Source organism: Electrona antarctica (genome assembly GCF_951216825.1).
Source record: "Electrona antarctica genome assembly, chromosome: 9".
Taxonomy (NCBI): Eukaryota; Metazoa; Chordata; class Actinopteri; order Myctophiformes; family Myctophidae; genus Electrona; species Electrona antarctica.
The window spans coordinates 26,955,066-27,027,154 of NC_136790.1; the positions used below are offsets into that span (position 1 = coordinate 26,955,066).

Here is a 72,089-nt window from a genome sequence, read left to right on the forward strand (position 1 = left end):
GTGACATCATCGATGGGATGGGGATTTCAAGCCAATAGAAACTACAGGCTTTCTTTTCCTGAAAAGTTGCAATGCAAAAATGGAAGCCATCGTTCTCACGATAATAACAATCTAAATATATTTTAAAACATCTGCCTAACGATGATGTCACTATGGTGGACGGATGTCTGAACTGCCCACAGCCCTCCTATGAGACACAGACCTAGCAGAAAAAAATGGTGGTGTTTTATCATGAACATTAGTGAGGACCTATATGAAGAGATGTTGAAAAGTGGTGAAGTGGTCCTTTAAAGACTGTTCAGTTGCATGCTCTTTCTGTAGATGCATCTCATTCATAATCACAAATAGACTAAATCATTTATATTACTAGACTGAACAGTCAGTCAGAGTCGTAGTGTAGATATATACTGAGAATCTAAGACAAACTGTTTTCTAGCAATCACTAATGCTTGCGATTACTTCCAGACAAGAAAAGAGAAAATAATTAAAATAACCCAATAAGGCAGAGGCGAACAGAAAGGTATTTAGTTGCTGCTTTTCCATGTTTATGTTTGGTTGTATTGACAGAAAGCAAACCTTTCCCAGATGACCTGAGAGGTCTGGATTGTTCATGATAGCTACCAGATCAGAAATGTACATATGTTGGCCCTAAACCATTTTCCATTTACCCTGGAATGCCTTATGAAAAAGGAAAGTGTGGAAATCTGAGATGGGAGATGACCTCAAGAGACGGCTGTTCATGGTAAATGGTGCATTTATATAGCACCTTGCCGCCTTCATCTAAGGTGCTTTACATTGTGCATTACCTTCACCCATTAACACACATTCATACACCGATAGCGGAGGAAACCATGCAAGGCACCAACCTGCTCATCGGGAGGCGTTCAGCGTCTTGCTCAAGGACACCTCGACACTTTTTTGAGGGGCGCTAGCCCCTCCTATATACAGCTTTAATGTTTGTCTTTCAACGATGCTTGTTTAAGAAAACGCCATAGACAATAAAGAGAAATTTAATGTTTGTTTTGAGGACTAAAACAAACATTAGTACCCGTTGCTTAAACAAACATTATGTTGTAATTGATGTTGTAAGATGATAAGAGCGCCCCTCACTTCACTCGCTCTGGATTAAGAGCGTCTGCTAAATGCCTAAATTGTAAATTGTAAATTGTTCACATGGGTGTGATTTTTATTTTTGAGGGGCGCCAGCCCCTCCCATACATCTTTTTGTCCTGAACTCGTGTCACATTTGCCATTGACAATGCAAGGAGAATTTACGTCATATGTGGACGAGCAAATCGGCTTTTCTAAACAGTCCAACTGTTTTAATTCAGCTCGGGGCTTATATAGCCTACACATAAATTCAGTTGTCATCTTATATGATCATGGTGAAAAGATGAGACACATTGTGTAAAGATTTAACAGAGATGAAAGACCTTGCTTAGAAGTTGGCCAAACAATATTTGTGTTAACAATGTCTGTAAGAGAAGAAAAATAAATAAAAATAACAGAGAGAGAGAGAGAGGATAAAAAAGGGAAACAGGGGAGGGGGACCACCTGTGTGTGCATACAGTAGACACCGGTTTACACGACGCACGTACAATGCATAGGTCTACATATGCATTCACCTTTCTCTAATTAAAATATCGCTCAATACTGTCAGGGTTTTACATGGTCCACGAAGTGCTCATTCTATCTCAATGGGATAGTTACAATTCATTCCATATGTTGATCTGACCCCCCATGCCAAAGCGCCAGCGCTCGCCCAGCAGTCTGCCCTCTGCCGTCACCCAGGCGAATGCGTGCACGCGACCTCTCGCCCTCAGGGCGTCTTACTGGTTATTAAAGCTATAGGAGGGGAAGGGGGTGCACCATCTACAGTATGTGGACACACTTTAGCATGACAGCGGAGCCAGCAAAAACATTGCAGGGCTCCGGGCACTGATCTTGGATAAGGAGTGGAGGGCGGAGATCAGGATTCCCGACTCCCGAGTTGGTGTCAGCTATGCTGCAGCCTCACATGCATCACATCACGTTTTATTGTATTACCTGAGCAGTACTCTTGTCTCCACTCTTTCGGTTATTACTCCTTATGACACCTGAATCGCGGGTAAGAAAGTGAAACTATGTTGAAAGTATGAAAGTACAATTATTAAATAATGGAGAAAAATAAATCCCGTGGAGATCTATGTTTTCTCAGACTTATAAAGCCATTATAATGTGGCATTAAATTAATAATCAAATTACCGCCTGTGTTGTACAATTAACTTATCTAATTAATGATAGGCCCATGTTAAATATGATGTCAAATGACATAATTTGGTAGAATATCTCTCTCTAGGTCGTCCTATATAGTGCACTGTATGGCATTGTATTTGATTTCTAATTAGACCTTTATCATGTAAAATAGTGTCTTTAGGATCATCTACTTTATCAACAATCAGAACCATAACATTTTAAATTGGATGTAAAGGAAATAAAGGTCCTGTACCTTTAGTGCAGACTAAAGAAATCATTATCCAGATGGAAGCAGTCAGGTAGAAATGGGAACAAAATGTTACATCACTATCTGACTGAAAACAAGTTGCACGAGTGCAAAACCCAGCAGACCATTGTGTTTACACAAGGGAAACAGAAAGGGACAAAGGGATTCTAATAATATGGGTTGATGATCTGATTATTGCAGAGCTAGTGAGTGAGTGACACAGACGCACTGAGGGAATATAAAGGAGGTGCTCACAGCAAGGTTCAAAATGAAAGATTTGGGAAAGCTGAATTCCTTGGTATTGGACAATCGGGTTAAGATGTCACACCAGATGTATGTGGAAAGGACACTTGAGATGTTTGACATGCAAGATGGTAGACCCAGAGCAACACCCTGTGAACTAAAGTGCAATTACACACAGATGAGGTGCAGAAATGATTGATGATGCCAAAATGGTACAGAGAGGTAGTTTAATTGTAGTAGTATTCAACATGCTATAATAAGAAAAGTCTACCTACTGTAGCATTATTCATATGCGAGGCAGACTACAGTAGTGTATGTGTTACAACCACATTCTATGAGAACCAAGGTGCAAAGGCAGTGGCAGCGATCCCTGTAAGCAGACAGACAAAATGTCAATGTGACAATGCTCTCATGACCATGTATATGTCAGTTGGACAATATGAAGATATGTACTGGCAGATGAATACAGGGAGGACAATGATATTGTGTGGACTGACTCAGCTGAAATGATCCCATGAGGGTGTCACAATAGCCTCTATATACTATATCAAGGCACTGTATATTGTAGTATTAAAACGTGACAATATGTATCGTCGAGACAAAGGACTGTATAGTATTATTTATTTATTTAATACATTTTTATTTGTTTATTCATTCATTCATTTATTTATGTAGCCTATTTATTTGCTGGTAAAAGTTGCAGGAGTGGATATGGCGTGCGGTATGAAATTAAAGCTTGTCATTGGCTGTCTTGCACCCTGTTCAAGCCAAGGGCTTTTGGGGAGAAATGAAACGGACTAGTCACACAGCTGATGCTCATTCTACAAGCCGGAGTCCATGGCCTCACTGTGTGAATGATTATTTCTCCATCAGCTATCTTGTGAACCATGTATATGCATGTTGGACTCACTGTGCAACCAACTGTCAAAATAAAGTTGTATACCCAATCAAATCATTTGGGGTTGTGCAATCAAACTAGTGATTTGGAAAGTGACATTTACCACTCTACAGTTAACCACTTGCATCCCGTTATCCATATTCTGGGAGGAACATATAGCAGATCTGCAAAGTCACAATGCATTGTAACGCATTGTCAGCTTGTAGATCTGCTTTTTGGTGAAGGCATTTGGTGTAAATGGAAAAAAACAGAGAGCTTAAAGGACAACTACATATAATTGGTCCTAAAGTAATGCTCATTATAATATGGCACCATTTTTGTCTACTCTGTCTATGTCTCAGACGCGACAGTTTTCTGCCCCACAAAGGGACGGACTTTCGCCCTATAGTTTTAAAATGTGATGGAGGGGAGCTGTCTCAAGCGAACAATGGCAGACGTCACCGAGCGAGCATAAGTAAGCGAGTTGCCGTGTCGAACATTGCGAAGTTCGCTTGAGCCGACTCAGCCCTGTCCGTGTTGCGAGTGCGACCCGATAGTAAATCCTCGTCCCCCCTATACAATGAACACAGCGGAGCGCTCCCTACCCCACTGATGGCCTGTCTCACCCAATCACAAGCCGCGGCGCGCCTCCTTCCAGCACTTTGTGCATGGGCATTAAACGGGGTTGCGTCTCAGAGGGCTGTGAACAGTTCAGAAACCCGCCTACCAGTGGTATCATCCATGAGGAATCCAATAGAAATGGCAGTCTTTATATTCCTGGAAAGTTAGCATGCTATAATGGATGCAATTGTTCACAGGCCTTCTATGAGACATAGAAGTAGAGTAGAAAAGAATTCAACCATAATGAGCATTAGTGAGGACCTATTAGGCCTATGTTTGTGAAGTCGTCCATTAAGTTTTTAACAATGAATGTAAAACAGAACTGAATGGATATGTTCCTTTTCATTTACAGCAGAAAGACTTTCATTCAGTCATTGTTGTGAACATTTATTATAAACACACAATTTAATCCAAAGGGCATATTTAAAGGGGAAAACCACCCATTTTCAACATTTTACTGTCATTAATATACCTTACAGCTGTGGAAATAATAAAAAAGTCCCCCCATTCTGTGTTTCCCAGAACTGTAATTATGAAAAAAATCATTAACATGGTGAAACACATCTTGATGATGTCATCAAGATGTGTTTCACCATGTTAATGATTTTTTTCAGACCTCCAGTTCTAGGAAACACAGAATGGGGGGCGTTTTTTATTATTTCCACACAACAGCTGTAAGGTATATTAATGACATAGTAAAATGTTGAAAATGGGTGGAATGCCCCTTTAAGTGCATATTAAATGCAATGTGTCTGACACATCTTCTACATGTTCACAAAACACACATGCATACACAATATCTAATTTCAGCACAATTCAGCCGTGTAACTCACCATAGCCATCAGAAGTACGATGATTCAAAATATTTTCACTGAAGTCAAGGTCTACAGTCTACGCTACACTATATAATGTGACATTTTAAGGAAGATATTTTGTTTAAATCAGAACAGTGGACAAATACAAGGTTTACAGGTTATCTGCTCCTCAATGTCAAGGTCTACCCGTTTCATAATACAGTATGCCTCTGAGAAATGCATCACTGATGTTTGAGCTTGTAGACACTACAAATCTCAGGTCAAAGGTTTGCAAATAATAACTAGACCTCAGGCTATCAGAGAATGGACATTTACACAGAAAATACATTTAGATAGAAAGCATTTGTATCGGCATGCAGAAATATCTTTTGCTATGGCAATAAACCCCGGCACTGCTGGCTCAGCAAACATGAGATGATGAAAAGATGGCTGGTGCGCATTTGATTGTGAAATCTCCACTATAAAGACAGGGTAAAGTGATTCTAAATCAACCATAAAATTGCAGATGGTAATCCAGTGTACGCCAGTAAATATGTTAAATGACTATCATCATTACAGCCATTCCCTGCCTGACCCGTAGCATACATCATTACCTTATCAATGAGATGTGGCTCCCAACGTTCTTCGAGGAAAGCATATTATTTGATTCTCACAACAAAGCTGTCCTCTCTAATCCGGTGATATTTCATCTTATTAGTTTTCTTTAACCTCTGAGTATGATAAACACCACCACACACATTTCTCTTTTTGGTATGTTCATGGCCCTCCTTTTTTGCCTATATGCACCACATTTCTTCACCAGGTTTACAAGCTCATAGCGGCACTTACATGAGCTATATAGAATAAACTATAGAGAATCAACTTTCGATTCAGATATGATATTTAGAATGCAAATCACATAAGGTTTCTGTTTTAAGAAACCTCGCTTGAACTGATTTGTATCGGTATACTGTAGGCTACTATACTCTGTGGGCACTAGTCCAGCATACAGTCTCAAAACACAAAAATATACAAAAAGCCACAAATTGATTCTTGGATACAGATCAAGCAAGCGGTACGGAAGTGCTTCGGTGGCAGAACATAGCGGGATGCGAGATATCAAGAATTCATATAATCTGTTCTGAAATCAGATAAACATCATCAGTCAGCAAATTTCATTTCCCCACATGAAAACAAGGTTAGTGTCCCATTTTATTAGCCTGGTAAACCATCCCGGTCGCGTGAATTGGATAATAATGTGAATTCACATGAACAGGATGGTTTACCAGGCTACAATGTTAGTGTATTACTGCAGGGGGTTCTCAACGTTTTTGGCCGGGGACCCCCGGAAATGCTTTGGCAATGTCTCGGGACCCCCGCCCCGCCCCCTCCCGACCCCCAATATAAATTGACTGCTACAATAACCTTAAACCATTTTGGGTGGGAACCCCTTTTGGTGTTTTAAGCATTGTTATAATTTAGCTATTGAAAAATAGCAGATCTACAAGCTCATAGCGCGCCACCGAGTGGCGCGCTACGAGCTTGTAGGTCTGCTATTTTTGAAAAATCGTGAAAATAAAATTTTAAAAAAATAATAATTTGGGGACCCCCTAAAATAATTTGGCGACCCCCCGAGGAGTCGCGACCCACGGGTTGAGAACCCCTGTATTACTGTATGTATATGGAACAAATTGAATTGTCTACCTAGTGCAAAGCAATTTTGTTTCTTAAGCTAATTTCCCATGTTACTGTACATGCACAAGGTATGTCAGTCACATGCCCTTCATGGAGCTCTACATTCTATTCTACTTGTAGCCTACATTTGTTTGGTAATTTATGTTACCAGTAAGACGCCCTGAGGGCGAGAAGCTCGCCCTAAAGGGCGAGGTCACGCTGAAACAACAGAGCTTCTTAATACGGCACAGTTAAGAAGCAGGAGTTAAACAATGAATCTGGTGTACGTGAGGTCAGATGTAGAGCTGCTGGCCGGCTCCATCCATATATGCATATCTAGGTGATGATCCAGTCTTTTCCATGACACGCGCCATATATGCAATTATTATTATAATTTGATTGACCATTTTCTACACTTTATTTTATTGATGAAGGTCAAACCAACAAAGCCAGAATTGCCTTGATTGCAACAAACAGACACTGATCCTCTTCAGTCAAGTGTGGTTGGCATTTTAAAGTGCGGCTGACAGCTTATCCCGGAGCAACTGGTGTGAAAAATAAAATAAGAATAAAATAAATGCGGACAGAATCTGTGTAAGGCTGGTCTGGTCTGTGGGCCCTGCTGTGCAGATGGCTGGCTTTAACAGCACAACACACAGCAGATAACATAACTGCTCACCTGATTGGATCAGAGTGAGAGGGCACTGTAGCAGCTGCGAGCCAGAGGGCAGAACCGCAGTCTAAAGGCTCAGACCACTCAAGCCAGCCAGTTCCGTCTTACCCAAGGCTAAAACCTAGACCCAGGGGTGGCATCCCTCCGTCTATGCAGCGAGAATGTCAGAGAGAAGTTTTGTCTGATTGATTATACCACAAGCGTATACATATACACTCTTTCACTAACAGCAGGACGGGTCCATACATGGACGCTATGGAATAATGTAACTGTAATAATAGTGCTGTAATACTTAAGGTAGGAAAGTGACTATAAGTGGGCCAACTATGGTAAATATGCCACCATCTTCTTTTTAAGCCCAGTTAGGTCTGGTATATGGGAGATTAAAGTAATAACCACATAAGGGTTCAAAAGTAGGAAGAACTTTATTTCTTCTGATATATCATCACTGTGGGGCAGAAACCTTGTATCTCCATATTCGTATTTAAAATTTAAAATTCTTTGAATGCCCGCTAGGTGGTAGCATAAGCACAGCTAAGCCTTGCCACCACTCCCCATTCTAACGACCCGCCGTTTCATTTCCGGGTTATCAGTGAAGTGGGGGGCTTTTGTTATGAGCAGTGATCAGCACCATTAGCACATACCCCTTAGCTCTCGTCAGAAACTGTTACATGTTCGGAGCGATGCGAGACAAAGTCACAAATGATTTACGATCATCGGGATGCGAGACGGCTGACCATGGATAGCGCTCGAAGCTTTAGTGATACAGGGCTTTGAAAATCTTGCTTTTAATGGCTTTGGATGAAGGATGGAGCCTGGATGTAAAAATCCCATAGCTGGTGGGGACGGAGGCGCTTTCATATATGGATTATACGGTGGGGGGTACGAACATGTTCGTAGATGGCTGATGCCGTACCCTAGCCTAGGGGGTACCATTATATTCGTAGATAGCACAGAAATAATTATTGCCCTAATTTGTCATACTACAGTCAAGTGTCATACAAAACCAATGAAGAATATTAACAAGAGCTTGTTATTAAAGGGAAACTTCAGCCTTTTTGCAAAGAATATATGTTAATGACGTTTAGATTTAGAACACTTTCCTGGGGGTCTTTATGTGTGTAATATGTGGTTTTAGATATTTTAGATTTTAGCCGTGAGCCCAGTGTCTCTGATGTCATCGACACTGGGCTCACTTCCTTACTGTACTACAATTCCCAGAATGCTTTGGTGCACTGCTCCTCCTTGTGGATAGGGTGAGGGCTGTCTTACTGAGACAACATGTAGTCCAGGAAGTAAGTCAGCCCAGTGTCGATGACATCAGAGACTCTGGGCTCACTGCTCAAATCTAAAATATCTAAAACCACATATTACACACATAAAGACCCCCAGAAAAGTGTTCTAAATCTTCTAAATGTCATTAACATATATGTTTTTTGCAAAAAGGGTGTAATGTCCCTTTAAGTAACTAGTGACTAACCAAGGCCCCAGTGAGGCTCTCCAACATTGAGGCGCTCGGCCCTAGTGGTAAGAGGAGGGACTGCAGGCGGACCCGTGGATTCATGACAGGGAAACCCTGTGCAGTTGGGCTTTAACATTGAGCGCTCGGTTGCACCTCCGCATTTGACCACCATCAAATGTTCTTCCGGGTGCTTCAAAACGCCACTGAGCAACTTCCACTGACATGAATAGGGGGGGTGGGGGTGGGGGTGGGGGTATTGCGCCGGTTCAGTCTCTATCCTTCTTTATACTCTATGATTGGAACACATGGTTATTTTTTCCATTTCCTGAAAAGTAACACTTTTGGACATACAGTACAAGCTGAAGATAGATATTCTGCCCGACATTGAGAATATTTTAAAATGTGGGAGTGAGAGACAAGTGCTCCAACACAGTAACCAAACATTTCACACTGGATAGTAGAGAGCACACACCACATGCACAAAACACAGCAACACACTTCATAACTGGACCAATACACACTGCAATCTAGAGTTTCACACTCACTCAGGGAATCCACCTAGGTCGTTACCACTAGCCCCCACCAATCGCACCACCCACTGACCCTGCAATCAATCAATTACAATCCTGACATAAAAGATACAATAAATAAACAAAATATGACAAGCAAAGAAACACAAAATGACAAAATATAACTAAGGGCTGAAACGTAACTCCATTAGCCAGTGAGAACCTCCATGGGGCTTAACGCATGGCACCAGCCATCATGTTCATTAAAAGTGGGATAAACCGAGGTCGTGTAGTGCACTAGAGCAGCATGTGGCAGTGAGCCAGATGCTGCACGCAGGCTGGTAAACTGTGAAAAGTGGCAATCTAGAGATGCCTGTCTTCACTTAGGATTTGCAAAGCCTCCCAAATCCCATCTAAAGTAGGAACCTCCACAAAGTGAACATAAACAGGTATCTTCACAGAGCAACTTACACTGGGCTCCATCTTATGCCATGCTTTATTCTCAAGTAATAAACATTTTCCGTGAATTACGCATTTAGGAGCTTCCACTAAACGTTATCTTGCGGCCACACAACCCACTATTCATTTTGCCGACTCCTATATTTGCGGGTGGAGGCATGTGTCTGTAGGCGTGTTGATGCGCTTTCCCTATATTTGCTATCTTATGCACACAGGTTTAGGACAATGGAAAGTGCCTCTTCAAACCACCCCTAATGCGAATACTGTTTGATAAAAGAATGCGCTCCTGATTCTGAGACGGTGAGACCTGAGTTGGAGCTGCCTCGGCTCGGCTTGAGTCATGTTGCACAACATTCACAGCTCAGAGGTCTCGTTCTGTTCTGAATTTTACTATAATCAGCAGTGTCAATTCCTTGTGCTTATTGTGTTTAATTGTCTAGTCAAAGAAGTTATTAGATTTGCACGAGTGAGGCTGTGTTGGTAACCTGACTCCGCCAGATGGGGCAGCAGAGAGTACACTGGGTTCCCCAACCCAGTGTACTCTCTGCTGCCCCATCTGGCGGAGTCAGGTTACTGTGTTGGAGCTACTGTACACAAAACAACCCGGCCTCTGTATCAAATATAAATAGACTATATTTCAAGGCAGCAACGAGTGTCGCTCTTCCATGGCCATGCATGGGCCATAGTGTAAATCACTGGGCATAATGTTAAATGGATAATGGATCTCTTAAAGGCAATGGCAGGTGGCGTGGTCATTGGTTTAATCATTGTAAAGCCCAAACCACACCTATGCATAATGTAAGGGGTAATGGAGGTGTTTTAGGGACTTAGGCTGTGGCACAAGATAACACATTTTACGGGGCCACACCTCTCACACAATACTAAATCCCCAAACTAAGGAAAAAGGGCCCCTGCCGCAAGATGGAGCCCAAGATTCAAACCTGACAAGCTTCCCCAATTAGTTAATTAAGGTCCAGCTGGCAGATAATTGGTCCAGTTCAGTTGAAAACAGAATGAACTGACATTATTGTTACTTCTAGTTCCAATAACCTCTTGCAAACTACTGTAGAGTGGTTCTCAACCTTTTCACACTGCAACCCTTACCCTCCAAATGAATCATATTTGAACTGAGGACGCCCCACACTGACAAGCACTTGGAATTGTAGAAGTTGAGGCATTACATTTTGTTGGAGTCGGTTCCACAGATAAATATTGTGAAAATATTAACCGATCTACAAGCTCACAACGCTTCACGTTGCGATGCGGTTGTGACTGTGAGCCAATGTTTTATTCCATAAATCCCCCCCCCCCCAACATAAGTGATTAGTGAAACCAACTCTTATGATTTCCCAATCAGAGTTCTAATATTTCGCTGACGTTGGCCTGAACCAACCTATATGCGCTTTATGGCAGATTGACAACTCTTTCCATTTTGACCAGTGGTGAGAAAAAGTGAAATATTAAACCATTTGACATTATTCCTGAATGCAATGGAATGAAGGTATTTCTGAATTCGATACTATAAATTTGCTATTATTGTGTACAATCAACACCCACATATCCCCAGGGCTCTGCATAAAACGTGCACTGTGAAATTAACTGTCAAGGCTGTTAAAGTTTTACGACAAAAATGCTGTACAGTAATATATGTATTACAGTATACTTTTATTTGGGGCATCAGTTTGAACTGACATTTAATTTGTCCCTGTGGAAGACTTGCATTAAATGCAATAATCCTCAAATCCAAATATAGGCCTACTGAACAGGGATTTGTAAGGTACATTTTACCAATAAAGTGTTTCCCTTCAATGCCCCCACCAGCACCTCAATAAATAATACAAGTAGTACCTCAGATATTGCATTTTTATTTAATACAAGCTTGAGGCAATTTCTTGATTACCCCTTTCCTGTATTATTTCACATTACACTGAGATGGGGAGTATTAAATACACAATATCATAATGGGATTTAATCATCATTTGAACTTTTGCCTTATTCTAATTATCTTTCAATCTAGCCATCATGTGTATACTAAGTGGCATAGTCTTTGAATTAGCACGTGTATCTAATGTATCTTAATTGAAGTTTGTTCATTAAATGCAAAATCCAAAATTAACAGCTGTGTTCACAGCAGGGTAGATTCGTAGTTTTGTGGTCTGCTCTTCCGGTGTAGGTCAGTATCTGCTGGAGAGGGTTAAGCCCAATTTATGCTGTGTCACACAGCGGTCCGGTGTGGCGGTGTCGCAAGCCGAAAATAGCCAATCTACAATCTCACAAATGACATTGTTTTTCAGTGACACTGTCATGCAACAGCGTATAAATACAGTAAGCTGGTAGATACAGCAGTAGCAACTTTAAAAGTGTCAGGAGTGCACACATGGCTGGAAATAAACAGAGACGTTACTGCTAGTGAAAATGGAGGTGCAACTGCAATGGCTGTTGCTTGCACTCTCTGACTGACCTGGCATGGTTGGGCAGCTTGCAGGGAGTCTATGAAACCATCTGAGATGTCTGATAGGCACCCATCTGTTTCACCTCCCCCAGGGACCTCTGCTTACCTTTGCCCCACCATGTGTTCCTCTCTAGCCTACATTCCAAAATCAGTGCCAGCCCATACCTGGGCTCGCCGTCTGTCCGTGCCAGATATGTCAATCTGAGCTGGCCTCCGCTTGCCCTGTCCACAAACACTGGGATGGTATTTTAGCGTGCTACGAATTCCAACAACCTTCGCAAGCAAACAATCGCCCTCCTGAACAGAAAGAGAGTCTGGGGTTACACATCATCACAATCCAGTCCCAGACAGTTGACATCGCTGTGTAATCATCATTAACCTCCCAACTGCTTCTTGAGCAGGCGCCATCAAAACAGTCAGCACTGAAGCATCATCGTACAAAAAACACTTTTCTACTGTGCTGTAGCCTAAATAATACATGGAATAAATACGATGGTTCTCAGCAGGAAACCGGTGGATTGTGCAGTCCGGGTAGGGAATTAGGCATTACCCCAGGTGAAGGAGTTCAAGTATCTCTCGGGGTCTTGTTCACGAGTGAGGGGAGGACGGAGAAGGAGTCTGTTGTTCCTACTCTCACCTATGGTCATGAAGTGTGGGTCATGACCGAAAGAATAAGGTCGCGAATACAAGCGGCCGAAATGAGTTTTCTTCGACGGGTGGCTGGCATCTCCCTTAGAGATAGGGTGAGAAGTTCAGTCACACGAGAGAGACTCGGAGTAGAACCGCTGCTCCTTCGCCTGGAAAGGAGTCAGCTGAGGTGGTTCGGGCATCTGGTTAGGATGCCTCTCGGGCGCCTCCCTAGGGAGGTCCTCGACGCACGTCCCACTGGGAGGAGACCCCGGGGCAGACCAAGGCGCAGTTGGAGGAAATACATCGACTCACTGGCCTTGGAACATCTCGGAATCCCCCAGGAGGAAGTCACTAATGTTGCTCTGGAGAGGGAAGTCTGGAGCTGTTGCCCCCGCGACCCGACTACGGATAAGCGGTTGAAGATGGATGGATGGATGGATAAATACGATGGAACTATGCATGACAACAAATTTCACTTTACTTAAAACCTGTGATGTGACAAAGCTGATTCTGATTCTATGAAGACAAGAACACTACTGCATTAGAGAAGTACTGTAATAAGGTAAAAACTGGGGTACCTTATTTCAAGAAGGATTCAAAATCTGTAGACTAGGTCACCTCAAACTGCATTCCACATCAATTGGACATTACAGCAGACGAGCCAGTTAATGTGTTTCTGAAGTGTCCAGCACTGGCTGGGAATATGCAAAAAAGAAAAAAGAAAAAGATATATATATAAATAAGATATATATATATATATATATATATATATATATATATATATATATATATATATATATATATATAATTATAAAAAGGACTGGGTCAAAAAAGAAAAAGAAGAAGCTTTGCTCTAGTTATTCTCTCTCTCTCTCTCTCTCTCTCTCTCTCTCTCTCTCTCTCTCTCTCTCTCTCTCTCAAAAGTTGCTGCTCAGAGTGAAAATGCGTTGATGAATGAAGCTCTCATACAAAGTGAGTTGCTGACAGCTCTGGAGACCTGGGGACCAATTCATTTGCAGCGCAAGTGTGATGTGTTGAGATCAGTCCCTCAGATGTCCCAAACACCTTAGAGCTTTGAAAGAGTCACAGGGCCCGTGTTCTGGCTCTGCCTGGAATCTCTGCAACGCTCCAAATGAATCACTCCTTTAGAGCGCTGATCACTTGCTGCTACGGCAATGAAGGAGTCCTTGTTACTTCAAATATGAATCAGAGACGGCAGACGGAGCACTCCTTTGGTAATTTAATTTCAACATCCGATCTTTGATGTTGTAGACAACAGTGGAACCAACAACTGGCTTAAAAAAAGTAACAAAGTGGTTATAACGTGTTAGAATAGGAAGTCAACAGGCACCATGTCATTGTGTTGTCACACCTCAGCCGCTCAGTAGAGTGAATTCAGTGCAAATCTCTGCCAGAAGGCATGTCCCACCTAGCCTGGGTTCCAGCCTGAATCGCTGCGTTCCGTGATTCTGAATTGTCAATCACTACTCAGTGACATTTTCAGATCCGCGGAATGCAGTGAATCAGGCTGGAAGTTGGAACCCACCACCCTTCATTTTTCTTTTTGCGGCTTTCACCTTTATTTTATATTTTTTATAGAGAGACAGATAGTAGGCTGACAGGAAATGGGGGAGAGAGATGGGGGAGTGACACGCAGCAAGGGCCGTCGGGGTCGGGAGTCGAACCCGCGGCACACTGCCGGACTCAGGCTACCGGCCAAGGTGCCTGGACCGCTGAGCCACGGCCCAGGCCCACCCTTCATCTTTCTGTATGTGTGGTGCACGGCATTGTTTTGAGGTAGTGTTTATGTAGGAAAAGGCAATGGGGCAAATGGGTGTGTAGGCCAATGCATTTAAATGCTATACTGTATCAAGCAGTTTTTCTGAATTATAAAAGGTTAAGGGACATGTTTTACTGACTGTTAATTCCTAAATTATGTGTGTTAGTGTAGTGTACATATCAGCAAGTTAAATGACAGTAGCCCCTATATCAGTCCAAATGAACATAAAAATAGTAGGCCTATTTAAGACCATGCATCCGAAGTACATCAACCACCTGATCAGTCAGTCTATGAAAGTCATTCAAGGCTGGGAGCAACATGATACAACCAGCCCTATATTTTGCGCTCCATACACTTTCTGTTAATAATATTCTCAGTATGTGTAATGATTATGTGTACCTGGGACATGTTATTTCACATGACCTCTCTGATGACAGGGACATTTTTAGACAACGTAGAAAGGTGTATGCTCAAGCAAATACACTGTGTCGCAAGTTCAGCATGTGTTCTGTGCCTGTGAAGATCGCACTTTTTAAGGCATATTGTACATCCTTGTATACTGCTCATTTGTGGTGTCGGTATAAGCAAGCATGTCAGCATGAGAAGACTCAAGGTGGCGTATAATGACAGTATGAGGTTGCTGCTAGGAGCTTCAAGAAGCTCCAGTGCTAGCCATATATTTGTAAGTGTCCGGGCTCCAACTTAATTGCCTTGAAGTTTTAAGAAACTTAAATTTATGTGCAAAGCAACCGAGTCAGAAAATGACATCATTACTGCTTTGACTAACCCTGTTTACAGTTCGTATAGATTCTCTTCCAAATTGTGGAAGCACTGGCGGACTTGTCTGCATGTTAGACGTTGAAATATTTTGTATTTATTTTTGAGTGGCCTTACGGAGCTATGTGTGTGGCTGGCTGGCTGGATGCCTGCCTGCGTGGGTGCCTGCCTGGGTGGGTGAGCACGAAAATAGCATGGTTGTTTTTCACCACCTGTGCGCAACACACACACAAACACACACACAAACACACATGCACAGATTTACTGTATATATGATGATTTCAGGTGTTACTCTACTTACAGTAGAGGGTACAGTAGAGGGACCCCCACACGGTAACTCTGTCATTTCTCAACCGTTTTGGACGTGGGGCGGCTCGCCGGAATCGGCCCGGCCCCCTGGGCACGTTCCTGGGGGTCTGGATGTCCCGGGGACCCCCGGAAACCCCCACATGGTAACTCTGTCATTTCTCTACCGTTTCGGACGCGGGGCGGCTCGCCGGAACCAGGCCGGCACCCTGGCCGTGGTCCTGTGGGTCTGGAACTTCCGGGGACCCCCACACGGAGTTGCGCCACTCACTTCACACGGGTGTGATTTTTATACTGTACTGTATGTGATTTATACCGTTTTGTTATTTATTTTTTATTCTTCTGTGATATATGGATCTCCCTGGTCTGAAATAAAGCATTGATTGATCGATAGTCGAGTAGTGCACTGCACAGGCTTATGAAATTATCTCATATTGTGATGGAACTGGCAGAGTTGAACTCGGTAAACTGAGGACAAAAATACCACAACCACAAGTGATAATAGTCTCACATTGCCAGATCTCCACTTACTGTACTGACGCACGTGGCTGCTTAACAGCGACAAATCTCTAATTGATTCCCGACAGTTTTAGCAATAGAATGAAAGCTGGGAGATTGTCATCATAGTCTCTTGTTGAGTGAAGCATTTAGAGACGCAAGTCTACAGTGACAGTAACGCATAAAGTTAAATATAATTATCTACTTTATGTTAAAATGTGTAATCAGTTTAATAAACGGACACTGGGACAGTGAATTAAGTCTGTATGATTAACAAAGACCCTAGCAACCCCAACCACAGACTGTTTCAGATGATAGTCTGTCAAGTGGTTTCACATCCATAAGGCTAAGCCAGGTCAGTACTCAGTAGGGCCCAAAAAAGCTACCTCCCCCAGGGTTCATCAACGATTGATACTACGAACCTGTTGCCTGTCTCCGCACGCACACACACAGTTATCTAGCCACACACAATCACACATGCTGGCACCCCCCAACACACCCACTATAACATTTAAACATCCCATGCATGTTTGTGAAAGTCCCAAAATACATTAAACCACTAAAGTGGACTCTCGTAATAAATTATTTAACATCTTTCAACTTTTATGCCTGTGAGCATTTTTGCAGTGGATTTGTTTTACTATAAGGAACAAGTTTGTGTCATACTGTAAAATGTAAACCTGCCGGTCCATCATGAAACGATTAATGTCAATGGGATGTTATGCAGCTTCGATAGGTCATCAACTCCGGTGCAACTAGAAAGCAACAAGAAATTGTAATGTAACGTGTCAGGTTGTTGCTGGCCCACACTCATTTTTGTAATTCCTTTGTCTTTTGCAAAAGGAATAACTAAAACACCACGCCCTCCTACATTGACAACCATGATTAATTCATTGTTAATCTCTCTTCATTGTTCTCTCTGCCGCAGCTTGACATAGCTCGGCTTGGACTGAGCGATGCTATCTTGCGAAATATAATTTCACCCACTCTTTTACATAATATTTCTGCCGCCTGATGAGAAAATGCTGTCCAATGCAAGATACTTACTGTACCTCAGCAAGGTGCCTGTATAAGTGTATCACATGACCTCACATTCAGAATCATTGACCCTCTACAGCTTCCATTCAACTACCTAATAAATGGCAGCACCTGTGCAGAAGCTCAGGTCTGTTCTTTGCTATGGATTCCATTCAATTGATAGGAGCACAATGGAAACACCCAGCCTTTTGATACTGCATTTGGACAAGGATAGATAGGCATAGACATGACAGGTAGATGCCTCCTATGATGAATTCCTGTTCTGTTCTGTGTCTATAAGTGTCTATTTGTACGTCTCTAAATGTTTTGATGAATTGAACATGGTGGACCCTCTTGTAAACAAGTGTAATGCTTAATTGGGTCGTCCACTCACAGTTAACAGTCTTTGTATTGAGTTTGTGCTTGAAATGTACTGTAATTCTGCAAACTGTAAAATAAATAAATATTTCAATCAATCAATCAAAAAACTCTTTCGGTTCTGGGGCGTCTGTATCTCGAGAGGAGGCAAGCTTTGGTGACTTGTGCATCACAGAAGGGGGCGTTCGGTAGTAACCTGACTCCGCCAGATGGGGCAGCAGAGAGTACACTGGGTTCCCCCCTCCTGCTCCCATCTGGGAACTCTCAGGCAGACTTGATGCCCGGCCACAAAACAATGCTGCTGATTGGCCAGGCTTTTGAAGTTAAATTGCAATATTCTTTTTATCTGACTTAAACTTGATCAACCAAAAATAATTCAACTCAATTTATTGATCAATCAAGATTTCAAAATATTAATTAAGTGATTTTTAATAATAATAAAAAATGTATCCCAAAAGTAATCCAAAAGTAATCAAATAAAAAGGTATTGATCAAAAATAGAAAAAAGTATATAATATAAGTTTGATACCTAAAATGGAACCCCCCGGCTCACTTCCTGGAACTATTGCTAAAAAATGAATGACCATGGTTTAACTCACAAAACAAAATATATTAAAAAAAGGGGGAAAAAAAGAAATCACACATTTATGTGGCAGTGTCACTACTGTAACTGTATACAGATGTCAATCATCATGAACTGTTCAGTCTTCTTTTCAGTGTCGTGTGGTACGGTTGTGGAACAAAATGAGAAAACATAAGTCCATTCATTAGCCAAAAGAAACCAATGCAGCTCATTTTTTGTACATCCTTATTTTCTTTCAAAGTGCCTTACAGCATCATGAGGGCATACAGTACATTTTTAGTATTACAGTACTCCCCCGGGGGAATAGAACCACTCATCCTGACAGGGTGTCATGCTCATGTCATTGAGAATAGGAAAGTTGATGTACTGCACGCACGCCTGTACAACCATGCCACCGGCTTACAGTACTGTACATAGTTGAGTGATCAAAGAAATGCGTAACCTTGTGACCCACACAACACAAACCCTCATGGTCTGCTTTTAGACACTGCTCTATCCTTGATCCAGTCACCATGACCACATTCTTTTTATTTTCCGCCATTCTCAGGTTTTCTCTACAATAACTTTAAAGATGGAGTGCCGTGATTTTTTTCCACCCTAAACCATGATCATCAGGTCTTATTGTTATATAAGGAGGTATAACTTTTTCAAAGAAGTGTATACAGTATTAAGTAAGTAATGTGGTTTTTATGTGGGCACGCCCACCAGTTCATTAAGTATGCCTGGTTTGCCTGGTGGGTGGTGATGGGTGGTGATCCACCTGAACTGAAGCCGCACCCACAGCTGTAGTTGTATGATAAAGGGGGAGGGGTTAGGGGAGGGGCTAATAATGTGATGTCACTATATTACTGTTTATTTCATTGGCCCGTTTGACTGTCAAGGGTTCAGCCTCCAGGAAGAAACCCTAAATACAAAGTTAATACACCATTGCACATAAAAACGACTCCAGGGTGTCTAATGAAGTCACCTCATAGACACATGAAAAACTGGAAAAATATTCTGGAAGATTGTGGCAAGATTGTGGCACTCCATCTTTAAGCACATGACATGGACTCTATAGCTCCCTAATCTGGGCATGTCACATCTCATAACTGGTGAACACCAAAAATAGCAAATGTACAAGCTCATAATGTAGATTCTGCTTAGATTTACCGGTAAGTCGTTAAGGTCAAGAGATCCTCATAGCAGTAAAAGCAGATGCTTCACTCTTAATGTTCTTGCATAGCCATTAACCCTGGGCCTGGAATCCAAAGATATTTTAATATAACCCGGTCCCTATGTAATGTATGGATAATGACCCGGTCCCTATGTAATGTATGGATAATGACCCGGTCCCTATGTAATGTATGGATAATGACCGGTCCCTATGTAATGTATGGATAATGACCCGGTCCCTATGTAATGTATGGATAATGACCCAGTCCCTATGTAATGTATGGATAATGACCCGGTCCCTATGTAATGTATGGATAATGACCCGGTCCCTATGTAATGTATGGATAATGACCCGGTCCCTATGTAATGTATGGATAATGACCCGGTCCCTATGTAATGTATGGATAATGACCCGGTCCCTATGTAATGTATGGATAATGACCCGGTCCCTATGTAATGTATGGATAATGACCCGGTCCCTATGTAATGTATGGATAATGCAAACCATTACCCGGTCCCTATGTAATGTATGGATAATGCAAACCATTACCCGGTCCCTATGTAATGTATGGATAATGCAAACCATTACCCGGTCCCTATGTAATGTATGGATAATGCAAACCATTACCCGGTCCCTATGTAATGTATGGATAATGCAAACCATTACCCGGTCCCTATGTAATGTATGGATAATGCAAACCATTACCCGGTCCCTATGTAATATGGATAATGCAAACCATTAGCAAGGTGTAAGAAAGTATAGCAATTTAATGACATCAAAAACACCAATCAACATTCTTAACATGCACATTGCTGTATTTATACAAAAGTTGCAATTACGCTGATGGCTGTGTTAATTACTGTTGATGTTAAAATAACACAATAATTATTCTGTGCGACTGATGCACCACTGATTAATTATGCTATACTGTGAATATCAGGAGAGACAGATTAAAGTAGGCAACGCTATACTGTGAAAAGTAAATGGAAATGACAGAAGATTGTATGCAATGCTGTGCATAGCAGGCTGAGGAATGACAGTCCGGTAACAAAAAAGGGGCTATAATCCATTACAGTTACTATGAAAACAATGTAATCAGATTACTGAATCTGAGACATTAAAAGAAGAGATAGCTACTTAATGCATTACTGAGACGTAAAAGGGCAAATTTACAGACAACATTGGAATGGTGTGTCACAACTTAAAGGTTAATTGTGGCTGTACCAGCTGTCGTGCAATCATTCTAGATATATTACAGTCTATGAACCAGAATACATTGTCTGTTTACTTAACACTTTATTTGAAAGACTAAGTAATTTCACCCTGTTGAAGGATTCCATGTTCAGTTTGAAGCAGCTAATTAGTCATCCAACATGGATGACATTTGGAATGTAACATTAGGCAATACATTTGGCAGCTTATATTGGAAAGCCCTGAAATAGGCTGTTTAAGGACAGTAGCAGTGGTTTAATTCGGTGATGGGTAATATTCCATCAATGTCTTGGACAAAGCTATTAAACAAGGAAAATCGGGGGGAAATTGTACCTTCCAAATTCAAGGTGATATTCAGAATGCAACTTTATTATATATTTTCTGCATTTAACCACCGTCTAAATTACCTTGTTACTAGTACCAGGTATAAAACCTTAAGAAATAAGTTAATAAACAACCAGTACACATATCATATTTAATGGATCCATTTCAAATATAAAATGTCAATAATAATTGATTCAGTCGAAACAACTTCATATCCCCACATTTTACTTGTTCGCGACAACATGACATGAGAAACAAGACTGCATAAAATGATGGTGCAATTAGGAATGTGGTTGTTTTTTCCCCCTTACTTTCACATTCATCCAAACTGAATACTAAAATTCCATTTACAAAAACATTATAATGCAAGCACTCCCAAACGTCTTCATTGTTTTGCAGTAATAAAAAACACTTTGCACATACAATATACAGTATTTATATACAGCATACATTTAGAAATGGCCATTTCTCTTACGACTTGATAAAACGTAGCTTCATAAAATGAGGATGACAGTGCAGTTGACAGTGACGCATTACATTTCACACAAGATGGTGCTCCGTATGGATAATGTCTTCTCCACCGTTATCTGTTCCGCCCCCACACAGCAAAATCCGGAGTGTACATTTAACCCTGAGAGTGTAAAAATGGACCCTTCCATTTTTACACCCTCGGGGGTTAAATGTACAGTGCACTCCAGATTTGACAGTGTGCTGGCGGACCCAGTGGAAATGGTATTCAGGAAAGGACAGATGATGGTTCAGCTCCTCACGCCGGGGTTTGAACAGTGGCTTTGATCTCCCCGGACACCCGCTTCTCCTTCCGTCCGGCGTACTCCCCAATAAAGGAGCCGTCCTCATTGAACTGAACGTCCTCGTCGCCATAGTCCACCATGCTGTCACCACTCTCCGCTGCTTTCATCTCTCCTCCACCCAGAGAGTGCTGGCTGCCCTTCAGCGGCTTCTCGTCGTTGTCACTGCACAACACGCACAGCAGAGGCATAGTGGATTTTTATTGTGTTTTTTCCATTCCTTTTTAAAAATCACCTCCTTTCACTCACGACTTCACTCTCTGCACTTGCAGAATATTATCGGCAAGGACATGGTGAAGGCTGGAAGCTGTCAGAGCCCAAGCAATGAGCCTCCATGATTGGCATTAGCATTTACCCTGCCCTGACCAACGGGAAATAATCATACATATATGCACAAGTCAGGACATTTCTAATTACGACCACTGTTTGCATACCAGTGCAATTGACAAGGAGAGAAATGGGATATTGATGGGGACATTAAACTGATGGGGATGTTGAACCTGCTCATGCTGTACCATACTCTATAATGTGCTTTAACTGCTCATGTGTGAGGTTAATATGTAATATGATGATTAACCTAATAAGTGACCAGGAGGAACAAGAGGGAAGTCATTCACAATTTCACATGCATCTTCCACTAAACTCTGTGATGTATTCCAGGGCCACTTTCTAAGTGAACTGTATAGTGACAATTAGAAACTATTACTATTATTACTTGGAGTTGAGGGCAGGTGCACTACTCGCCTGCACTCACTGAGCCACTTAAGACGTTCTCTCGTCGAAGATTTTGTAGTGGCGTGCAGATTTCTTTGATTGGAGAATCACTCCGGGACTCATACTGCGGCAGAGCATTATGAATTGGACCACTAAAGGATTAATGAAACGAGGGCCCTGATATCACTGCCCCCGAGATGAGATTCTTTCAATTGCGCTGATTGGTTTTAGCCCCCTGCTGTGGGATGGGCAAGCCTTCGCTTAGCTCCATTCAGAAACAAATGGAGACGTCTGAGCAATGAGGCAGCTCCTCTCTAATGAGATGCCAACTAGTAGTGAGGCCATCACCACGACGAGAACACAGCGCCTAATCACAAGGCCTTTATAAAGGGAGATATTACAACAACACCACGATGTGTAAACAGCAACACTGGGTACGCAGCTGCACGTCATCGACTGCGTTTCCAACAGGACTGTCTGAAGGGGTCTGCGTAAAGCTCGTGCATGTGGGGTTGTCTTTCCAATCCAGAAGGAGGTAGAGCCAGAATTATGCAGAGAGGACAACATGGACACCGACAGGGTCCATGTACAGGGCACTGCCCCATGGATTCTCCATGGAACAGTGCCCTGGAGGCCAGGTGTACTGTAGCTCATCAGCTTAATGGTACACCTCAGTAATGACTGTGCCCAGGGCACCCCTCCGTGGATTCGTACTGTAGCTGTAGTTCTCAACGTGGGTCCCCGGTTAAGTGATTATTTATCAGCACTATTTACATCTGCACACTCTCAGCGTTAACACTGTATTTTACAGTGTAGATTGGTGTAGATTGAGGTTGAAGAGGTGAAAATAATATCAAACGGGGGGGTCTGTGGCCTAATGCATATCAAACTGGTACAGTTGGAGGCCATCGATATTGTCCTTTTCTTTTTGCTGAGGTTTGCGTGATCTGCGCAAAAGGACAGTTAACCCATTTTGGGCGGGAACCCCTTTTGGTGTTTTAAACATTGTTATAATTTAGCTATTGAAAAATAGCAGATCTACAAGCTCATAGCGCGCCACCGAGTGGCGCGCTACGAGCTTGTAGGTCTGATATTTTTGAAAAATCGTAAAAATAATTATTTCAGAAAACTGGAGGATTTAGAAGGATTTTTTTTTAATTTTGAGGTCAGGCCTAAATGGGTCAAATGATAAGGGACAATATCGGTGGCACCCAACTGTATCAAACTGGTATGCAGTATCAAAACTAAACAAGGTTGAGGATCCCTTCTGTATAGGACAGGTCTCATATTGGTGGTAAAACTAAACAAGGTTGAGGATCCCTGCTGTATAGGACAGGTCTCATATTGGTGGTAAAACTAAACAAGGTTGAGGATCCCTGCTGTATAGGACAGGTCTCATATTGGTGGTAAAACTAAACAAGGTTGAGGATCCCTGCTGTATAGGACAGGTCTCATATTGGTGGTAAAACTAAACAAGGTTGAGGATCCCTGCTGTATAGGACAGGTCTCATATTGGTGGTACAGTGCAGGGGTTACAGTATGGTGGTTAATGAAATGCCACCAGGAGAATTAAGCTTACCTGTATTCACAGAATGTGTCATCATTCATCCCCTGGGACTCTACATCTGGGTGAAGGTCTTCTTTCTCCTTTACTGCTCAGAAGAAGAAGAAGAGGAGAGACGATATCAGTGGATTCCTCCAGAGATGAATAAAAACCATTGAAGAGCACCGTGACCCTTTATTGTAAGGTTGCTTTGAATATGGTCCCTGTCAGGCGGAAGCCTCATATCTCAGCTGTCAGGGAGAAACCACCCAACTCCGAAATGTAATTTTTTCAGGAAAAATAAGGAAAATAAATACATAAATAAATAAATAATAATAATACAAAATGAAGAAAATTTCATGAGAGGGGGAGAGGTGGTGGAGGCAGCTGCTTTAGCAAACACTATGAGGGTCCAATTGAGTTAAGTAGTTTTGACCCAAGCGCATGGTGATTTTCATGGTGATTTGCAAGTATGATTTTCATTTGTTCAATATTTTTGAGGGGCACTAGCGACTCCTATGTCCAGCTTTGAGGGTTTGTGTAAGCACAAATGCATGTAATGCACAATCTCTGTAAAGCGCCTTGGATAAAGGCACTATATAAATGCACCATTTACCATTTACCACAAATGTGTAAACAAAAACATTGAAGACACTAGTGTGTAAACACAAACATTGAAGACAAAAGTGAGGACGCAAATTGTGATTGGCCAGAATGAGATGATGTATGACTATGATGACGTATGATGATAAGAGCGCCCCTCACTTCACACAGGTGTGATTTATTTTAACGAACACACAGAAGTAAAGGGTGTTCAATAGTATTGATTACTTCAAAAATAGAGTTGGGTGTTTCCTCCCGACAGCGACGATATGTCCAAAACTTTTTTGATTTTTTTATCCCACAATTCTGTAACCCATTTTTCACACACATTTTTTCCCCTCTGCCAACTTGGGGAGAGCCTCGAACTGAGCTCATGCTTCCTTCAATGCACGAGGACTGAGCAGGCCACAGTGGCCACTTCCTATCACATGACACGGGGGAATTTCCCCGGTAGGATGTAGCGTGTGGAAGGAACACATTATTCCAACCAGTTCCTTCCCCCTCCATCAGGCGCCCCAGCTGACCAGGGGGATGCAGTATAGAGACAGGATTATTGCATGTTTTTTGTGGGGGTACCTACCCTAGGGGACATGGGGAGAACATGCAAACTCGCCTAGGGTATGGGTGCTAATGACGCGGAGGAGAGAACACACCCCGCAGCGCCCACAGCGTCTCCGGTGGGAAACAAACCCGGGACCTTCTAGCTGTGAGGCGACAGTGCTACCAACTGTCACAAGTTCTTGTTAATACTTTTCATTGGTTAAATATGTATAACATGCCCAGGCGGTGGCGTAACCGTCTGGGCACCCGACTGGTAATCCAGTCGCAGTGTGCCGCGGGTTCGACTCCCGAGCCCGACACGGCCTTTACTGCATGTCTTCCCCCATCTCTCTCCCGTTTCCAGCCTACTGTCTGTCCCTTCAAAAACCAATGAAAGGCGTAAACCGCAAAAAAAATATCTTTAAAAAAATATATATATATGTATAACATAAACATAACATAAACTAAAAAAAGAAAAAGAAAGAAACATCCACCATTTTGTTTGACACTGTATAGTATGGTGATGTCGGGCATTAAATTATGGGGGAAAAAAACAGTTACAATAGAGATACAAGGTTTCTGCCTGACAGCAATGACATGTTCTGACTCCCAGCACTCCACACTGGTTCCACAGTGTGTATATAATAAAAACGGCACGTTAATTAATGTGTGCTGACGCTGCTGCGTGTTATGCTTAAAATATTATGTCAGAAAAAGGTTAAAAGGAATGACAGAAAGAGTAAGATGGAAGAAAGACCGGATGATGAGGAAGACATAATGAGAACACCCCACAGAAACACAGAGCTATGTTCTTCGGTCTTATTCTGCTGACGTTTTAAGTGATAGCGGGCAAGATGACAACCAGGTGGCCATTAGCTGGTGAATGATCAAAGCTGTAAAAGGACCCTCATGCCCGGAACATTAACACGGTGCTTATGGAATCATTCCCGAGGCGGCTGCCTCGTGTAATATTTGCATCCGAGTGTGGACTGCACACTGCCTTGCTTTGTAGTTGCTGCATAAAATAAACAGCATATCAAAGCAATGCAAAATTCAAACGTTGTAGGTATGAATGTATTTTCCTATCAACACACGTTTCCAATTCCCCTGTACACATTTGCATTGAAATGACCCATGGCGTGATGCTTACTCCTGGAAAATACTACATCTGTTTAAGTGTTCCTCTAATGGAATCCAGAATGATTTGTAATTTCTGTCTTAGCAACAAACAGCTAAATGGGAATATAATAACACTTGGGGCAGCAATTAGTTAGCATTCAGGAGGCATGGCACGCATACTTGCAAGTGAACACCTACCGGAATACTTTCCTCCTTTATTTCTGTTGACAAAGCAGGCGATCAAGACAATGAGAGTGAGGAGAGCGATGGCACACATCAGGCCAATAAACCAGCCTTGGGTTGATATCCCTCCGTGGATGCTGGCCAGACCTGCAGAGAACAATATACCCAGTGACTTTGACTTGCCTTGGCCTCTCATCGGGATACTTGATTGAATGTTTACATCGACAACGACAAGCTATGCAAAGGCAGAGGTGGCAGGGGTGTGTGTGCTGCAATAAAGACGTTCCAATATTAATATTAAACAGCTAATCCGCTTGTCTAATTAATCAAGTAAGAAATGCTGTGCAAATCTAATTCCTTTCCGCGAGTCCAAGCAGCAGGCTAAATCAAATCCTATCGACATCAGGGAGGACCACGCGCAGCACCTTGAGTCACTTTCAAGGGCGTGCTGAGTCCTGCGCTCTGCACAATTGACAAGTCATTTAGTTGTTGTGCTTTTGTTGAGTTTTGTTTTGGTGTGAGCTCTTTTGCCGTCCCTCCTCACCTTTGGACCTGGTCCTGATAACATCTTCAAAAATACAAGAATTATCAACCCAGTTGTTAGCCATAAGGCGCACAGTGTATTCAGTTCCAGGCTCGAGCCCCTCAATGATGTGGAAAGCCTTTGAGGTGTTTACCGGCTTAGATATCTTCCAGTTACCTGTACCTACACACAGGGTGAATGACCAGGAAGGGTTAGTACTCAGGAGAACACACAAGCAGTAGCATGTACTGAGTATGAAGAAAAACACATGAATGACTATACCAGACAAGACATAACACACAGGGTTATTGATGTTAGTTGTAAGTCTATAGGGAGGATTTCATGACTTTGAAACAAAATCATTGTGACATAGAGCAAAATGTATAGGAAAAGGTAATATGATCTTACGGTTGTTCATATATGCAATATATAACTCTGAATCCTTGTATTCGCTTCCAGGAATCCAGCTGATATTTGCAAAGTTGTCACTAACAGATGAGCTAATATTCAACAGGCCTGGGACTGACAGACAAGATGAGAAGGGAGAAAAATGGCAGAACAGTGTTAGTAGAGGATATAGGATATAGCAGACACCATAGAAGGCCTGGGGTGGGTTATTATACACTAAAAGGGTGTTTAGGCCACACGCGCGCGCACAGAAACACGCACGCATGCACGCACACGCGAGCACACACAAGCACACACACACACACACACACACACACACACACACACACACACACACACACACACACACACACACACACACACACACACACACACACACACACACACACACACACACACACACACTGGTATTACTATACTTGTGAGGACATCGACATTTTAGGACTGCAATCTTTCTAAATGAAATACCTCATAACTGAAATAGCCAATCTACAAACTCACTACATGTTGCACTGTGACACGCTGTGAGCTTGTACATTGGCTGTTTTTGGCACATGACACCAGTGTACAACTGAGTATTAATTAGAAAAGTGTTCTCCTCGGAGCACAGGTCTCCGCCAGGCCGGGTTGCCTACCCACGGCCCGGAAATTTGGGTCATAGCCACTTGGAATGGGATCCAAAAAGTAATCTGGCACAAACACTGGCACTGGAACATATAAATTGCGTCATGATCCAATAAATCCAAAAGAGAAAAGATGTTGATTGTATAACCTATGGTTAAAGAGTTATCGGCCAAAGTGTGAAGTTGGCTGTTCTAGCGCCACCATGAGGATATTTGAAAATGTTGAGATGGAGGTTCCATGGCTTAGTGCCTGGGAATGTGCGTGCAAAGTTTCCCAGCAGTCATTCATCAAAACGACCACCCGCACAAACTTTGGAAGCCAATCATCATAGTCAATCAGAATGGAGAAATGTGACAGATACGTAATGATTCAAGGCATTTTGTTCAAAACGAGTAACGCCTGCAAACTTTGGAAGCCAATCTTAGACAATCAGAATGGGAAATGAAAAATCTGACAGATCCGTCTTGATTACATGACTAGAGATTTTTGGACAAAATATGTAGGAGTAATGTAAAGAAATGTGTTTAGCAAAAAATGGCCTCCTGGTGGCGCTATAAAAGGCAGATGTGAAGGATTTGGGGTAGCTATCTTTTCTTGCCCTGTAGGGAGTGGCAAAAACGTGAATCAGCCTTTTATAGCACTATCATTAGGCCGTGGGAATGTGTGTGCAAACTGCAAAGTTTCACGGCAATCGGACGCTGCGTTCGTGATTTGAGGCAATTTGTTCAAAACGGACCAGTCCTGCAAACTTTGGAAGCCAATCTTAGGCAATCAGGATGGAATATGAAGAATTGGACAGATCCATCTTGATTGACTAGAGATAATGTGTACCGATCAAAATCTGTAGGAGTAATATAAATAAAAGGTTTTGCAAAAATCGCAGGATGTGAAAACAAACTCGCCCACGCGGCGTGGGTGAGTTTGTTTTCACATCGGCATGCCTAATTGTCTCTGCCAGGCTGAAGGCGTGGGCCATGCCTTCAGCCTGGCGGAGACAATTAGGCATAATTCTTTCTAACCCTAACCCTAATCCTAACTAAATCTAGGTTTAGGGGTTTAGGCTGCCTAATACTAACCATTAATAATTTACACATAATAAGCATAAATCTAAAAATCCTTTTAACTTAAAACAACCATTTCATTGTCAATTTGTCCTCATAATCAATGTATTTAAAAATAATCTACTATACCGGCCCTATACAGGTACGTGTGCACAGACATTACTGTATGCACGCTGCACGCACGTATGCATGCACGTACAGTACAGTATGCACATGCACGTATGCATGCACGCACGCACGCGCGCACACACACAGTCACACACACACTGACACACACGCGCGCGTGCGCACAAACACACAAACACACACACACACACACACACACACACACACACACACACGCCATCCATGCTGTTTTTATTCCTGACACTGTAGAAACACATCAATAATGTCTGGAGCAGATGTTAACAGAATGATAATATGAGGATGAGGGAAAGCAGTGATAAGCCATGCCTTAAATGTGAAATAAAAACCAATAGATTCAAAAAGATCAACGGCTAAAGATTATTGTGATATTAAAAGAAGAAAGAAGTGCTGCAGTATTTGTTGCATTTTCTGTGAATGTGCCCTGTGATGTAGGCTACTGTATGCTGGCCCACATTAAAAACAAATCAACAAATAAATCCTTTAGTGAACGTGAATGTCTTTCATAATCATGTGTACATTTGTTCATTTATAGTCTGAGCTAGGAATCTGCGAATCTGTGCCAAATTTGATCTGTAACTCAGCAGGCAAGTGAAACCTCTGTGTCCTGTTTGCTGTAACCCTACAAAAAAAAAGAAGACAGCAGCTGAAACTAGAGGTAGAGAACAATTCGCAGAGGTTATTATTGGAAAAGTATATTTTGACAGCAGCTGTCTGGGCTAGTCAACAAAGTACAATCCACTTCATTTCCCTATGGCAAACATGCAAATCTTCAGCCATGTCTCCAGCTCAGGTGCACCGTGCATCATTTGCTCAGGTGATAATTCAGTACACAAGGACACCTGGGTCCGTACTGCCCATCCCAATGAGCTCAAATGACACCATCTGACTAATATTGATGGATTAGTGCGTAACTATGGTAATTCCCTTCATTGGCGTTGTAGGACGACTCGCAGTGACAGAGGGCCACGCACTAAAAATACCCCGAGGCTGGCTGCTGTGTTTTGTCACCGCACTCTTCAGCCCGCTATTAAACGCTGCGGGAAGCAGCTGCTGCCCCAGCAGGCATCTGATGGCCTGAAAGACGCCACTTCAAAGTCAGGAGGCTCTTTAAAACAAGAGACCAGGAAGGAATCTATTCTCATCTAGGAGGTTTCAACAGCTTCCACTTATCCACTTATCCCCGTGTACTGTAAATATCACCCTCCCAGTATGAGCTCACGCCTCTCGCACTTGGCCCAGGGAGGACATTTTTAACCCGTCTGTATTTTCCTCAGCTCAGTTGCTGCTGCCATAGACATTTCCTTGTCCCACAGAGGAGTTTGTTGTTTACCTGGTTGAATATTACATGTAAATGTCAGGTGACTGTTTAGTCAATACCCGCCGTGTACAGAGTGGACTGGGGCCCAACAGATCAATCAGTGACAATTAGAAATATTTGCCCTTCATTCGAGTGACTACACACTAGAGCTCACACCTTTGGGTCAGGATATGGATGTTGTTGCATTGAATATTTAATTTTACATCTGGTGGGACTACAGCAATCATTAATAGATTATTTCAGCCACTTTTTTTCTCCTTCATACATTTCCTCCTATAACCACTTCTTCTGTGGCTTGTGTTTGAATGTGAAGCAGCTATACCTATGGTGGAACGAGTGCTTGGTTTGGCCACAGGGGACCTTGTGGTGCTTGGAGGTGAGGGGAAGGCTGACTGGCCTGAAAAAGGAAGACATAGCTTGTGGTTATCAATTTGGAGAAGAGGCATATGAAGCTACATGCTAGCGGGGAGTTAGGGTTAGCACACACTTCAACTACAGAGGCTTAATTGTGGTCTAAAATTAGTAACTCTTTGAGAGGACTACAACATCTACTGTACCAACAAACAAAATATTACCGATAATGTAGATAATACTATCTACACCCATGCATTACAGTATGTCAAGGGGCTGCTGTTTTACAAGCAGACAAAATTACAGGCTGACAAATAACTGCTGAGCTTCACAGGAATGGGGTTAATAGAATTGCGGTTGAAGCTGCACCATAGCAAGTCTGAACTAATTTAAGATGAAGGTGAAATTGGAGCTATCTAGTGAGTTCACACTGTTGAGGAAACCATTGTGTACAAGAATCGACTGTCTGCAGTTTTGCTACCAGCTGTGTTGTGTGCACGAGACAATAAACAACTTGAACTGGCGTGTCCAGTCTGTGCACACAATATTTCACACCAGACTGCAGGATTAGGATAAATTAGTTGTTAACAACCTGCTAAAGAGGAGCTTCAGTGTGTGGAGTGTGCAGTGTTTTTGGCTAGGTAACGTTCAGAGTTCATTTATAGAGAATTAAAACCATTCCCAAGTTTTCTCGAATTCGTCCATTCAGTTAATGAATATTAATGACTAATAATAAGCAGTTAAAACTGGAAACGGCCTGTGAGTTTAAAGACCAGAAAGAGGCACAGAGAAGACTTGAATAACATGAGTTGAGATATTGTCAGTGTAAATACTGGTACAGGTGTGTTTATAGATACTAAGAAATGATCAAAAGAAATGACAATTGCTAAATTATGGGACATTAATGTCTAGCTTGAGCTTGAGCATACATAATGACACGCAGAGAGAGAGGATAGATGGTTGCTGCTCTTCCTGGGTTTAGCTCTTAAAGCATCATTTGTTTCCTCTGTGTGAGTTCCACATATGACACTGAGTATGCTGTTTCTAGGATAAAAGTCAATATTCATTTACAGAGTCACTAATGAGCCAAGATTAATATGAAGTTATAATTAGGTTACTCATTAACATAGCTATTGCAGAGAAAGCCACAAACTTTATCTAGAAAACAGTTGACATTTTGCTAATGGAAGTAGGCATCCGAGTGCTCTCTGCTGATGGCAAGGGCAAACAGTAGACAAGGTTAATAATTCATCAATGACTTTATCGTTCTGTATTCCTGAAGTAATCTAGTGTGTATGATTGTGTCACACCTGTTCACACAGCCCATGAATCTACCCATGCAAGCTAACTAGCTCACACAGCTACAGTAATTAGAGCAGACTGCTTAAACGTGTGGCATACCAACACAGCATTTACATTAATCTGAAATATTATGTATGTGATTCCAAGTCAAATGGTTAAGGTCATGAATGAAGGGTATCATGCCATACATTTTTGACACACCTGTATGGCAAACTGCAACCCATAAAATGCGTGTTGGTAATGCCATGGTTATGTACAGTGTGCTTGGCTGTTTTAGTTGCCTGAAGCCTATTTCATACTTTGTCATACAATGGTGACATTGGTTGTCACAGACGTGAGACAAAATATAAATGAGACTTAACCCTACATACAGACTAGAGCCTGACTGATTTTTCAGACAGGCTCTACAACAGGCTTCTACAGTACATACTGAAGAGGAGGTTGGAAACCGTAGCGGAAGCTGCAGGAGACGAAAACAAACAAAGAAAAAGCAATGCATAGCAAAGCAGACATGGTAGAATTGTCTCATCTGCACACACCTGTGTGCACACATGCATAATATTAAACATCCTCACACGCACATGCACATTTGTAATGAAAAGCAAGCTAGCACACGGAGAAGAGCCTTAGAGTAATTAACATGATACAGCAGCAAGGCAGTGGAAAAACAAAATGATGGTAGCACAGCTAAATGTTCACTACTAATGTGTCTCCCTCGTGTATGTAACAAGAGATCTACGAGACGCTATGTCAAGGATATTACAATATTACATACACCAATAAGAGCCACACAATATGATCAATTCTTCTGAGCTAAGATACAAATAAACAACTACAGGGTCAAGATTTCTTTCTGTGAATTGATAATTCTTGATTTATATTTTCCAATGCAAATAAAAGCAATAGGCCTAGTTATTTCTGCTAACAGACCATAGGTAGGTACTACAATACCATGAACAAACTGTGTTCTGTTTCTTTTTGTTTCTTTCAATTATAATAAAACGAAATAAAAAGGTAATTGAAGCCCACTCAAGTGTATCAAAGTCTTTTGTTGTGCTTTACTAGCACTTCGGTAAATCTGTATGCATTTTACTGTTTCATTTGAATCTAATTATATTGTTTGTTTCTGAGCCCACAGTCTCATCAACACCTTAACGTGGATTCTGTGATAGTTGAGGCACCGTATGAAGTCTTCAACTAAGTCATTAAAATGGAAAATTGAACAAAAGATTACATGCAAGAGATCAGCCCATTTTGATTGCTTACTGAATCTAGCACCACCTTCGTGATTACACAATTCAATATTAAAACCTTCTGTTTCCTCTGCTCAAAGCATTTTCTCTTTTAGCTGATTGTTTCATACCTCACGTTCTCCTTCCAATCAATAAGCACTTGCTCTTTCATGACAGTGACAAATGAAAACCTCTACCGCCCCCGTATGAAATTGTGTTCATCCACAAAAAATACTTACATGGAGATATGAAAATCTTGGCCAAGCCTATATCATATTCTGCCAGTTCAATGCTATTTGATAACACTGAAATGGCATTGTCACCTACTTCACTTAACCTAAATTCTGTCAGCCCCCCCCCCCCTCTCAGGGCGCCTTGTGTCCCATCTCTGCACAGACACGCCAATGTTCCTCCATTAAACCCACACCTTAAGTATGCTCACAACACTACACACATACCCACAGCATTCATGCGCACATCCCACCCAGCTATGTTCAGCTTACTGTGTGTGTGTGTGGTGTGTGTGTGTGTGTGTGTGTGTGTGTGTGTGTGTGTGTGTGTGTGTGTGTGTGTGTGTGTGTGTGTGTGTGTGTGTGTGTGTGTGTGTGTGAGACTTACGTGCTTCTGGGGTGGTGGTGCACTCCTCGCTGACAACAGGTCCACAGCCGACACTGGTGCAAGAGCGCAGGTAGAAGTTGTACCTGCTCACGGCGTCCAAGTCACGCAGGATCCACTTTGTGGTGGCAGGGTTACTGATGTCTACCGTTTGCAGGGGCCCAACGTCATCTGTGTCGTTAACTAACAAAAATCAATAAATACATTGGAAAAATACGTTAGGATTAGGTCCGGCCATGTCGTTCAGTAGCTGTGGTCCACAGCGTTAGAAGGAGTTAACGCTATGTTACTTTTGAGCCGTTGCGCGCACCTCCCGGTAGAGCAGCCTCTTGTCTGTAGTAAAAAATACAAAAATACACTTAGCTAAAAAACAAAAGGTTTTAGAGGAGTTGAAAGCCTACTTTCCTTAGTGGGAAAGGATCGAAAGTACCATACACATAGTGTTAAGGAGGACCAGAGCTAGTGGAGAAGCAACTTCTCTGATGCATCAGTAATTGGGTTGAGAGCAAACTGATGGATTACCCTTTAGGAACAATCTGATGGACGGACTCTTTTCAAAATAATCTACATTTATAATGTGTTCATTTGTATGCAAGTGAGTTTAGCCAATAACCACCCTCCCCCCCCCCCCCCCCCCCCCACTCGCACGTGCACACACACACACACACACACACACACACACACACACACACACACACACACACACACACACACACACACACACACACACACACACACACACACACACACACACACACACACACACACACACACACACACACACACCTCCCACCCCACTTCTGTTCTAGGTCTGGTATATGATGCTACAAACTGGCCTTTCTGTGAAACCTTGTGAGATGTGAACTTAATGATGGCCATCTGAAAACAGGCGTAGCGTTGGAACAGCTGTGCTACACTGTTGAGATTCCTCTGGTGTCGCTGATGCCATGCTGACAGCTGGCTGCATTATCCTCAACATTTCACACATGACTTCTTTCAAGGGGACTTAAAAGGGGAGGGGGGGGGGAAGAAAAAAGTTCTATTTCAAAGAGTCCATCAGTTTTATCGTGCTGGCTGGCACAACGAAAACGTTCTCTCTTGAAATACTGTAGGACATTTTGGCCCTTCTGTGCAGTCGTGGAATCAAACTCAATTAGCTGGTAAATGCAGCACAAAGCTTAGTCAAGTCATCGAGCCTCATCGTGGCTTTTGTTTAAAGACACACGAACACATGCAATCTGGTGGGTGATGGAGTCTGCTCTGGATGGGATCGGGTCACTAACACTACGCCTTAACAGACAGTGACACAGTGACCTTGGTTGGTCAGCCCTACTGAGCCATAATCATGACACGCAGGCCAGTGGACATTAACCTGACATGTTTCCTATATAACGTTCTGACCCCATTTTGACCCCAGCCCGTTAGAACTACACAATGATTTTTGTCTTGGCTACGGACCATGGGTTACACAATTAAACAGTGAGCCAAAGATCCACCTCCTTGCTTTCAGACTCTGAAAAATACCGTACACACTTCACTACGTCATATTCCGATTTACTACAACTGTGCAGTTGATCAGCTCTCTGCTATGAAGTCACTGCTCTCAAACTAATCTTTAACATGTGAGAGAATGCTCTTTTGTTGAGAAGGTGCAAGTTAAATGAGAGGCTATAATGCATTGTAAACTGCATCAAACAGGACAACAATATCTCCTAGTGGTAGAATGGGGGCATCACCAGGAGCAATCATCATTTTCATCTAATTTAATTTTTGCTCAACTGATGCTGAATTTGAGTAGAATCTTAGGTTACCTGGGCCATGATATGAGTCCAAATATTGTTTAGATCAGTGGTTCTCGTCGGGTCCGGGGACCACCAGGGATCCAAATGGACCATAACAGGTCTGTAACAAGTCTGTAAATGGACCTGTGAGGGGTCCATTTGGTTCATTTTTTACACACAGGTTTAAATGAACCCTATGCATTTTACAATGTAGATTTGGGTCCCACTGTACACACTCTGAAAGACCCGTAGGCATCCATTTGGACCCATGGTGGGCCCCGGACCAGACTTTGAGAAACAGAGGTTTAGATGATCTAGTTACTTCTGTTCGCCGTGAGCAAGAATACTTCGTCGTGATTCCATTGATTCTCATTGTATGGACAAAAGATCTTACAATCACCTTCCTTGTACTTACTGCACAGTGTATTTGGGAAAGTGAACTGGCTGTATTCATGGTATATTATTACCTGGCTTGACAGGATCTTTCTAGCGCAACAAAAATCTATTGGTCAATACCGTAGCTGCCGCAAGTAGGAGAAATACCGTATAGGTGCAACAGATCAAGTGGTATTAATATTTGGACTTGGAAATCATGCCCAAGTAGCTAGATACAGTAGGTCATGGCCCATAGACACAATTGCACTTATTGCTATGGGTGCCAAGCAGCTACAGCTACAACGATTCCATATTGAACAAATGCATCACATAGTCTCCCAGGGATTGATCACTTCCTCCTCTGTATTTGACATGGAAGCACAGTGTTGCTGTGAATGCAAATATCCAATCTATACTTTTCTTTTCCTACAGGGTGGATGGATACATACTCAGCTGATAGTCCAGGAGGTAGCCAGTGAGAATTCCATTAGGCTCCAGTGGAGGGGCCCAGGCTAGAGCCACTGTGTGCTTCTGTATGTCTGTGACCCTGAAAACAGGATTTTTCTCAGGAACTGTGGGAGCAAAAAAAGTAATACACACAGTGAGGAGTAGAATTCTGCAGCCCCAGTTTCTTTGACCATTTTTTCCCCTCAGCCCTGCAGTAGTACTAAATCAATAAGTTCCATGTTGTTTCTGCACAACCTGCTCTACAATCCTACCTCCCTCCGGGGTATGGAACTTCAGGGGATGGCTGCCGGGCCCGTTGCCCCGTCCGTTGAAGGTCATAACAATGAGACTGTACTCGGAGAAGGGTGTTAGCCCCGGTATCACAGCGTGGCTCCGGTCCCCAGGGAACGCCATCATTTGCTTGTTACCGTGACTCTTCTTTGAGTCGGCCAGGCTGCGTAGACGCCACCAGTTTACCTACACCACATGGGACGCACACAGCATCACCAGGCTTAACGCCGGCTTTAACAGAGCAAGCCCACAGACCATACATGGAATAAATCACTGAATGAGTTATGTATTTTTGCTGATGGTCTGTGAGAGGGGAACATTGAGCTGCCAAAGGAAGAGAGACAGAGTGGGGCAGAGGGGTGAGAACCGTTAGAGCAAGGTCGGGGTCGTTCCTTTTAAACTGTGTCTAAAAGCAAGGGGATGTATTTGAGGTATTACCTTGTAGCCTCCCAGATGTCCGTGCAGTGTGTCCTTGTGTACACGTATCCAGCTAACCTTGACCACGGAGTTGTTCATCACCTCTACCTCTACATCATCCGGCGCAGCAGAAGGAACTATAGAGATAAACACACACATATAGTTTATACAGGTATAGTATATAAGGCATGCACACGTGCACATGTGTGTACGCACGCACACACGCACACATGCACGCACACACGCACGCACGCAGACGCACACACGCACGCACACGCACACACACAATATGGAAGGTTGTCTTGCTTGTTGCAACCACTAGTCATCAAGCTAAAAACCACAAAACTACATAGAGTACATATAACGCTCAACAGAGACAGATGCAATGGGATGAATTACTTCATTTCCTATTTAAGACCTATCCAGGATTTACAGGGGTCAAACAAAGATTCTAGTTATAGCAATCAAGGGGGACTATAATACGGTACAATCAGACCATGGAACTAAAAGGAGCATGTTCTGTCATCACATGGCATTCATTGACAGCAGAGAGAGAGAGAGAGAGAGAGAGAGATAGAGAGAGAGAGAGAGAGAGAGAGAGAGCGATAGAGAGAGAGAGAGAGAGAGAGAGGGGGGGGGGGGGGGGGGGCCGGGGGTGCGTGACCTGTGGTTAGATCCTGGGGACATCTCCAAAAGAAAGCTACAGTAGAGATGACAGATCAAATAAAGTATCTCTACAAAATGACTGACAATGACTTAAAAAACATTGGATTTTTAGAACACAAAAAGCAATACATAAAATGTGAACATACTGTAAAGCCTGATTTATGCTTTGTTATATGATGGAGTAGCACAGGAAAAAAAATCAATCTACAAGGGCTTGTGCTGTAGGTATGAAGGTAGGAAAGGAAAGGAAAGGAAAGGAAAGGAAAGGAAGTATCTCCTGTTCCCCGGGGAGTGGAAATTGCTTTTACAGCTTCAACCAGCTGATGGCTGTGCTATTATGAGCCCTCAGAGGGAGATGTTAAATGAAGCCTGACACTGAGTGATATAATATTGCAACAGGTAAGTGAAAGGCGTCACTTACAGTCCTCTCCCGAGTAGCCGGTGACTACTTTGGGCTCCGGGCCCCAGCCCTGGTGGTTCCGGCTCTGTATCTTGATCTCGAAAGGGACAAAGGTGGGCGTGTCTTTCACTACAAACGAGTGTCTCTTTACCACGTGTTCCTGCCAGTCTTCCTCCACATCCTGTCGCTTGTAACTCAGCTTATACTCCAGACCAGGGCCATTGTGCTCCATGGGCAACAATGGCTGTGTGACGGACAAAAAAAAAAGAAAATCTGAATTGAGCAGAATTTGAATTATGACTTTCATCAACATCGATAATAGGTTACATAGTAATGTACATGTTCAAAATAAATAATAAAATAATACCTGTATGGGTCCATTTGGGTGTTAAATGTTATTTAATGTTTTTATTCACTTTTTATTGAAATAGACATAAGACATTTTATCATCTCTTATACAGTACATTTTCCTTTTTCCATTTTCCAACAGCTTCCGTATGATTATCATTATCACTATTATCAGTATTTGATCCTAGTACAAACAAAACAAAACAAAACAAAACAAAACAAAACAAAACAAAACAAAACAAAACAAAACAAAAAAATCATGGGACAATTGAATTGTTCCAGTGCAACAAAACAAATTGTTGGATACAGGGTATGCAGATGGAGAACACCCCACACAGAGGATGGTCAGACCATGAGAAATAGAATGTGATACCACAAAAATGTTATCCACAAAAAGTAAATCATTAACAGTGAGACAACTCATGCATCTTGGATCTGGGGCTATCATGGTAGGGCAACCAGATAATAAGTGAGGGAGAGATTCATCTTTTTACAATAAAGCAGAATGTATTGTTGTATTGTGTAATAAAAAAATCCCCTTTTCATAGCTTTCCCTTTCTCTTTCTAATCAAAGCAGCACAATGGCGGCTTTCACTGAAAACTCATTCAGAGTGATCCCGGAAAATAGCTTTTCTCAATATGCGAACCACAGAATAAAATTTCAAAGGGGCATATTTCTATTTCATAAATTTCTATTGAGCATTGATAAAACTTTGCGTCAGTTCCCTCTTAGGGAAGAGAAATGCTTTGATTTCCAAAAACCGCTGCAGATTGTGTATAATTCAATATGCTGAGGTAGCCCACATTACAGTATATGGAAAAGGGATATTAAAGGTCCATGATTTGTCTTACCTCCCAGTTGATATCCATTTCATTGGGCATGCGACCTTCGATTTTGATATTTTCAGGGTTCTTGTCAGGGGCTGTGGAGGAAGAAGAGCATAGATTTTGTCGGCACGACAGTTATTAGTTGTAAGAAATGACTAGTGATACGCACACCACAGAGACCGGAATTTCAACAAGAGGGGGAATCAATTATCTCCCAGATGTGAGCATAAAGTACATAAGGATCACAGAGTTCAGACAGTTGCCGTGGTGACAGTGGGACCTCATCACAGGCAGGGGCATAAAAACAATATGAGAGACAGGAGGGTGTCGGTAACACAGACCTGCCGCCGGCGTTTTGTATCTCTCTGTGGTCTCGCTGGGACGTCCCCTGCCCACGGCGTTGACAGCAGACACACGGAAGCTATAGTCAACGTGGCCGTGGAGCTTCAGCACGGCCGAGCCGTGGTTCCCAGGTACTCTGAGCAGCTCCTTCCAGTTTCCCGGCTCCCACTGGGTCTCCTCATAGTCAATAATGAACTCTGTTGACAGGTGGGGAAAATCAGTCAGTCCACTGTCACTCAGTGCCAATGAATCGCTTATCTAGCTAACCACCAGCTGTGCAGCAAACTCCTCAGCCCCAGCTTTGGGCACGCACGGACAAACCGTTTATTTATGCTCAGACAAATCAATCCTAGACACAGATTTCGGCAAATATTAACATGCATAACGAAGTCTGCTTCTGTCTAGAATTATATGCGGCCAAAATAAGCTGTTCCCCCGAAATCCGTCTCAAACATAGGTAAAAATGCATTCTACCATGGGACTCCGTACCCAAACTCAAAACTAACCTTAAAGAATGATTGACCTCTAAATGTAGGCCTTAGATTAGATTTCTTTAGATTAGATTCAATTTATTGTCACTGCACATAGTATACAAATACTTTGACAATGAAGTTAGTACTTAGTAGAACACCCTAGCAACCTCTGTCCCCCGCCCCACTGCTGTATTTTATTGTATTGTATTCATGTATCTATTGTCTTACTGATGAGTACATCAGTAAGAATGAGTACAATGGAGGACAATGTAACAACTCATAACGGAATAACGGAATTTTGCATGTAATAATGTGTTACATTAAGTCAGTATCATGGTCGGCATCATGGTCGGTATCATGACAGTATCATGGTCAGTATCATGTCATTCTCATGGGCAGCATCATGGTCGGTATCATGTCAGTATCATGTTAGTAACTTAGTATCATGGTTAGTATGTATAATGTCATATGTATATCATGTGGTGTGTGGTGTGTTTCAAAGACTTCTCCTTCGCCTACTGGGAGTGTGTATATGAAGCAGAGCTCCAAAATGACGTACCCGAACCCTAAAGCACCCATGAACTTTGTTTTCAGAGACCCGAGTGCTTCCGAGATTCTTTTCAAATGATGGACCCCCGATCCCTGAGGTTCCGATTTGTTCCGAGATATTACAGACCCGACCTATTCATTTATGGATCAGACATTCCTTAAATGCCGTTCTAACCGGCTAGATGTCAGTTATACTTTATAATGAAACCTAGCAGCTACGTAGCAGCCTACAATAACAGTTAAAGTACACCTTTCACCTTGATGAAAAAGTAATCAATGGAGGTATAGTTTTGATGCTCTCTGAATCTGTGCGCTCTCCGCTCTCACTGAACTGACACCTTGCGCGGGTCAAATTTGTTTCCCCGTATATTGCGCTGCAGTAATCTGATCCCATGTCAGTGTAATCATCGTAGTACTTCATGCTTTTCTCTACCGATAAGCACTGAGCAAGGGTCTTTTCGGATCTATTTCATGATAAACAGACCCGAAGTCCAAAAAACTGGAACTGGAACTGACTCAGACTCAAAGTGATTATGGTAAAACACGGTCCTGTTGGGTATTTCCTTCGTAATCGGGGGACCCATGAAGAGCTCTAATGAAAGGTTTCATACTGATCGGTCGAGCAGTGTCCGAGATAGACATACAGACGTTCAGGGGCGGAAATATAATCTCCACATCCCAGTCTTTCGTCTTGGCGGAGATAGGAATTAACACTTCTCTCAACAATGTGAGACATTAATACATTACTCATAATGTTCATTATCTAACACATTATTGTAACAACATTATGCAAAAATGTCATTATGTTATTCACTCATGATTTTATTACATTATGAGCTGGTTATTACATTATGAGCTTTTATTAAATTAAAATGATTACATTATGAACCGTTATCACAATTTGACTTGTTAATACATTGTGAGTTTCTACAAAGCACAATGGAAACAAGCCCCTGGGGCTGTTTGTGTTATCCTTTTAGCATAACTTTTGACTGTAATAAAGTACTAAAATGTGGAACGCCCTACCAACTACCATTAAGAAATGCGAATACGCTCTCAAAAAGCACCTACGAACGGCTGCAATTCGAAATGGTGTAGCGAATCTTGTAGACCAGACCCATTGCAAGATGCTGTGTCTATGCTCTGTCGTCAACCCTAAGTCATTCCAGCCTATCAAAATTGGCAGGGGTTTGGGAACTGTGAGGCCTAGTAGTAGCCTGACCAGTTTGTTTTGGGAAGTCTGGAGCCTTGTTTTAAGGTCCTTTGAGGTGCTGTGGTACCAAGAGGTGCATGCATAGTCGACGAAACATTGTACAAGGGTTCCTGTTAGGATTAGGTGTTTTTGTTGACCAGTGAGAAGATCCTGTACAGGAATCTTGTTCTTTGGTTGACTTTTTGGATTACGTTGGTGGCCATTTCATCACCAGAAAGATTTGCCTCCAGGATGGAACCTAGGTAGGTAATTTTCTGCTGTGATTACTATTTGATCCAAAGAGAATGGATTCAGTTTTTCCCAGGTGTAAAGATAGTTTGTTATCAGCAAGCCAGATGCAGATTCTACCGAGTTCTGAGCTGAGGGCCCTTTTTCCTGTCTGAGACCAGCAGTGAACAGAAACAAGTTGCAGTCACAGGCTGATGTCATGTCATTTACATAATATTAGGAACAGTAAAGGCCCTAGTATGCTTCCTTGAGGAACACAAAAACCCGTTTGAAGGTCCAGCATGACCATGCCTCAGAAATTGCCAGCATCCACCTCGTGTTTGATGTTGTCGCTCAAATAGAGGAGTCATGTGTCTCCTCCTGTATATATGATGATTTCCTGTGTATATTTGTATATTTGTACGTCTTTAAATGTTCTGATGAATTGAAAATGGAGGAGACTGATGCTTATCGGTTTCATCCTCGTAGCAGTTTTTGAATTGACTTGTGCTTTCGTTTTATGTACCCATTCTACATACTGTGAATAAACTTTTCAATCATTCAATCAATTCGATCAAAAACGCTTTGTGAACTTGCTACACATTGCTATACATCCAGAGACAGTACACAGTAAAATAGTAGCCTATTACTCCATAGTGTAACTCTGAGAGTGTACAAATGTAACCAAATGGACCCTTACGGGTTCTTTGGTTACATTTCCAGACTCTCAGAGTTAAATGAACACTAAGGATTTGACTGTGTAGCACACTGGGCAGGGTGGTCCTATTACCACATCCAGAGACAATAGCATGCTGTGCAGGGTGGTCCTATTACCAGTAGTTGAGCTGTTGTGATCATCCCCAGGGATCCATTTCAGTTTCACGCTCCTGCCCTTGTGTTCAGACAACACCAGGTCCTCTGGTGCATCGGGGACATCTGAGAAACAGCATGACAACATGGGTTTGATAAAGCAAAGGTATAACACTATGGAGCAGAGATGACACATGAACGAACAAGCTTTCAAAGGAAATAGTCTTCAGTGTCAGACGGTGTGGAACAGGGCTCTAGAGCAAAGCCATCTGCTTATCCATATGTAATGTGGGAGCGATGCATCAACTATATTAGAGCCAGACTGATGATCGGCGAAACCGGCGATATGTCGGTTTATATGTGACGTTGTTTCGCACAGGGAACACGGTCTAGGAGCGTTGGGTCTTATTGATTTTTATTTTGATCCATTTGCTCACCTAAAACAACGATCCACGCCCAGGCAGTGTCTTGGTCCACCGGCGTCCTAGCCACACATGAGTACCTTCCCTGGTCACTGTGGCTTATGTTGACGATCTGCAGAATACCATTCTCCACCAAGTACCTATTGACGGCCAGGATGCAGAGACACAGTATTGACCCAGGAAACCTAAAAGTAAGCGAACTTTCCGGCTAGGATTAGACCGCAGCGCCACAAAAAAGGAAAAAAGAGAGAGCCGTCTCCTACCTCGAATTCTCTGTGTGGTTGAGGGCTATTGCCATATCATCTTTTTCCCACAGGATCTCAAAGTCATCGCTGAAGGACTTGTCGTACTCTGCCAGACATGAGAGCTGGGCCGTGGTACCTATTAAGATCTGCTGGTCCTCCGGGGGTACGTCTATTCTAGTGGGATCTTAGATAGAGGGAATATACATTAGTTACCTGTTAAGGCCTCTTTGGCCTGCACAAACACATTATATATATTATTATTATTATTATTATTATTACCTTTTACAAAAAGCATGGCATCGATAGCGGATTTTCCTTCTGTGTTTCCAGCGTAGCACGTGTACTGTCCCATGTCTTCTTTCGCCACACTGTCGACTTCCAATGAACCGTTGTTGTGGACGGTGAATCTTGGTCCTTCCACTGTGGAGTCATCCTTGCTCCTGTAGAACAGTGATAGTCAAACCTTTTCATGTGTTTGCCCTTGGCCTTTCACCTTTTGTTTTTGAATAGCAGATCAACAAGCTCACAACACGTTGTGTCGCAAAGCGTGTTGTACATACATTTTCCATTGTACATGTGAGCTTGTTGTTCAGCTATTTTCAAATAGTCGAAGCACGGGTAAAAGTGGTTAAACAGATTTTTAGGCAATTTTAACTATCTTTGCTGGGGACCCCCTGGGACCCCACTTTGAAAATCACTGCTGTACATAAACTAATCTAGGTCTGCAGACACTGCAGATGTTCGTAAGCACAATAATCCAATACAAACACAAATACAAGTTGGTGAAGAGAAAGGCATGAGGTTCTGTGATCACCATTGTCTCAACATTTAACAACTTAAATCCTATAGTTAGTTGCCCAGGGTCCCCCAGGGCTCTATACTGGGTCCACTTTTACTTCCCTCTAGCCCTATATCTTGCGCCACCCCTTACCCCTTATCCCTAAACTTATTTGCCATTTTTTACAATTTTAAAACATTTTAAACTAGTACAAATAGCCGATCTACAAGCTACAAGATGTAGACGGAGCCCCAAATCTCTATGTCAAAAATAGACAATCTAGTGTACAAGCTCACGTTGTGATCTTGTAGATCGTTTCTTTTCACTGAAGGTTCACTCCCAGAATAGGGACACTAGAGTAGATAAGTCAACAGCATAGGATGGCCACAACAGACTAGGCTGAGGTCTAGTGCTCTCTGCTGGTGCAGGGGAGGGAGTCACAGCTACAGTATATGTATATGGACCTACTTACCAGGTGATAGTGGATGGTGGAGAACTGAACACCTTACAGTGCATGATCACCCCCTTTCCCTCTACAGCAGAATAATCCTCATATTCCTTGGTCAAGATCATTGGGGGAAAGTCTGTAAGGAAAGTCAGCAGCCGCTAGTCAAATATCTGCAGTAATTAACTTAATTAATTTTAGAACTGACATGAGAGGTTGCACTCTAGTACTGATGTGTAATAATTTCCATCATCTTAATTATTATTTTTATTTGATATATCTCTTTTTGACACGTATGCTCGGAGTAGGATTCCACATGACTGCAATGTTGCTACCTGCTGTAATTGTACTGTAGCCTGTGTGCATGTGACAATAAAGAACCTTGACTTGAGTCTTGAACCATTCATGGTCGTATCCTGCTATGGCCATTAACGTTAATCCCAACATGCAGTGACTATCAGGAGAATAGACACAACAGTGAGCAAGAAAGAAACTCAGAAATAATTGCTAATTTGGAGTGGAAAAATACTGAAATAATCGAATAAGAGATACGAGGAAGGACTCAAGGAGAAGACCTCTGACAGTATGTTTGCCTTTCCTCAAGGTAAATTCCAGGCTTCATTGTGTAAAAAAATGAAAAAAAGACAAGGCTGTCATGTTGTCAAAAACGTGTAAATGTGAGAATGGAATCAAAGAAAAAACAATGGCATAATGACTTAGCTTAGCGAATGCACCTTATCAGTAGAAGCCAAAGCTTCCCATTAAAATGGTCTGTCTCTTCTAATTGTTTACAGAGGGAGCAGCTGGGACTTCACATTCAGAGAATGTCCAGCTTTATTAACTCCTATGTCACCACGAACAAACTCGCCACATTGGTGGAAAGCCACAGAGAGCACACTCTTTCTTCTTTTTTTTTATCTGCACTTGTAAAGCAGCACATGTTTGTCTTATGGTACCCAAATCAGTACGGAATTGGGGGAACTTGTTAGCATATAAATGACAGTGAACTGGCTGGCAGGTCCGTGGGGAAAAGGGCTAGCCCAAGTGAAGGAGCATTGCTTGCAGACAGCCCTCGCTCTCAAAGCCCCTGGCGCTTCAGGGGCGTACGCCAATCTAAGCGAGCGACTCTCTGAGCAGACACAACATCCGACAGTCTCCCACTGACTAATACCTGTGTCTGTCAATTACTCATAAACAGATGCACTTCCGTGACATTACTAAGCAACTACTTGGAAACTAAACCCCATTTTCAAAGACTGTGTTTATAATGGGCTTCCTGTTGACTCACAATAATGAACTTTAAAATAGTCCTCCTGAGTCCTGACACAACTAAAATGTAAAAATCACACCCGTGTGAACTGAGTGGTGTAAGGTCTTATATAGACTGATCAGCTGTGGTCTGACGTAATGTCTGACGTAATGAAATAAGGTAAGGTATTATGTAGCCTGATCAGCTCTGGTCTGACGTAATGAAATCACACCCGGATGTGATTTCACAACTGGCTGTTTTTGCGCAGAGAAAATGACCACGGTTGCTACGATCATCCAGTTCACCCGGGTGTGATTTAATTACGTCAGAAATTATTTTGAACATATCAACCATGCTCATTTTTTTCTGCACACAAAAGCCAGTTGTAGGAGTGGTTTACACCACTCAAAAAATTAACATACTTACTCATAATCATGATATTTGCATTAGCCAGAAGCGTCCCGTGTGCGTTGTTGGCCTCGCACTGATAGACGGCACTGTCAGAAGCTTGGGCATTGTGTAAAATAATGGTATCATCAAACACATTTCTTTTGGTCAGTTTTCTGCTGGAGGCCTCTGCAATGAACAAAAATATTCACTCTGTAAATAAAAGTACGGTAGGTGTGTATAGGACTGAAAACATTGTATGTAATCAAATAGATTTTTTTTAAAGAGTAAGAAAAACCTTGCATACAGCACCCCCAAGCACCTTAAGAGCTGCAACCAATGGTCAAACTGTTTGATAAAGCTGCTAATCTCTGATTCTTTCTTTCTTTTTTATTGTTTTTTGCTATTCTGTTGTAGGCATATATGTTTACTATTATTGTTATTATTGCAGCTACAATGTCTGAGAAAATCATTTTTCTCTGTTATCATCGCAAGACACTTTTAAGAGAGAAACAACTCTCCAGAAATGTGAGATGGCTGGCAAAGTGCTCAAATTTGCATTATTGTCTCTAAAAAAAGATTCATTATTTTTATTTTTATTTTGTCAATGATAAAGAGAGGTGATAGAGTTAAGAACTCATCTTTGCATTCCTATACGTGGAACAAATAAAGGTTCTGAACTGAATTGAACATACCCAGAGGTACTCCATTCACCCTCCATGTTATCTTGGGCTGAGGAATCCCAGTGACAGAGCACTTGATCTGCACATCTGCACCAATCATGTTCAGCTGACTCTGAGGTTCAGACACCCACACTGGAGGCTCTGAAAGGACACATGGTCAATGTGTCAAATACCCATACAATGTGTGCATCAAGACTATGACAGACATACAATGCATTAACTTCGATATTGTCCTTTTCTTTTTGCTGAGGTTTGTGTGATCTGCGCAAAACCCCTTTTGGTGTTTTAAAAATTATGTTATAATTTAGCTATTGAAAAATAGCAGATCTACAAGCTCATAGCGCGCCACCGAGTGGCGCGCTACGAGCTTGTAGGTCTGCTATTTTTGAAAAATCGTGAAAATATTTATTTCAGAAAACTGGAGGATTTAAAAGGATTTTTTTTAATTTTGAGGTCAGGCCTAAATGGGTCAAATGATAAGGGACAATATCGGTGGCAACCAACTGTAACTGTAAATGCATTCAACATGCAATAGAGTATGCATTAAAATAATATGCTCACAAAAGTCTGACTTGGTACTACAGTACCTTCTACTGTGACTATGAAGTAAGCAATGGCGCCGTCTCCAATGGCGTTCATGGCCTTGCACATGTACTTTCCACCGTCGTACTCGTCTACTGCTGGTACAATCAGCACTTTCCCATGGTTCTCCACTTTCGCTTTTTCAGGAAGCGTTTTGTGACCCATTTTCACCCACTCAATTGTTGGAGTTGGGCTGGAAAAAAAATATAAATATATATATAAATTAACAAATCATCATCAGAATAGTAGTTATTACAGTGCTAGGTACAGTATGTTGCACAGGTTGTCTATGCATTTTTGGAGAAAATGCAACAGCAATAGTTACAGTATATTTTACATCTTTTGAACTGCTACACCTGGGAAAGCAGCAGTGTAAAATTGTTAACCACAGTTTACCACTGTTTTTAACACAAAGTGAGGAAAAACTAAAGAATACATTGCATGGATGCACCTGGGACGTATCCTCAGTGATGTTTCCTGAGGTCAACGGGGTTTCGGGTCTACCAACATCATACCGCTCACTCACGCGACCTAGCCGGGGTTGATCAAATCCCGACTTACGTCCCAGTAGCTACCCTCGATCAGTCCATCAGGGAATGAGCAAGGCCACACAATCCGTTGCTCCCAGACTCCCAGCACCAAGCACTCCATTCAGGAGTGGTGGATTATAATGGCCTTCCTAAAGGCCTCACCAAGGTTTTTTGGGCTTCCTCCTCACGGAGGACACAGGCTGGGGCGCTAACCCATACTGCTCACCCGGGTGCCGTCTACATTCCGGCTGTCACCCGTCTCTCCGGTGGTCACCAGACTATACCCGGTTGTCACATAGTCTATTCCTATGAGTCACTATAAATAGAATAACTTTTTTTTTTTTCACAGTTTTGTTTATTCAAGATTTCAGGGTATACAGTAAATCAAATAATATGACAATATATGTGACACACCCATACGGAACATACATAAATGTCGTGACCACTATATGCAAAATAGTAGTAGTAGCATAAAAGAAAAATAAATTGTATAGTCCTATGCTAACAGGGAAGTGACACTGATAGTTACAAACCACATAACCTGAATCAAGTTTTGAAACAAGAACAAGACAAACGTACGACAAGACAAGACAAGACAAGACAAGACAAGACAAGACAAGACAAGACAAGACAAGACAAGACAAGACAAGACAAGACAAGACAAGACAACATGGCATGGTCATTGGTCACCCCTCCAAAACATAATGGACGTGGCAGTGCACCCACACATGGTTCCTAATAATAAATATACTGGACAACCCAGCTGCGTCGGGAATTAAATAGAACAACTATAACTAAAAAATACATCGCATGGATGCACCTGGGACGTATCCTCAGTGATGTTTCCTGAGGTCATATATATATATATATATATATATATATATATATAGAAATATGTAGAAATATGTAGAAATATGTTTATGTGGGTGCCATTACTCACAATCCCTCTGCAATACACTCCAACTGCAGCTCATCTCCTTTGACCAGCTGTTTCTCTGTTTTGACAGCAGAGGGCGTCACAAGACTGGGTTTCCTATCCATGATGGCATTAGCTTGGAGAAAACATAGTATTTGTAAAGACTCAAGAGGGAGATAGATGACTCCAACCAAAATGTTATTATGCTTTTTATGGGAAAGATTTAACTTAATTCCCCATTGGACACACTCTCATTTGTGCACGCACATACATATGAACAAAAATGGGAACATGACATGCTAGTGTTTGAGCTTACCTTTTTCAGCAGTCGTGCCACTGTTAGATTTTTCTGAAATGAAGGCGAATGTGATGTGAAATAAAATATGAACACAAGCACAAGGTGATGTTGTCAATTCACAACAAAAAAAAAAGTACACAGGTGACATTAAGATCACATGATTTACATCAAAGGAAATCAAGAAAAACAAAAGACATTTGAATGGAAGTGCAATGGGAACACTGAATATGAACAATGTTCTCAAAACAAATCAAGAGTTTGCATCACACTGGTTTGAAGCCTCACAACATACATTCAGGAGTTTAATTAATGAAAGAAACCTGGAAGGATTTGTTTGACACTTACTTGTCTTGACAATGACAGACATGGCTGTCTTCTGAACAATGGTGCGTATTCTAGGGAAGGCAGCAAAACAACAGTAGTCTCTCCTGCTGTCCTTCTCTACTGCATGGGCGAAGTACAAGTCTCCATTCAAGCCCATGGACACCCTTTCATCCTGATCTATATGCTGCAGATCTTGGGTGCAGAGAGAGACGACAACTCTTGTTAAAATCTATTTCATTGTTGGGGAAAGGGGATATATTGGCAGGGGATATATGATACAAACCAGGGCTGGTGTCATTTCATTTTGACCCTATTAAATCAGAACAGTAGGTGACAGGTGTATTTTAATGCAGACAGAGTGAAAACACTAGAATTTTTTTTCCTGTGAAACGGTTACAATTTACAACCTAGCCATTTGCCAGATGCTCTAATCCAGAGCGATTTACCATGTGCAAAGTAAGCGCCATGAACCTTAGTCAGCAAACAGGGTAAATGCTTGAGTAATTACAGTGCAAGAAAACAAGTATGTGCTATAAAGTAACTAGGACAGCACGTAGGCATCACACCTTGCATGCTGTCTCTAAATAACACACATTAATATATCAATCGCACTACTAAGTCCTAAGTGGTATCAAGGTTATTATGTAAAGCCTGTAAAGATATTATTAAGAACGAGGAGTCTCGAGTGCTGACCTGGTAACTGACTGGCTGACCGGCTGACCCCATCCCAGATTCAACTACATACCATGCATGTATTAGTTGAGTATGATTGGAGAAAATCACTCACTGATGGTCATCCAGTAGATCTGAAGTGGAGGAATTCCTTGGGGTGGGTTACACTTTAGAACAAACGGCTGACCTTCCTCAACCCAGATGGGGTCGATCTTTTCTTTAGGAAACTTTGGGACCTCTGTCATGAAGACAAATTATGAAAAATGAGTTAGGTAATTTGTGTAGTTCTCATCTTATCCAGAAGATGGCAGTCAGGTCTGAGTGTTGCATCAAGCAAGGAGATAGAAAAGCTTAGGCATTCCCCATGTACCATTCAATGAATTGAATTCCATGGCACATTTTTTCAGGCCTTGGCTTGTAGTAAGAAACAAACGTCATTACTACTGTTGTGGGACTTGTCAACATTGCTGAGTAGTTGAAGCACAGCCAAAATTAGTCGCAGCTCGCCTTGGAGTGGATTTGTTTGAGGATTTATGTACTGTGCTTTACAACAAAATGAATAATGTACCAGCCGGAAATGATGGAGAGGCTAGATCACACTCAATGCTTTCCCCACTGCTTTGTGCAGGTATACACAAGAGTAAGCAGGGCGATGAACACTGGGGAGGTTCAATGATGTTTTGCCATGGCCAATACAATAGAAATCTCACAAGGCACAGCCATCCCAAGACCCTGAATCACTTTTAAGGCACAGTAACAGAGAACCAGTCAAAAACATAGATGTATGTTACTCACGGGGAACAGTGAACGCAATCTCTTCCGAGATGGCGGTCCCCAGTTTGTTGGAGGCATAACATCGATAGGTTCCCTGGTACTCAGTGAGGTTCCCGTTATTGGGTATCACAAAAGTCCCCGAGTCCTCCTCTGTCATCAGACGGGGGTCTAGGAAGGGGTCAAATTCCTCTCCATTCTTTGTCCAACGAAAGCTGCACAGAGAGAAAAGTTAAGGTTGTATGAGCCAATTTTTCTTCTTCCGTGGGCAGAAATTTGCCTATAATGCAGTACATATGTTCAGTTTGCAAAGTGGGTACACAAGACACAACAAAACACAGAGTTCCTGCCAAAATTGTAGTGTCAGTATCTGCTAACAAGCTCTCCGGGGCTACCCCCTTTTCTTCCATCTGATACAGTGCTTGGTACTCACTGTGGCACAGGATTCCCTTTGGCTTCACACGTCATGGGGAAGCTCTCGTCAAAGGGGAAGGCAATGAGAGAGCTGGGCGACTGGTCTGTGATGGTGGGCAACTGCTCAACTGGGCAACACACAGATAACATTATATTACTTTACTCTCTGTCCTTTTACAAAGGTGCGTGTACAAATGGTAGAATGTCTGATATGGACGACTCTTCAGATGATCTGTAGACAGCTCTGGTTAAACATTAAGATGAGTTAATAATGGAAATGACCGTCTCGTCTACTATCAGTGTCACTAATATGACCAACTGACCGTCAAAGGTTAATCAAATGTCACAGATCTCACAGATCAGTTTCATGGAGTCATTAAAGATGACATGAGTGATGTACAGTAGATCCAACACACGAGACTACAGCTGTGTTTTAGACATTCAGTCAGGAGACCTGATGACATCACTAAAATGAGCTACTGTAGGACGCAGCAGAGCAAACTTACTGTTTACATGACCTAAAACTAGTGAATCCATGGCCGCAGGGGAGCATAAACAAAACAAAAACACAGTTAGTAGTGTGAGAATAATCCTTTTTTTGTCAATCAGTATCTGAGTATAAGCCCCTTAACCCATTTTTGGCGGGAACCCCATTTGGAGGTCCGCGAGTAGGGCCAGGCGCGCGTCCAGAGTCGCCGCCAACCGCCGCAGCCCGACCCGGACGGCTCGACGGCCCTCACGGGGCGGACAACAGCCGCACGCCCGCCGGCACCCGCTGCGCCGCGCCCCGAGGGATCTACACGCTCATAGCGTGGCACCGAGTGTAGGTCTGCTATTTTTGAAAAATCGTGAAAATGTGGCACAATTCTTTGAAGTTTTTAACTCAAATCTTTGCTTCTGGGGGGTCCCTGGAACTACATATTTTCAGATGGGGGTCGGCAGCCAATTACATATAATCTTGGGGGTCCTTGACATGAAAATATTTGAGAACCACTGACATAGAAACATGATTCATCAGGATTTGTAGAATCGTTCCCAGGTCGAAATGGGTTAAACAAACGTTGTTATACTGTAGCAGAATTAAAGACGATACATCAACCAGTGTCAGTACAGTATGCATTGTTTAAAAAACCGGGGATAAAAAAAATAAAAAAATATAGTTTGAACTGTTCTCTTTCACAGCCTGAAGAGATGTTTCTGAATAATTCAGTGCTAGAATACATGATGTTACCAAGGAAACTGTTGGAAATGCTCAGCTGTGGCACAACAGGGAAAATAAACCAGATTCTAAAGAAGATAACGGGTGTAAATAATTTCAATCCACAGAATGCCTGATTGTAAAGTGTAATATAACACAGGTCTCTGTGACAGGATTTCTGTGACAGGATTTCTTTCTTTCTCAAATAATCAAATTGTGGGTTTCATAGAAGTATTACATATTCAAGTTGAATTTGTATTATTAATAATAAGTATTAAATAAAGTGCTAGTCATTATGCTTTCTTTCTTTCTTTCTTTCTTTTTTCTTTCTTTCAAACCAATATTGTGTTAGAGAAGAGAATGTTCATACAATATAAATAACAACTGCAGTGGTTAGAGGTGGTCTCCCTGGTTTTGTGGTCGGGAAGGACTGCTATTGGTTGACAAGGGTCAAAATGGGCTTTCTTAGCTCAGCAGTAGAAATGTCAGCGCTCATGCAGGCCATGATTTGGGACACAATCGTTAACAAGAATGTTTTGTTTTGCCTTATTCTTTTTTAATTATCAATTAATAAACAATTATTAGATTGCAGTTTATAGGAACACTTCACTCACATAATGACTGCTTTTCTATCTGTTACTCTATCTGTTTTCTGTTACATGAAGCCTTAGTTGAATTAATTGAGAATTTTTGTTTGTGTCGCATTCCTTCACGGTGAATGGGCCCAAGATTAGCAACAGAAAAAGTAGGCTATATAAAAGATCTGCTTATAAAGTACCAAAAAAAACCTCACAGTATCATCCATGTCTTTTGTATCCAGTCTGTGTCCTCATTACTTCCAAAACAAAGCATTTTTGCTGAAACTTTACTACTTACAGTAACACAGTTCCACTTCCAGGATAAACAGGCCCATGCATGAATGGCACACAAGCTGTGCCTGTGAAGTACCCAGGTCACATTGAACCCCACACACACGCCCAGGCGTGTTCCTCATTCGTGTATGACACTGTTTACACCAGAACTGTTTTAAATGGTCAAGTAGAGTGTGAATGCTGTGTTTTGGATGTAATGAGGACACGGACTGAAACAAGACACATCGCCCAAATGCTCTACAGGAGAAGTTGGCACTCACCCTCCAATGGGATGTCAATGGCAGTAGTGAGGTGAAAGGCACAAATACAGCAGACAATGCTCAGCAGGGCAACTAATCCATGGCTCTTCTTTGACCTCATGGGCCCGCGGCAGATGGCAATCTGGGAGTTCATGATGAGAGGTAACAAGTGCTGCTGCTCTCTTTTCACTCCTCAGTTCATCTCTATGGCACACAGGAGATGCGAGACCTGAAAGCACACAGACACGATAGGCCTCCATGAATCTAGCCACATTGCAGACATTTAGGAGAAAACCACACACACACACACACACACACACACACACACACACACACACACACACACACACACACACACACACACACACACACACACACACACACACACACACACACACAGTCACACACACACAGTCACAGTCACACACACACCAAGTCCCCCGTGACTTGGGGCTCTGCTGCCTCTCTGCTCAGCCAGGTGTAGCCAGGCACACCATACATTTCCAGCACAGCAGCCCATTGCATCGGCAGGGCACACATTCGGTGCTGTTTCAAAATACTGAGACATATACTGTCGGAGAAAAAATAGACAAAAAGGAAAAAAATAAAAATCATATCAAAGGCTTAAGTTATATGAGCCGTTCCCTGGGGACTCGGTTTGTTTTCCAGTTTGATGTCTGTTGGTGTGTGGCAGAATTCTTTCTTTTTTTCCCCCTTTTTTTCAAGCACAAGAGCAGAAATAAAGAAATAAATGCAGCAGCCTGTGGATATATTAATGCACAACAGATGTAAAAAAAAAACCCGAATCCATTTACACTGAAACTGAGCCAAGAAATTCAAAACACAGATACCCCTTTCCGCATGCATGCTTTCTGAAAACACAAATGTGATTAGCGATGCGGCTGAATATTTATAATCTATTATAGTGGTGAACAGAGCTAGAGGAGAAGTTTGAAGTATAGCAATAATACACAGTTGGGACTGTCTACCCCTCCCACCACCCGGCCAATCAGCAGAGCAATGTGCACTGGATCATTTCCCACCTAACGAGCAGCGGAAGCTGTTCACAGTACAAGTGTAACGCCCGGGAATCGAACCTGGGTCTCCCGTGTCGAAATCCAACATCTTAACCGCAAGGCTAAAGGGGATTCCCCCTTGACCGGGGGAGATATTAGGCTTTTTGGTCATCAGGCAGAGGCTTTGAGCCACTACTGCTACACTAGCATAACATCGCTGTCAGGCAGAAACCTTTTTTTCTTTTTTGAGTGGTGTAAACCACTCCTACAACTGGCTTTGTTAGTCTGTGCAGAAAAAATGAGCATGGTTGCTATGTTCACCCTGTTCACCCGGGTGTGATTTCATTACGTCAGACATGATTTCATTACGTCAGACAGGCTATATAAGACCTTACACCACTCAGTTCACACGGGTGTGATTTTTCTTTTCATCATTAAATGCCATTGACAATGAATGGACAGTTGTGAGTGTTTGTGTAAAAACAAACATTGCGTAACACAAACATTGAAGACGAAGATGGGGATGCAAATTCTGATTGGCCAGAATGAGATGATGTATGTTGATGTACGATGATAAGAGTGCCCCTCACTTCACATCGGTGTGATTTGTTTTTCAGCTATTAGTGTATGTTATTCATCCTAAACAAATTCCCTTTGACAATGAATGGAGAATGTTACGTCATAGTGTCTGAGCAAATCGTCTTAGTGTCTAATTTGGTCCTACACAAACATTAAATTCCCTTTGACAATGAATGGAGAATTTTACGTCATAGTGTCTGAGCAAATCGTCTTAGTGTCTAATTTGGTCCTACACAAACATTAAATTCCCTTTGACAATGAATGGAGAATGTTACGTCATAGTGTCTGAGCAAATAGACATAGTGTCTATTTTACGTCATGATGATGTACGATGATAAGAGCAACCCTCACTTCACATGGGTGTGATTTTTTTACGGGCGCTAGCCCTCCCCACGTCTCATATTTGCCATTGACAATGAAAGGAGAAATTAGGTCAAATGTCCGCCAAATATTACGTAAATTTGTGACAAACATTAAATGCCATTGACAATAAAGGGAAAATGTACGTCATATGTAGACGAGCAAATCGGCTAACCAATCAGATCTTCCCCCATTTTGCGATTTGTTTGAAAGTGGTTAAGTGTGTCTGTGGGTTTTATAAATATTGAACCAATGAAAAGTATTAAGAAGAGCTTGTGACTAAATTATAACTACATTATTGGATCAATTGGAACACAGGTTCTTTATTTTCTTCTTTCCATTTCCTGTAAAGACACGTTTTTGAAAATACAAGGTTTCTTGGAGACAGTGACGATAAAGGAAAACAGCAAAGAGCGGGATCTTTCTCCCCAATCCTCAGCAGCATAACCTTCAGTGTGTCAGTAGATTAGTCTTCCTTATGCTGGCTGTGACCCAGCTTATTAGGTCATTCTAGTCTAATTAGTCAAAACACAGACTACTGTAGCTAGAAGAAAAAGAAAAGAAAAGAAAAGAAAAGAAAAGAAAAGAAAAGAAAAGAAAAGAAAAGAAAAGAAAAGAAAAGAAAAGAAAAGAAACGTATAATGAATAACTGCTAAATATCTGGAAGGGGAGAAATGTTAATATATGATCTAAGACCTGAGAGTCAGCGGGGAAGGCTTCACAGTGAATGGAAATAGTATACCAGGGATCTGGCAATTATACAGCTGTAATGTCAAACAATTTACATTGTGTTAATGTCTGTTTATTCCAGCAACAGTAAACCAGATACAGGATATAACGGAGCCTACATTTCTCCAATAGCTTTCCTTGTAGATTAACTGCTGGCCATTTGCAAGGCTGCTCTAAACTGGTTCCATGAACCTACTTTCTAATCTGGCTGGGTAAAGAAATTCAATAGGAAACACTGGGGTCAAATGCCAGATCAGGAGAAGTAATTGAATAATTGACCAGAGAACAAAAGAGTCGATTTGGTGGGTTGCCGAGCGGCCCTGCTTTCAGATGGTTATGCACCCTGAACTTTTCTGCCATGGCACATGTTAATGGTATTAACTGTGTCTGGGGGTTTCATGAGTCAATCGTGGCTGTTCCGACCCAACTTGTGACCCCCACCTGACCCACCAACAGCCTCACCAACAAGGCAGCGTCTCAGCGATGGCGATACATCAGCCCTCTAAATCACAATACAGGCCTATTGACTTTATTTCCAACACAGAACTGACATAGTAATGTTGTGATTTATGAGTCAAGGAAAGGGCCTGGGGCACATTGTTTTGCTTTGTCTTATTTATGTCTTTCCCACACCTTGTGATTCACGTTGATGCAAACAGATTGATTGGAATCAAAAAGTAAGGCCCTGTACTAATTGGCTTGAGCTTTTGCTAAATTAAGAGAAGGGGGGTGTACAATCCCCGCAATACAATTTGTTTGCATAAACCTATTGTTTTGCCTTTACCATCCTAACACCACTTTAGATGGATTACGTTGTATTCAAACTGTGCTTGATCGCATGCCATCTGATTTAATTTGTTCTCCCCCTCGTTAAGCATTTAGTGAGAATCAACTTGGCCATCTGGTTGAGGGAGGTCTGCAGTGCTCAACTACTGGGAGCTATGATGTCTACATTGAAGTCATAGGGGTATTGGACCTATAAGATATACACAAGAGGGCCCCTCAGGCCCGCCCAGTTTAAGACTACAGGCTATCCTTAATCCCCACCCCCTTCAGCAGCAATCACTCCCGTCTGAGACTCATGAAACTGGCAGGAGGTTAAAAGCGGCTCAGTGAGGGAAGGCCAATGTGAACCCTAACCATGCTTAGCCAATCTCGGAGGGGACAGGAGCAGTAGGGTAGATAGGAGAGAATGGACAGGAGGATGTACTGTACCAATTGGGTAAAGTAAAATATGGGTCCAGGCCTTAAAACTTCTCTCAGAGTTACCGGTATGTACAGTATGTGGAGCACTTGCTCACAAACTTCCCCCTTACGGGTGAATGCATACTTTAACAGTGAGGTATATGTATGGGTATACATATACATGTGTGTTTGTATACGGAGATCCTGTAGTGCCCCATCAATGAGTGAACCTGCAGGCTAAATTAAAGACTTACTTTTCTTGGGGTGACATTTTTGGCACCTTTATCTTCTTGGCATGCTTACAGTCCCAAGACTCTAATATTTCTGCCATCTGCTCTGGCACTGAAGCCTTAACCTTGACCTAGACACAAATGTACACTTTAATACTTTAATGATACTGGGGACCATGCTGTATCACTGGCATTTTATGAAAACATCGATATACACCCTCAAATATTGTCAAATAATGTCATAAATCAACACTCCATCAACACGCACAATTGGTGCGTGACAGGGTGGCACGTGTGTTATATAATTGTGCTTTTCCCCCTCTAAATCTAACATACACTGCAAATGTGCACATATTTTACCAGCCACGTGAGTGTGAATAAAGTTCAAGTAAAAAAAGTAAACAATTTACCGTAGGCTATGATATAAGTAGTAAAGCCACTGTACACAGTGGGACTCATTAGCAAGCAAATGCTGCCTCTTTCACACACAAGGCTGCTCTGCACAACAGACAGGAAAGTGTGGACCTAATGTAGTTTAATGGGCAAGCCTGTAATGGGATTAAAGCAGATCCTCTTCCTGTCAGCCTGCATTAAAATATTCGCTTTGCTAAAGACCGGCAATGGGAAGACAGCAACTCCAAACTTTTCTTTCCCTCTCACAAGATGATGCCCACCCCATCCGCATTGGATGACTAGAGAACAATTAAAACAATGGCAGAGCTCATTAACATTAAACAGGAAAAGGTGTGCCTGCCTGCCTCTTGATTCTCTAATGACTGCGTTTCTTTCTTTGCCGTTGTTTTGTTCCTTGTGTGTTCAATCAATTGCACATTTTGTTCACAAAATTATTCACACAGATTATCTGGCATTTAGCGTGTAACAAAGCTGCCTCTTTTCTGAAGCAAGCGTTCAAAATTCTTTGTGTACTTGAAATATAGTGTGTAAAGGACAATGTGAACTCAAGGTTCTTTTGTTGGGGATTTGCTTTTTCGCCCAAAACTTCTTCCTCAGAATTTTAAACGGAGCCTATTCTGACCTCTGGCAAAGAACCACAGAATTCTACAACATGCTTGTGAATGCAGCTCGTTTATTATTAATTTTTTTAACAGTGGGAGCAAAACAGAAACAAGACGCTAAATGAGATTAGGAAGGGGGAGCAATATTAAATAATAACCTTGTCTAATTGAGATTTGGCTCGATTTCACCGCACATCGTTATGCGTGACAGTTCAATTATTGTGCCATTAATATTTCAGGAGTCGTAGCAATAGTACGTGGAAGAGAGTAGAGACTGGCGATTGGGGAAAGAGGGTGGAGGAGAAAGAGGAGAGGGTGGGGGTGGAGAAATGATGTGAGGAACTGGGATGTAGAGGAATGAAGCCCTGTTAAAGACAGATATAGAGTGGTTTCACTGAACTGTGGGGGCCCTGTGTGACCCTGCACGCCTTACGTTTTGATGAAGAATGACCCGCCTGACCTAACATGAACTTTCATGACTGGGAGGAGAGAGGAATACCTCCTATGTCCCGTTGTGATTTTACAGAATATTGTGCAACAGCTGAAGCAGAATCTCATTCTGCATGCTGGCATTATAAGCAATCTGGAATCTGGAAGCAATCATGCTGTTCCTTCTCTGCAACAATCTATTTTGTTTTGTCTTTCCACATCCATGCATGTTATAATTATATCAAAGCTCTGTTAAAAAGAAATGCACAAACATCATACCTAGCTGTCCTACCATATTTCACAACCTTTGTGAGTAGTTATGTACAACATACAATATAGCGAGGATTTCCATTTTCCTTCTGATGATCCTGCATAAAATGTTTAGGCTAAACCGAAACACAAAGTGTGCCGAGCAAAACCTACATCACTACCACCAGTGCCACCACCATAAGCAGCCAGCCATACAGAGTCAGACCACATTGATTCATCTATGTGCTCAATGACACCACTTGATTCATCTATGTGCTCAATGACACCACTTTAATTTTAACTGAGCATTGAAGCATGTCACACGACACACCATAAATCATGGGGGTGTGTATACACAACGTATGATTGAATCATGTGACAGATGCTGTTTGAGTCTTCAAAAAAATAAAAACGTTTTGAGAAGACAGTGTACTGCACCTGTCTGCTTCACAGCTTACAGGTCTTTCTTCTTTTCGTTTTTCCTCTGATCTGGATGCTTTGAAGTCCCAGAGAAGTGCCCTCATGCCCAGGACAGTAATCACATTAGTCTGTGATCCTCGCTGAGTGGCCAGCAGAGAAATGAATTCAGGAGTATTATTTTGCGTGAATGAACGCAGCATGCTCTCCTCCTCGTTCATTCACTCCATCTGACTGATGTTGGCAATTTCCCAGGATGAAACTTGTGTCCACAGCCAGACATGATCGATGGGATTTATATCCCCAATCCCCACCACCATCAAACCCTCAAGGCAATTTACTTCTGCCGAGAAACCGGAATCTCTAATTTCACACTCAACACACATGATAGCGGAAGAGCAAAAACAGAATGCAGTACAAATAAATGAATGCCACACTAGTGCCTTGGAATCCTCTACAGGTCTCGCATTCAAAGTGATATTTGCTTTTCCAGCCAGTGAAATTCAGGCTCTATGGTGAATATAAATCCACCATTTGTAGTTCCTGCTCTGCGCTACAGAGGTACATCTGGACATTGTTACATTGGGTGAGATGTTTGACACAGCTGTCGGAAGCATGGCTCTGTCCAGCCCCCCTCCATCACTTGATGGTAGGTTGCATGTGATGGAAAATGGAATGTAGTGAACTCAAGGTCAGCAACTAATGATTAAAAATACAACATTGCTGAATCATCACATTTTATATTACAGGCTGTCATGGTGGACTGGACTATGGACCCAAAAAATGAAATATGCAGTATACATAACAGTAATGCATAGTCCAAAACATCCCTATTCAGGGTATGTCATACTCATAACAGGTGAACATTATGTGAAAAAGGGCGAATATTTAAAATAAAGAAATAGCAGATCTACAAGCTTACAACAGATGGCAGTTTGTGAGTTTGTAGATAGCCTAATTTCATCTAAGGGATTTGGTGTAGAGGGGACGTGGGCAACATAATACCCAACTGTAACTGTACTTTACATATACAGTATATATACAGTATATATATATATATATATATATATATATATATATATATATATATATATATATAAATAATCTCTGAATATAACTAAAATATGGAATGTTGAGCCACATCGCAGCTACTGTTAGTCCCACCACGTGCTGTTTTCCATGCATTATTTGGCTTTCATAAGTGCTTTGTGAGACTGCTATCCTTTATGCAAAAGGGTGCCAGTTAAATTGTAGAGAATACCAAAACCAAGTAAAAAAAAAAATGACCTTAATTGTGTAATTGACCATGCAGTCACCTGGAAGTCACCCCACTAAATATAGGTTTTGAAAACAAAGTATTCAATATTATCGATCACGTACCAGCTCATACTAGTACATTAAATACATGAGCATACTAGTACTGTATATATAGTTGATTGTTGATTCACTTGTACAGTACTAAATATCTCTCTATCTTACCAATTCTGAACATCAATTGCCAAATATTTCAGCCAAGGTATTTTTGTGAGCAACAACAGTGAGCCAGCATCAGCAAGCTGACAATTCATGCATGCACAAGACAATTTTATGCATGCACACGATTGCACCTGCACTGATATGTGTTTCTACTGAGCAATAACTGTATTACACATGTAATTTGCTCAGCTGTTGCACCATATGACACAGTTGTGTTAAACTGTCTAAATGAAGGATGCATGCTGTCTGTCTTTGTATTACTGTTTTTAAGTATTTTTGTACGCTGTCAAAAAAGGGTCAGAATGAAAGTTAGAATGAAATGTGTAAAAGATAAACTTCATGTTGTTTTTAATAGCAAGCAACCATTTATACTGGCCATTATTGTGTGTAGACAAAAGTTACATAATTTTTAAATAATCAATAATGCATTCTGACAAGATTCCACTAATGAATCAGAGAGATCAGAAAAAGAAAAACTCTGGTAATGCTTGTCATTTAAAGCAGACAACAGCTAATGTTACAAAACATCCCTCCTTTGTCATTTCAACTAATTCAACATGTGAATAACAATGACTCTTCTCCGTGGGAGGGAGAAATACTGTTTGTGTCGAAGTGTGCTGCTTGCACGTGCAGGAACCAAAACACGCACCACTAAAGACATGTTGCCACTACGGTGCGTTCACAGCTCGCAGAAACGTCTCAAGACAGTAAGATACTTACAAGTCTCAACTTCATTCTCAGAGCTAGTCCCTTCTGAGAAGATCAACTAATCCTCTCCAGGCAAAAGAATCCAAAGGAAAAGCTAAGCATAAATTAGATGCAAAAGATTTCCTGCGAAAACCAAGCATACTCTAGAAGTGTCTGCCTGTGCTGTAGCCTGTCACAGAGGCTAGGGAGGCAGAGTGAGTGTGTGTGTGTGTGTGTGTGTGTGTGAGAGAGAGAGAGAGAGAGAGAGAGAGAGAGAGAGAGAGAGAGAGAGAGAGAGAGAGAGAGACTGTAGACACATATGTTGCCAAAGCCTCCAGCTTGGCAAAAACGCTCATTAAGCCACTGACAATCATTCCCACAAAGCCCGATCTAAAGGCTATTCACGGGGTGTGTACAAAAGAGAGTGGAATACTGGAGGAATGCAAGTTCCATTGAACACACCCCCCAGTGTCACAGTGTAACATGTTTGCTGCACCTGACGCTTCACTTAAAAGCATCTCTTATCTTCACAGATCAGCTAAAAGAAATGACTAGGATATGAGGTGGAAGCACAGATCACCTGCTGAGATCATCTGTTGAGTTATTGCTCCTTCTGCATAACACACAACAATATACTTTTTTGTAAATCCTGGGCACCTATATATGATGGTGTTACGCAGCAAAAATAGTAAATCTCGAATCGGGTATGCTATTCTTGCCATTTTCGAACATTTAAAAATTATATTCCTGCAACTGTGAGGAGACCATCAAGAATACGCATCCATCTAATCTTTGTTGGTCTTTTTTATGTTTGCTGGTCCTGATGAGGAGCTAATGAACCAGTGTAACCTGTCCTGAAATGTAACAAAGAAATAAATAGAATTGAGCAAAGGTAAAGAAAAGACCTGACTGTTCCACACTGGTGAACTGGGACATCACTCCAAGACTACACGGATGGGGTGAGTGGAGGCAGGCTGATCTGTCAAGGGAAAGCACAGAGCAGGGAAGGAGTGCTGAGACTGTCGATAAGAGCCTTCCATGGCCCAACACAAAAACTGCAGTCTCTCTCCCACGACACACAGGGGGGAAGGGAGGAAGCACCCCAGTCTGGATGATGTATGGCGTGGACCCCGGTCTGAGACTTGGGTTTTAACGGGCAGAAAGGCATAAAATGAAAAGGGGAGGGGAAGAGGGTCATGCTTGAATTATGCTGATGTGGGTCGTAGCTGCTGCTAAAACCAGCCAAAAGGCAGCGGCCTTTCTGATGGAACATGCGGCCACAAATAACGAGGTTATTATCACTCGGGCCTCACAAATGCTGACAGTTGGGAAAATGGTGGGAGAGAGATTGCATACCTTTATAAGATGTCTAATAACTGCGTGCCTTATTATGGGTTCAATGCACATTAAATAGGCCAAGCTATACGGTAAGCAAAATTGTGGTTTCATTAGAATTCAGTTTTCAACCCATTAAATCTGGGAAAGCATCTGTGTCATTTTAAATTACAGCGTTGGCCATTTAAAAATAGCAGATGTAAAAGCTCGAGCTTGTACATCTGCTATTTTTGAACATTTTAGAAAAATCTTGAAAGTGTGAGAAATACTGATTTAGGAGAAGGTTTTAAGAATCGGCCTCATGTCTTAATGGGTTAATTCATTATAATATTTCCGATGTAATGCTAATTTTACCCTTTTATTATTTGAGGGTTTAAGGATATTAAAATACACTTTCCTTTTTTCATTTTACCCCAATTTCTCTCCAATGTAGTCGTTATGCAAATTGATTCCTCCCGACACAAATTTCTGTGTCACTGTTGTTGTATCCTACTGACTCACCAGTGAGGAACCCCCACCAGGAGGATGTAGAGCCTTCGTCCTACTCCTCCTGCCCAACACTCTCCGCTGACAGGTGCCGCCCCAGCTCGTCACTAATAATTGATAATTGTCACTGCATGTAATCATGTGCAGTGAACATTTATCATACCGCCCAGCTTCCCTCCCCGAACACGGGCCAATTAGCCCTTCGCTAAGTAAATCCCACCCCAAAAAGCGATTGTCCAATGCCAATCCAAATAGTTTAGCAACTGTTGCTATGCAGGTCAAGCTTTCGCCACCTCATAGCTGTCAATGTTATTTTGCATGGCTGTGTTGTTGAACATTTACACGGCTTAACATCGGGAAACTGTAGTTACACGACTTACCCACCCAGGTGATGGCAATAATGCTAATGGCGGTAGTCTGGCGGTAGTCTTACCGTGCAACATGAAAACTCTTGTCGGGCGGTCGTTAAAAGTTGATTTCTCCCTCTGTCATTTCCGTATTTCTAGTTTATTTAAATGCACAGCCCAGTGCATAGCCTACAGCAGGCCTGGTTGACTAGATTTAGACGACATTTTGAAGGTTTTGCTTTGATCCATTATTTATATGGAGAAATCCCGTTATTTAACATGGGTGAGAAGGGCAGCTTGACCTGTCTCTTCGCTGTTAACGTGCCTATTGGACAAAGACGGGTTGGGGAGGGACTTAGCGAAGGGCTAATTGTGTTTGTCTATGCTCAACAAAGCCGGATGCGCACCGCTACGGTGGATTTGAACCCACAACTTCCGCTGTGTATGGCCAATAATCGTTTTCATTTACTTTTGGAATGCGCCATTTGATGGATATAACCAAAACATGAAACCAAAATCATTGTTGTACTTTTCCATGTGGTTTTGAATTGGCACCTCATGTCAACATACTGGGGAAGAGCAAGATGAAGGAAGCCTCTATGTCGAAGGCTCTGGTACTATCTGAGCTGTCTGAGGACACTGGTCTTTTCATAATGAGCGCCGAGTGCCAAAGTCAGTAACTGAGAACACTCACAACGGCTCGGCAGTGCCCGCGCCAGGCCCTCAGAACCCCTAAGCACCCTCTTTGAGCAGCAGCAGGATGGAGCTGCCATTATGACCACACAAACAGAGGGAAGCCTTATGAACTTTGCACAAATGCTTAGCGCTAGGAGCTGGACAGTTCTGGAAGCCGGAGAGATAGGTAGGTTACAGGCGTGGCAGGCTGCCAGTTCCAAAAAGCTTAGTGTTCATGCACTCTGGGCGGACAAACCCTGACATTGTCCTGGGCACAGCCCCGGGGACAGCCTCTTCCCCTCTCTCTCTCTCTCTCTCTCTCTCTCTCTCTCTCTCTCTCTCTCTCTCTCTCGCTCTCTCTCTCTCTCTCCCCCTCTCTCTCTGTGTCTTAGGCGCTCGAGCTCATTCACACTTCCAGTCCGGCCGATTCAATGGTTTGGACATGACTTACGGAGGCAAAAAGGCAAACATTTATTCACACGTTGAAGTCAGGGAGACCCACATGCGAAGTGAAGAGTAAGCAATTTTTGCAGCCTAATAGACACCGAATCAGTACACAGCAAGATTTTTACTCTGACAGTTTACAAATGAACTACTACAGGTCATTTTTTACACTTTCAGAGCTAAAGTAACACTGAGGAATATAATCCTCAGCATACCCTCCATGTTATTCACTGGATGGCTGTCGAGTGCTGATTGCAAAATGTTCCACTCTGTGGATTTGAAATGGTGACTGGAGGGTTTCTATGAGGTTTGACCCATCCAGACACAGCCAAGGTGAAACACAGTTGAACACGATCTGAAACAGAACATGTTCACATGTCCCTTTAATTTATGACACTTCTCTTATCTCCCTCAAGCAGCAATCACTAAATGTTATCTGGGCATTGCAAGATAGAGGTCTGGTAACCCTGGAATTAGAAACATGCTCTCTCTGGACCACGCTCCCCCTCAGGCAAAATTATCAGAAAGGCAGAGCAACAACAAGCCCCTTATACTTGCCCTAATACTACGGCCATGTTTCTGCCCTCAGCCTTATAAGAGCAAAGAAGAAACAGAAGAAGCAGGGAAACTGATAGCAGGTGTATACATCAGCAGCAGTCGTCAACCTCAGAGTAACCTCACCATCAGGCTGTAAGTGCTACAGCATGTGCTGCAGTGATCCGTGAGTCTCCGTCATACCTGCCAGGTTGAGATAACACCAGCCCATACACCCAGGTATTAAACAGAGTGTCATACAATAGAGTGAAGGCAAAGCCCTCCAGGTCAATGAAGGACACTCTGACTTGCAGATGAGAGAGCACCGCTGACTGTTGAAGTAGCACTGGGGCTAATTTATAGTAGTAACGGTACCATTTTGGCCGATATGCTGCCGACACACAGTATGAGGTTTTTAATTGAACTTCAGGCACGTAGCCCACTCTGCCAAAAAGTCGTCTGTTGCTCAGTCTGTCAACAAACGGTCAATAAGCTTCAAACCTGGCAGCTGTACACAGACACACAGCAACCTGCACCTGCTTAATACATTAGCTAATGCTGTGTATTATTGTCAAGGAGATAAATAACAATCAATTTTGTATTGTTGCTCTTTTAGATGTGTTGCTAGGTTACTAGGGTTCGTATCTTCCTACTGACACCATCAGTATTAATGAAACATTGTCCAGGGTTGATGCATTATGGAATATTTGACAGCCATACACTACAAGATCCATTAAAAAAGAGAGGAAAAAAAGAAAAAAGAAAAAACAATCCAGTGTACTGTGTAAGAAACAATTGGACCTCACTCAAGCATTTGAATTCTGCAAAAAAAAAGGGGGGCAATGAAACAAAAACGTGTTACTCACAGTCACTGATGTCTAACTGGTACTGCTGCTGACCTACGGCAAATGAAAAGCAGATGAAATTCCAACAATCAAATTGCCCGCGTTTCGTATGCAATTCCCCATTAACCGTGGCACTTTAATGGTCTCCCCAATTGTTTCCAGATCCATGTTGACGTGTGATTTATTCAGCGTACTGCTACAAAAGAATAATGCGACGAAGCCATACATAAATGTACTGGAGCCCCAAATAAATCACACACAACATTTAAGGGAGGCCGTTTTATCAACACAGTATGTTTTCTGCGCTTGTACTTCAAGAATAGCGATATATTAAGTGGTTCTAGGTCTCTTTAGAGAGGCGTAATGTGAGCAGACATAGTAAAGTAGGTGTGTCTCTGTGGTGTTAGGGCTGGAAGTGTCTCTGGTGTGATGCAAGGACAGAGAGTGAACAGGGGGAAAAGACCGCACCAGACCAGACTGCCATCCAACTCCCTCAGCTAGACTCCCGGCCATCAGAGAAGCACAGATGGTGCTCTCAGCGATCATGGCAGCGATCATGGGATATCTCCTCCTGATTAACACACCTACCGAACACTTTGTGCACACAAGCGTCTGTTCCCCATACATCACAGTCTGCAGCACAACAAAGTAGCATGGTAAGCAAACGGTGGGCCTGCTTGTGCAGGCTGAATGATGAAATGACACAAAAGGCAGCTCTTTCATTTGGGGTGAGTTCATCACTGTGTGGCATCTTGTTCGGGAAACAATAGAAGGGAAGATTTCATTTTAGGGAAATGGGTACACTGACTGGACATGAACAAAGAGGGTCGCCTGCTATACTGTGCCATTTCTTATCTTCTCTCTAGACAAGTTTAGATGAAGTGTCCACTTGGAACCCAATTTAATCATGTCCCCCCCGCCCCCAAGAATCAATATGCTATTTTCCCCCGACAGGTCACTTTTAACAATGTGAAGGGCCCCTGCTCTGGAGCTATTTGGAGTGTGTACACAGCTGATGGCGAATACGGGGCCTGAAAATGAATTCATTAAAATAAACGCACACTCTCTCGGTCAGATGTGTAGGCCTGGTAACCGAGCTTGGCCTAATCTAGAGAATAGTGTGTATATGTACACCCTATACAAAGGCCATTCATAGTTAGTAGGGTTCACCACATACACAGGGGACCCGTGGGGGACACCGGTCAATTAAGTATATATAGGGCTGTGGTTAAATTGCCCTCTTCCAGACAGAGCAGCTCAATTGTAATTGGATGGAACAGTCCTGTAGGCAGGGAGAAGATCATATAGCCTTTTCTGAGCACGCAGCAGACTGGCAACAGCCCACCTGTCACCCTGGGCACTGCATCTGCATCCTGCACAGCCGCCCACCCCCCAACACCACCACCTCCAAAAAGGTGTGGGTTTTTTTCAGTCACCACCTTGGTGAAAGTGGGTGTTCGCCTCAATATGTTCCAGACAACAAGCCGGATTAATTATTTCCAGAAAACAGGCTTTTTTTTCAGACCATAGTCCTATGAAAGGGAAGAGAAGAGCAGTTAATGCCCTCTCATGATAAAGGCTAAGGATCAAATGGTCTTTTAAGGAGTCGGCTGCTGGCTGCATGCACGCACGCACACACACGCGCACACGCACGCGCACGCGCACACGCACACGCACACACACACACACACACACACACACACACACACACACACACACACACACACACACATCGCAGGGGTCAGCCTGTAGGACCACAGAGGCAGGGCAGCCTGCCGTGCTACACGGCTAATCCTGCGGTGGAAAATGTCTCAGGGATCCGTCTCACTTGAACGCACAGCAAGAGATGAACAGGCAGACCAATATTTGGGATGAATTAAAGATGTGTGTGTGTGGGGGGAGGGGGGGGGGGGGGTTATGGGGAGGCCATGTGTGTTTCTAGGTCTACTGCAGAATCATTCAAGCTTCATCCTCACGGTCATGCACTGAGCACACAAAAAAGAACCATGACAGGTCATTCAGGCATGGTCTCTGGGTTTTAATCATTCTGTTATCTATTTAGCCTTACTAAATACTTCCTAATAGTTTGCCTTCATTGTATGCATTTGTGAAGGCTTGAAGGACGAAACAATATTATAATGTTTGCATTTTCCTTACTGATGGCCACAGAGAGATGGAGGGATGGCCTACAGTGGTGGGAAAGACACTGCGAAATATTGTTCTCAATGACTTTTCCCTGATAGCCAATTTAAGCTATGGCAGGTGCAGTATAGCCCAAAGGCACAATCCTATACAGTACAGCAGGAAACTGCATTACTATGCAAATGTCCCTTTAGGTTTCAGCTGATGGATTGCTTTTATCAACGTCTCGTTATATTTTTCGACGTGCGTGTTCCAGGGGAATATCAAGTGGAACGTGGCAAACTTGCACTCTTAGGGCAGTGCTTCATGAAACTTAAGACCAATAGCAATAAAAACTATGTCTGTAGGGTCTTGTTGAAGAAACATGATGCCTCCAGGTCTGTATCAAGCACTTTGCATCTTCTGAATCAATGGTGCAACTGGATATAGTAAGAACTTGCAGGGTACCCCAGGAATGGATGGATGTGCATAATCATCATCACCGCTTACTTGAATAAATCTGGTTAGGGCTGGGCAATTAACCGAAAATATATCAAAACCTGGATTTAAAACCTCTAACCGACTTAATCTTGCTCATGTTTGATTAATGGATAAGCAGGGTTTTTTGTGATAATGTTTTTGTATTTCTTATATATCAACGAATCGACACGAAAGTCAATTAGTCTGCCACTTAAGCCCCACAATGGTGGTGTGCAAAATAGTCAAAATAGCCGATCTACACATTCACAATGCCTCCCTTTGTGACGTGTTGTGAGATGGAGCTGCTCATTAATCATAGTCGAGGCAAAAGTTTTAAATAATTGTGATATCAGTGTGATTTTTTCATTGGGCTTATATGTGATCTAAAAAACAGTAGCTGTCTATCTGTCAGTTAAGCCATATCTATAAATAGCTGCATTCCAAACATCAGATGGGAACCAATTAGGCATTAAATAGAAGTGCAGTAGTGTGATCTTACCTGGCAACCCCTTTACCACATAATATTCTGCAACAAACGGCATATAATTGTATTTATAAATGAAATAACAGAATGATGTCTTCAGAACAAATATCAGACAGATGCAAGTGTAGGCTATCCCTAATGTCACATCCTTAAACAGCTCTAGGTTTCTGATAGCTGGTGCCACTTGAAAGGACAAGTGAGAGGAAATTCTAGAACAAATGAAACAAATGTCTGCTTCACTCTGAAACATTAGGCACACCAGGAAAGTTATCTTTTAGCAACTTGAAAGGCCAGACGGGGTATTAAAGAACCCAGTGAAAGGGGCTTTTAGAGTGGGCCCTTTGTTAGGCTCACATCAAAAGCCCCGCCTGAATAGAGAATAATATTGCTTTGTGTTTTCACTGTGGGAGAATGTTTGCAGTTTGTTGCACCAAAAGTCACAGAGTTGGTCTGCCTGCCATATTTTTCCCACATGTGGATTCATTTAATTGTTAAATGCAATTGAATGTGTGAACATTTTGTTTGTACAAATTGTGTTCCATTTGAATACTGTCAGAGTTGAAATACTGTGCACTGTGTGGTGAGATGAGGAATATGCAATATGGTTTCATTGGTATATGCCAATGAAACCATGCCATTGAAATGATTAAAAGGGAGGCTGAGATATAAGAGGCATGAAGTGGTGTCGTTCAAATGAGCAAAGAGGTAGTTAGCTGAGCCCTCAAGGGTATCAAGTGGTTATAGGGCCAACGGAAGCTGATGCGTTTGGATTCTGAGTACATGTTAGACAGAACTGACGAAGTAAAAGCATTTAGCTGCTTTGCTGTGGCACAGAATCTGCACTAAGTGGCCTACAATCTAATTTCCTTAATCATAAAATCGAAACTCGCACAGGTCATGACAAGAGGAGGAAATTGAGATAAAAACCATTAGCCGGGATATACCATCTGTAAAGCCAGTTTGGCTCTCAGACGGAAAGGTATATTGGTTTTGTATTCATTTTTGTAACACTTGAAGATACTCTCTGCAGTGTATTTACTTTGTGGCAAGGGAGCTTTAGTTTGGGATTAATTCCAGTAGCAAGTTGACCACCGGGGACTCCAAGGAGCAAAACAGCTGACCTCCCAACTAGCTCCACATGTTGACTGAGAGCAGCTGCATAATCAGGTTAACTGACGATGAAGCACATGGCATTGTGAGCTACAAAACAGGTCACCTCAAAGCAAACAGAAGAAAATAAAAGGTTCATGAGCCAGTCTTGACTTGAGTACAGCACTTGAAATCTAAACGTATCTTTACATGTACATGCCGATAAGAAGCAAAAAGCAGTCATGTGAACTGAATGGGCGAAAATAAAAGAACATCAACAACAGCATCAAAAGCTATTGATATGAGACAATTGTTCCATCAGAGAGGGACAGGTATGCTAAAAGTAATGTTTACTGTATATTCGATCATGGTAAAACATCCAAATATTTGACTGAACTACTCCTGAACAACAGGATGTGGGTAATATTAGCACAGTTTGCAATTTAGGTAGCAGACACTCACAGTGACTGACAAAGTGCAGGATCAGAGGAAGCACCATGATGACCCCTTGTCAACAAACAACAGGGGTAATTGGTTGCATAATTAATGCTAACAATCTGTATGTGCTGCAAAGTATCTGATGCGTAATTTATGCTTGATCATAATGCGACGGCTCATGCTAAAATTAGTAGCAGATCTACAAGCTCACAAGGCGTTACGGATGCAAAGTGTTGAATGAATGAATGAATGAATGAATGAATGAAT

At 42.2% G+C, this 72,089-nt stretch overlaps 1 protein-coding gene across 2 annotated transcripts; it reads right to left on the reverse strand.

Annotated features, from left to right (window-relative positions):
- Positions 1–20,120: 20,120 nt before the first annotated feature.
- chl1b (cell adhesion molecule L1-like b) lies at positions 20,121–54,389 on the reverse strand. 2 transcript variants are annotated; one of them, XM_079509169.1, is made up of 26 exons: positions 54,193–54,389; positions 51,882–51,990; positions 51,473–51,663; positions 50,793–50,915; positions 50,027–50,197; positions 49,700–49,732; positions 49,408–49,519; positions 47,943–48,130; positions 47,368–47,496; positions 46,712–46,861; positions 45,064–45,175; positions 44,093–44,253; positions 43,832–43,997; positions 43,584–43,708; positions 43,171–43,272; positions 39,894–40,091; positions 39,577–39,647; positions 38,398–38,620; positions 37,332–37,447; positions 36,875–37,079; positions 36,605–36,727; positions 34,003–34,182; positions 30,822–30,896; positions 26,434–26,565; positions 24,010–24,082; positions 20,121–21,881 (listed from the first exon to the last, which is right to left on the reverse strand). In XM_079509169.1, exons 1-26 carry the CDS (start codon positions 54,323–54,325, stop codon positions 21,674–21,676), a joined length of 3,609 nt encoding a protein of 1,202 aa, XP_079365295.1. In that variant the 5' UTR covers positions 54,326–54,389; the 3' UTR covers positions 20,121–21,673. The 2 variants fall into 2 exon arrangements, with proteins under 2 accessions (XP_079365295.1, XP_079365296.1); XM_079509170.1 differs by lacking the exon at positions 30,822–30,896.
- Positions 54,390–72,089: the final 17,700 nt, after the last annotated feature.

Bases quoted from the DNA above. Each gene is read 5' to 3' on its own strand.
- chl1b (XM_079509169.1), bottom strand. From the start codon at position 54,325: ATGAACTCCCAGATTGCCATCTGCCGCGGGCCCATGAGGTCAAAGAAG. The intron at 43,273-43,583 runs GTGAGCAAATGG...GCTGTTTCTCAG, and splicing joins GGCGTGGATCGTTGTTTTAG to ATGTCCCCGATGCACCAGAG. The intron at 24,083-26,433 runs GTAGGTGTTCAC...TCTTCTGAGCAG, and splicing joins TAAAGGAGGAAAGTATTCCG to TAAAGGAGAAAGAAGACCTT.